This window comes from Pelobates fuscus, chromosome 2 (genome assembly GCF_036172605.1).
Source record: "Pelobates fuscus isolate aPelFus1 chromosome 2, aPelFus1.pri, whole genome shotgun sequence".
In the NCBI taxonomy this organism is placed as follows: domain Eukaryota; kingdom Metazoa; phylum Chordata; class Amphibia; order Anura; family Pelobatidae; genus Pelobates; species Pelobates fuscus.
The window spans coordinates 446,536,137-446,608,225 of NC_086318.1; the positions used below are offsets into that span (position 1 = coordinate 446,536,137).

The following is a 72,089-nucleotide window of genomic DNA, read 5'->3' on the forward strand; positions in this document are numbered from 1 at the left end:
GCCGGCAGGTGTCGCTGTGTTTGGATGCAGTGAGTGTCTCCGGCCGCCAGGTGTCGCTGTGTTTGGATGCAGTGAGTGTCTCCGGCCGGCAGGTGTCGCTGTGTTTGGATGCAGTGAGTGTCTCCGGCCGGCAGTTGTCGCTGTGTTTGGATGCAGTGAGTCTCTCCGGCCGGCAGGTGTCGCTGTGTTTGGATGCAGTGAGTCTCTCCGGCCGGCAGGTGTCGCTGTGTTTGGATGCAGTGAGTCTCTCCGGCCGGCAGGTGTCGCTGTGTTTGGATGCAGTGAGTCTCACCGGCCGCCAGGTGTCGCTCTGTATGGATGCAGTGAGTCTCTCCGGCCGGCAGGTGTCGCTGTGTTTGGATGCAGTGAGTCTCTCCGGCCGGCAGGTGTCGCTGTGTTTGGATGCAGTGAGTGTCTCCGGCCGCCAGGTGTCGCTGTGTTTGGATGCAGTGAGTCTCTCCGGCCGGCAGGTGTCGCTGTGTTTAGATGCAGTGAGTCTCTCTGGCCGGCAGGTGTCGCTGTGTTTGGATGCAGTGAGTCTCTCCGGCCGGCAGGTGTCGCTGTGTTTGGATGCAGTGAGTCTCTCCGGCCGGCAGGTGTCGCTGTGTTTGGATGCAGTGAGTCTCTCCGGCCGGCAGGTGTCGCTGTGTTTGGATGCAGTGAGTCTCTCCGGCCGGCAGGTGTCGCTGTGTTTGGATGCAGTGAGTCTCTCCGGCCGGCAGGTGTCGCTGTGTTTGGATGCAGTGAGTGTCTCCGGCCGGCAGGTGTCGCTGTGTTTGGATGCAGTGAGTGTCTCCGGCCGCCAGGTGTCGCTGTGTTTGGATGCAGTGAGTGTCTCCGGCCGGCAGGTGTCGCTGTGTTTGGATGCAGTGAGTGTCTCCGGCCGGCAGTTGTCGCTGTGTTTGGATGCAGTGAGTCTCTCCGGCCGGCAGGTGTCGCTGTGTTTGGATGCAGTGAGTCTCTCCGGCCGGCAGGTGTCGCTGTGTTTGGATGCAGTGAGTCTCTCCGGCCGGCAGGTGTCGCTGTGTTTGGATGCAGTGAGTCTCTCCGGCCGGCAGGTGTCGCTGTGTTTGGATGCAGTGAGTCTCTCCGGCCGGCAGGTGTCGCTGTGTTTGGATGCAGTGAGTCTCTCCGGCCGGCAGGTGTCGCTGTGTTTGGATGCAGTGAGTCTCTCCGGCCGGCAGGTGTCGCTGTGTTTGGATGCAGTGAGTCTCTCCGGCCGGCAGGTGTCGCTGTGTTTGGATGCAGTGAGTCTCTCCGGCCGCCAGGTGTCGCTGTGTTTGGATGCAGTGAGTGTCTCCGGCCGGCAGGTGTCGCTGTTCTCACTCCGAGCGCTCGGGTCCCGCTGGTTCGGCCGGATTCTCATTGTTGGTTTCTCACTCAGTGAAGCAGTCGGCAGTGAGTGGCCCCTGTGAGTGTGAGTGGCCTCTGGCTGTGAGGGAGACTCGCTCTCCCGTCATTATCCAGAATGAGGAGCCGGTGAGTGAATCCAACTTTATTAACAAAGACAGACACAACCAGAGCCTGGCACCTAATGGGTTAATGGGGATCTATCGGTGACTGGCACCTAATGGGTTAATGGGGATCTATCGGTGACTGGCAGGGAATGGGTTAATGGGGATCTATCGGTGACTGGCAGGGAATGGGTTAATGGGGATCTATCGGTGACTGGCACCTAATGGGTTAATGGGGATCGATCGGTGACTGGCAGGGAATGGGTTAATGGGGATCTATCGGTGACTGGCAGGGAATGGGTTAATGGGGGATCTATCGGTGACTGGCAGGGAATGGGTTAATGGGGATCTATCGGTGACTGGCAGGGAATGGGTTAATGGGGATCTATCGGTGACTGGCACCTAATGGGTTAATGGGGATCTATCGGTGACTGGCAGGGAATGGGTTAATGGGGATCTATCGGTGACTGGCAGGGAATGGGTTAATGGGGATCTATCGGTGACTGGCAGGGAATGGGTTAATGGGGGATCTATCGGTGACTGGCAGGGAATGGGTTAATGGGGATCTATCGGTGACTGGCAGGGAATGGGTTAATGGGGATCTATCGGTGACTGGCACCTAATGGGTTAATGGGGATCTATCGGTGACTGGCAGGGAATGGGTTAATGGGGATCTATCGGTGACTGGCAGGGAATGGGTTAATGGGGGATCTATCGGTGACTGGCAGGGAATGGGTTAATGGGGATCTATCGGTGACTGGCAGGGAATGGGTTAATGGGGATCTATCGGTGACTGGCACCTAATGGGTTAATGGGGATCTATCGGTGACTGGCAGGGAATGGGTTAATGGGGATCTATCGGTGACTGGCAGGGAATGGGTTAATGGGGATCTATCGGTGACTGGCAGGGAATGGGTTAATGGGGATCTATCGGTGACTGGCAGGGAATGGGTTAATGGGGGATCTATCGGTGACTGGCAGGGAATGGGTTAATGGGGATCTATCGGTGACTGGCAGGGAATGGGTTAATGGGGATCTATCGGTGACTGGCACCTAATGGGGGATCTATCGGTGACTGGCAGGGAATGGGTTAATGGGGATCTATCGGTGACTGGCAGGGAATGGGTTAATGGGGATCTATCGGTGACTGGCACGGAATGGGATAATGGGGATCTATCGGTGACTGGCAGGGAATGGGATAATGGGGATCTATCGGTGACTGGCAGGGAATGGGTTAATGGGGATCTATCGGTGACTGGCAGGGAATGGGTTGATGGGGATCTATCGGTGACTGGCAGGGAATGGGTTGATGGGGATCTATCGGTGACTGGCAGGGAATGGGTTGATGGGGATCTATCGGTGACTGGCAGGGAATGGGTTGATGGGGATCTATCGGTGACTGGCAGGGAATGGGTTAATGGGGATCTATCGGTGACTTGCACCTAATGGGGGATCTATCGGTGACTGGCAGGGAATGGGTTAATGGGGATCTATCGGTGACTGGCAGGGAATGGGTTAATGGGGATCTATCGGTGACTGGCAGGGAATGGGTTAATGGGGATCTATCGGTGACTGGCAGGGAATGGGTTAATGGGGATCTATCGGTGACTGGCAGGGAATGGGTTAATGGGGATCTATCGGTGACTGGCACCTAATGGGGGATCTATCGGTGACTGGCAGGGAATGGGTTAATGGGGATCTATCGGTGACTGGCAGGGAATGGGATAATGGGGATCTATCGGTGACTGGCAGGGAATGGGTTAATGGGGATCTATCGGTGACTGGCAGGGAATGGGTTGATGGGGATCTATCGGTGACTGGCAGGGAATGGGTTGATGGGGATCTATCGGTGACTGGCAGGGAATGGGTTGATGGGGATCTATCGGTGACTGGCACCTAATGGGTTAATGGGGATCTATCGGTGACTGGCAGGGAATGGGTTAATGGGGATCTATCGGTGACTGGCACCTAATGGGGGATCTATCGGTGACTGGCAGGGAATGGGTTAATGGGGATCTATCGGTGACTGGCAGGGAATGGGATAATGGGGATCTATCGGTGACTGGCAGGGAATGGTTAATGGGGATCTGTCGTTGACTCGCACGGAATGGGTTAATGAGGATCTATCGGTGACTGGCAGGGAATGGGTTAATGGGGATCTATCGGTGACTGGCAGGGAATGGGTTAATGGGGGATCTATCGGTGACTGGCACCTAATGGGGGATCTATCGGTGACTGGCAGGGAATGGGTTAATGGGGATCTATCGGTGACTGGCAGGGAATGGGTTAATGGGGATCTATCGGTGACTGGCAGGGAATGGGTTAATGGGGATCTATCAGTGACTGGCAGGGAATGGGTTAATGGGGATCTATCGGTGACTGGCAGGGAATGGGATAATGGGGATCTATCGGTGACTGGCAGGGAATGGTTAATGGGGATCTGTCGTTGACTCGCACGGAATGGGTTAATGAGGATCTATCGGTGACTGGCAGGGAATGGGTTAATGGGGATCTATCGGTGACTGGCAGGGAATGGGTTAATGGGGGATCTATCGGTGACTGGCACCTAATGGGGGATCTATCGGTGACTGGCAGGGAATGGGTTAATGGGGATCTATCGGTGACTGGCAGGGAATGGGTTAATGGGGATCTATCGGTGACTGGCAGGGAATGGGTTAATGGGGATCTATCGGTGACTGGCAGGGAATGGGTTAATGGGGGATCTATCGGTGACTGGCACCTAATGGGGGATCTATCGGTGACTGGCAGGGAATGGGTTAACGGGGATCTATCGGTGACTGGCAGGGAATGGGTTAATGGGGATCTATCGGTGACTGGCAGGGAATGGGTTAATGGGGATCTATCGGTGACTGGCAGGGAATGGGTTAATGGGGATCTATCGGTGACTGGCAGGGAATGGGTTAATGGGGATCTATCGGTGACTGGCAGGGAATGGGTTAATGGGGATCTATCGGTGACTGGCAGGGAATGGGTTAATGGGGATCTATCGGTGACTGGCAGGGAATGGGTTAATGGGGATCTATCGGTGACTGGCAGGGAATGGGTTAATGGGGATCTATCGGTGACTGGCAGGGAATGGGTTAATGGGGGATCTATCGGTGACTGGCAGGGAATGGGTTAATGGGGATCTATCGGTGACTGGCACCTAATGGGTTAATGGGGGATCTATCGGTGACTGGCAGGGAATGGGTTAATGGGGATCTATCGGTGACTGGCACCTAATGGGTTAATGGGGGATCTATCGGTGACTGGCAGGGAATGGGTTAATGGGGGATCTATCGGTGACTGGCACCTAATGGGGGATCTATCGGTGACTGGCAGGGAATGGGTTAATGGGGATCTATCGGTGACTGGCAGGGAATGGGTTAATGGGGATCTATCGGTGACTGGCAGGGAATGGGTTAATGGGGATCTATCGGTGACTGGCACCTAATGGGGGATCTATCGGTGACTGGCACCTAATGGGGGATCTATCGGTGACTGGCAGGGAATGGGTTAATGGGGATCTATCGGTGACTGGCAGGGAATGGGTTAATGGGGATCTATCGGTGACTGGCAGGGAATGGGTTAATGGGGATCTATCGGTGACTGGCAGGGAATGGGTTAATGGGGATCTATCGGTGACTGGCAGGGAATGGGTTAATGGGGATCTATCGGTGACTGGCAGGGAATGGGTTAATGGGGATCTATCGGTGACTGGCAGGGAATGGGTTAATGGGGATCTATCGTGACTGGCAGGGAATGGGTTAATGGTGATCTATCGGTGACTGGCAGGGAATGGGTTAATGGGGATCTATCGGTGACTGGCATGGAATGGGTTAATGAGGATCTAACGGTGACTGGCAGGGAATGGGTTAATGAGCTGGATCTATCGGCGACTGGCACGGAATGGGTTAATATGAGATTTTAAAGGGACACTATAGTCACCTGAACAACTTTAGCTTAATGAAGCAGTTTTGGTGTATAGAACATGCCCCTGCTGCCTCACTGCTCAATCCTCTGCCATTTAGGAGTTAAATCTCTTTGTTTATGAACCCTAGTCACACCTCCCTGCATGTGACTTGCACAGCCTTCCATAAACACTTCCTGTAAAGAGAGCCCTATTTAGGCTTTCTTTATTGCAAGTTCTGTTTAATTAAGATTTTCATATCCCCTGCTATGTTAATAGCTTGCTAGACCCTGCAAGAGCCTCCTGTATGTGATTAAAGTTCAATTTACAGATTGAGGTAAATTACATCTGATTGAAAGTGAAACCAGTTTTTTGTTTTTTTCATGCAGGCTCTGTCAATCATAGCCAGGGGAGGTGTGGCTAGGGCTGCATAAACAGAAACAAAGTGATTTAACTCCTAAATGACAGTGAATTGAGCAGTGAAATTGCAGGGGAATGATCTATACACCAAAACTGCTTTATTTAGCTAAAGTAATTTAGGTGACTATAGTGTTCCTTTAATTACTGGCGTGTGTGTGTGTGTGTGTATACAAACTAAATTGGTCTAGATGATTATTCTTGTTCTTGGGTAGAACATTAGCTTAAGGATAGAGTACAACGAGTTGTCATTAATGGTACATTTTCAGGCTGGACAAAAGTGGTAAGTGGTGTCCCTCAGGGTTCTGTTTTGGGACTGCTTCTATTTAACATATTTATAAATGATCTTGAAATGGGCATTGAAAGCCATGTATCAGTGTTTGCAGAGAAAACATAACTTTGTAAAGTAATAAAATGTGAGCAGGATATTGCCTTGCTGCAGAGGAATTTGGATAGATTGGGGGACTGGGCACTAAAATGGCAGATGGAATTTAACGTAGAGAAATGCAAAGTTATGCACTTTGGGATTAAGAATGCTCAAGCAACTTACACCCTAAATGGTAGTGAATTAGGGATAACCACACACGAGAAGGATTTGGGAATTGTTATAGACAACAAATAGGCAGCAATATGCAATGTCAATCTGCAGTGGCTAAGGCCAGTAAGGTTTTGTCATGTATAAATAGGGGCATAAATTCTCGGGAATTAAATTTTGCCTCTTTATAAATCACTGATACGACCACACCTTGAATATGCTGGGCAACTTTGGGCACCTGTTCTAAAGAAGGATATCATGGCACTAGAAACGGCGCAGAGACGAGCTACAAAATTGATAAAAGGAATGGAGCATTTTAGTTACGAAGAAAGGACCACTATAGGCACCCAGACCACTTCAGCTCAATGAAGTGGTCTGGGTGCCAGGTCCCCTCTAGTTTTAACCCTGCAGCTGTACACATAGCAGTTTCTATGTTTACACTGAGGATTAACCAGCCTCTAGTGGCTGTCACAGTGAGAAGACGCTGACGTTCATAGGAAAGTATTCGGCGCTGACGTCAGCAGGAGGAGAGTTTCCCAGCACAGAGGGAGCCCAGCGCTGGAGAAAGGTAAGTGGCTGAAGGGGTTTTAACCCCTTCAGCCCAGCGGGAGGGGCCCACAAGGGTGGTGGGGGACCTAAGCACTGCATAGTGCAAGGAAAACAAGTTTGTTTTGCTGACACTTTAGCGGTCCTTTAAAATCTCTTTAGTTTAGAAAAACGGCGCCTGAGAGGGGTTATGATAACATTATACAAATATATTCGGGGCCAGTACAAACCTTTATCTGGAAATCTATCCATAAACAGGGCTATACATAGGACACGAGGTCACACATTTAGGCTGGAAGAAAGGAGATTTCATCTAAGGCAAAGAAAAGGTTATTTTACACTAAGAGCAATAAGGATATGTAATTCTCTGCCTGAAGAGGTGGTTTTGTCAGAGTCCATACAGATGTTAATAAATTACAGATGTTTACATTTTTTTTGCAAAATTGGAAGCACTTCAGACTGGGTTTTTTGCCTTCTTTTGGATCAAGAGATACAATTTCGTGAGAGAGGCTGAACTTGATGGACGCAAGTCTCTTTTCAGCTATGTAACTGTAAATACAGGTGATAATCGAAAAATTAGAATATCGTGCAAAAGTTAATTTATTTCAGTAATGCAACGTAAAAGGGGAAGCTAATATACGAGATAAACGCATTACATGCAAAGCAAGATAGTTCAAGCCGTGATTTGTCATAAGTGCGATGATTATGGCTTACAGCTCATGAAAACCCCAAATCCACAATCTCAGTAAATTAGAATATTGTGAAAAGGTGCAATATTCCAGGCTCACAGTGTCCCACTCTAATCAGCTAAGTAAGACATAACACCTGCAAAGGGTGTTGGAGGTCCTTCATGGTTTATTTGTATGTAAGTTTTGGGGTTAAATCAGTCCCAGTGTAACTCTTTAACTACCATTCAGTGTCCTTCACTGAGGAGAAAACCTTCATTCTCTGTTCAACATTTTACACCTCAGTCCTGTCTGACACGTCCTCTCTGTGCCTGCTGAATAAAGCCCCTCTCTACCTTTCCCTCCTCCCCTCTCCCTGCACTCAATCCTCCTTCTATTCCCTGACCCTGAACGCTGAAAACAGACTCTGCATTGTCCCGGGACGACATTAATCCTGCTGGGGCCATTCAGCTAGCTGCCTGCACCCTCTTCCAGATTCAGGCTGGAATACAAGCCCCAACATTAGCTGCAGTGCTGTACAATGAATAAACCATTCATAGGACCCTGATCCCAAGAGCTTACAGCCAATAGAGGTGAAGATTCCAAGAGCATGTCTCCTGTATATATTAGTAGAAAATACAGGCTCACAGTGCGGGGGGGGACACGAGATATGAAGAGGGGGTGAGAGTGTGTGTCCTCATACAGTATGTGGATCGTTACCTGAGCCCATTACACTGCGTGGTGAGAGTATGTTTCACTGAACGCGTCCTCGTTTCACCGAGCGCGTTCTCGCGCAGAGCGTCACTGAGGGGTCTTCATCCCATGAGCCTCTGTACCTGGGAGTTCAAGCGCAGGAAAAAGGGACCATCCATTTGTCTCCCAGGCATAGAGTGCCAGCCCGTGGGAAAAGAGCAGGTCTCTTTGTTCCAGCGGGCACCTCAAAGCTCGCCAGTGCCCACACCAATCTCAGGGACCCTCACTTTGCTCGCGGGGTCTCTGTGTGAAACCCGGCTAGGGAAGCATCTCCTTTTGGGACGCAAATGCTCCCCCTGGATGGCAACAGCATTCGTTTGTACGAAATGGCGTCCACCCAGGGGAGCATTCGTTTATTACTTCCCTTGCTGTTTCATACGTATTTTGCAGGTGCGAACGTTCTGATTAATTGGTGTGAACGTTCTAATGGGGCACTGGGGAGGTCCTCATTCGCGATACGTACGAGTCAGGGAACAATCCACAAATGCTCCCCCTGGCTGGCGTTTATCTGTACGAATGGCGGCTAGCTAGAGGAGTGCTTATTAATTGTTTCCCTTGCGGTTTGACAGTATGTTGCAAAGTGTGAAGGTTCTAAACGAACTATCTAAATCGGGTATTGGGGTAGTCCCCGTTCGGGAGGTGAATGAATTCACTTTGTGGGAACACTCTCGAACGAGGAGCGGCAGAGGACACGAAAAGATGGGGAAGCACACATAATATGAGACAGGCAATTCACGGACCGGCAGCTGTCTGTCTGGGTGTTATATCTGACAGATTGCTCTATAAGGTAAAACATTAACGAGAGTGCTGTAATATAATAGTGTGGGTTTGTGCGCAGGGTTGAGTTCTAATGTCGTGATTTGACTGTTAGGGCGTTGGTTTTATATTTGTAGGTATACGGGGTGTGTGCATCATAAAACACACCGGGACATACATAAAGGGAATCAACACAGTAAAGGAGGAGACTATATTTAAAAGAAGAAAAACTACCACAACAAGAGGACATCGTCTTAAATTAGAGGGACAAAGGTTTAAAAATAATATCAGGAAGTATTACTTTACTGAGAGGGTAGTGGATGCATGGAATAGCCTTCCAGCTGAAGTGGTAGAGGTTAACACAGTAAAGGAGTTTAAGCATGCGTGGGATAGGCATAAGGCTATCCTAACTATAAGATAAGGCCAGGGACTAATGAAAGTATTTAGAAAATTGGGCAGACTAGATGGGCCGAATGGTTCTTATCTGCCGTCAAATTCTATGTTTCTACGACGGATCCTCATATAGATATATATCAAAGATAACCCGAGTGAAAGGTAAATCTGCTACTTTTGTGACTCGGTCCCTCTGGTCACTATTCTCCAACCCTCGATTGTCAGCTGAATATTCAGGGAAGATTTATGGAAGCGTATTAACCAGACACACACTCTTTGCTTCCCAAAATCTTCTAATCATTCCAACCAAATATCACATGTACATTGTGCTTAAAGGGAAACTCCAGTGCCAGGAAAACGATCCGTTTTCCTGGCACTGGAGGGTCCCTCTCCCTCCCACCCCCCAATCCCCAGTTGCTGAAGGGGTGAAAACCCCTTCAGTGACTTACCAGAGGCAGCGACAGGTACCACGTCGCTGCTTCCTCCTCCCCTGCCGCTCCTCCTTCTGCTTACGTTGGCCGGTGGGCGAGACTGATCTCGCCCGCCGGCCGAGGAGACCTAATGCGCATGCGCGGCAATGCCGCGCATGCGCATTAGCGCACCCCATAGGAAAGCATTGAAAATGAATTTCAATGTTTCCCTATAGGGAATAGAGCGACGCTGGAGGTCCTCACACAGCGTGAGGACGTCCAGCGACGCTCTAGCACAGAAAACCTGTGCTAGGGACCAGGAAGTTCCCTCTAGTGGCTGTCTAATAGACAGCCACTAGGGGAGGACTTAACCCTGCAAGGTAATTATTGCAGTTTAAAAAAAACTGCAATAATTACACTTGCAGGGTTAAGGGTAGTGGGAGTTGGCACCCAGACCACTCCAATGGGCAGAAGTGGTCTGGGTGCCTGGAGTGTCCCTTTAAGCGCATCCTGTTACATAAAAACTGTTATAGCTTGTGACTTCCTTTCAGTTATGTTTTGTAAGCGGTTCTGCTAATACATTTACAAAATAATTAAATTTATAGAATACTGACAGATTAATGTTTAATATTCCTTCACCGAGTATTGACGTATTCAACGGTCTCTCTTTTATTGGACCTACTTCATATTAGAAAGACATGCTTCCACAGTTGCCCTCTCTTCCTTACACACAAGGTGTGTGTGTCTCTCTCGCGGCATGTCGGCTGAGACACCTTAAAGGTACAATGAACTCATTATTTGACAGGAGCTGTGATGGCGTCATGGACAGTACTATACACTTCATTCATTCTTCCTCCTAATGGAATCCTATGACACTTTAAATGGGTGTCTTAAATGTTATGTTTCTACAAGTGGAATGATCTTTCAGTGATTGCAGCCCCAATCACTCACTCAAATCTAAAATCCTGTGCAGCTTTCTAATGCTTTCACTGAGACTGGCATATCCCGTAATCGGATCCAGAACAGAGTGACCGAAAACGGGCCCTGATTGACCTATAACAGGGGTAGGCAACCTTCGGCTTCCATAACAGTCATAATGCTAGCAAGGCATCAAGGGAATTGTAGTCCACAACATCTGTGGTGCCGAAGGTTGCCAATCCCTGACCCATAACGTCATTAACAAGCTAACATCATCCTCCATATTTCTCAAAGCAGTTACTGTACACCACCCTCCCCTGCTCTGTCGTTTGCTGTGTGTATTGCGTGTGGATGGGTTTGCGCTGCGTATTGCGTGTGGATGGGTTTGCGCTGCGTATTGCGTGTGGATGGGTTTGCTCTGCGTATTGCGTGTGGATGGGTTTGCTCCGCGTATTGCGTGTGGATGGGTTTGCTCCACGTATTGCGTGTGGATGGGTTTGCTCCGCGTATTGCGTGTGGATGGGTTTGCTCTGCGTATTGCGTGTGGATGGGTTTGCTCTGCGTATTGCGTGTGGATGGGTTTGCTCTGCGTATTGCGTGTGGATGGGTTTGCTCTGCGTATTGCGTGTGGATGGGTTTGCACTGCGTATTGCGTGTGGATGGGTTTGCTCTGTGTATTGCGTGTGGATGGGTTTGCTCTGCGTATTGCGTGTGGATGGGTTTGCTCTGCGTATTGCGTGTGGATGGGTTTGCTCTGCGTATTGCGTGTGGATGGGTTTGCTCTGCGTATTGCGTGTGGATGGGTTGCTCTGCGTATTGCGTGTGGATGGGTTTGCGCTGCGTATTGCGTGTGGATGGGTTTGCGCTGCGTATTGCGTGTGGATGGGTTTGCTCCGCGTATTGCGTGTGGATGGGTTTGCTCTGCGTATTGCGTGTGGATGGGTTTGCTCTGCGTCAACATTGTTCTTGGGTTCAGCAAGTAGTTATTATTAAAGGATTAATCCAGCCACCATGACCACCTCACTGATTTGAAGTGTTCATGGTCCCTGGAGTCTGTGAAACGCTGCACATACAGAGTTTGACCCTTCTGCTGCCGGATCATTGGGACGTCATCAGCCAGCACCAGCAAGAGTTTGGGGCTAGCTAGTGTCAATTCTGTGCAAATTTATGGAATATCAGTCATTGGCTGAGGGCAGTCAGCTGATGCTCTCTCCAGCAGCAGGGTTGACATTAAGCCGAATGTCGTGAAACCTGGCTTCCCAGGAGACCTGGCGCTAGCGGATCCAGGTAACAGGTCAAACTGTTTTGCTTCGTTTCTGTAGAACCGTGCCTGGGTACTCCTGGTGTCAGAACGTTAATGATATTTACATTATTTAATTCTGTCTAATCCAGCAATATTGGCAGGTAATCGTCATATTGATCTTCTTGCAGTAATAAAATCAATCCAGTGACAGGGAACGGACTCTCACGTGCATGCGCCTGAATCCTGGGGTGAAGAATGGAAGTGACGACCCAGTTCATTTCCATCTTGTTGGTACCGTCTCTGGTTACACATCAGCCCTGTCCCTCCACTATGTTTCCATAGTCCATTGGCACTGAGCTCGCACCACGTCGCCCCATTGGCGGATCCAGGGGGGGGGCAACGGTGCAATTGCCCCCCCCGAGATTCTCCCCTGCCGGCTAATGCAGGGCTGACATTGCCCAAGTGCCAGCCCTGCATTGTGCCTGCAGACCGGGAGGGAGATCAGTGATCTCCCTCCCCGGTCCGCAGGCACATTACTGACAGCCGACCGGCAGGGGAGGGAGAGAGGACCCGGGAGCTGTTACCAGCAGCTCCTCCGGGTCCTCCTCTCGCGAGATTTGGAGCGTTGCCGCGGTTACCACGGCAACGCTCCAAATCTCGTGAGAGTGAACTCTAACCCTGGAGCGCGGGCTAGAGTTCACTCCTACCACTGGGACCACCAGGGATTCCCCACTGGGACCACCAGGGATCCAGAAATGTCCCCCCTCCTCCTCAATAAAGGTAAGAAGGGAGGGGGGGCATAAATATATTTCATTAAATACATTTTTTTTTATTAAAAAGCCTCCCTTCCCTCCTCCCCTCCCCCATACACACACTGACCCCATACACACACTACACACACTGACCCCATACACACACTGACCCCATACACACACTGACCCCATACACACACTGACCCCATACACACACTGACCCCATACACACACTGACCCCATACACACACTACACACACTGACCCCATACACACACTGACCCCATACACACACTGACCCCATACACACACTGACCCCATACACACACTGACCCCATACACACACTGACCCCATACACACACTGACCCCATACACACACTGACCCCATACACACACTGACCCCATACACACACTGACCCCATACACACACTGACCCCATACACACACTGACCCCATACACACACTGACCCCATACACACACTGCCCCCATACACACACTGCCCCCATACACACACTGCCCCCATACACACACTGCCCCCATACACACACTGACCCCATACACACACTGACCCCATACACACACTGACCCCATACACACACTGACCCCATACACACACTGACCCCATACACACACTGACCCCATACACACACTGCCCCCATACACACACTGACCCCATACACACACTACACACACTGACCCCATACACACACTACACACACTGACCCCATGCACACACTACACACACTGACCCCATACACACACTGACCCCATACACACACTGACCCCATACACACACTACACACACTGACCCCATACACACACTGACCCCATGCACACACTGACCCCATACACACACTACACACACTGACCCCATGCACACACTGACCCCATACACACACTACACACACTGACCCCATGCACACACTGACCCCATACACACACTACACACACTGACCCCATGCACACACTGACCCCATACACACACTACACACACTGACCCCATGCACACACTGACCCCATACACACACTACACACACTGACCCCATGCACACACTGACTCCATACACACACTACACACACTGACCCCATGCACACACTGACCCCATACACACACTACACACACTGACCCCATACACACACTGACCCCATACACACACTGACACCATACACACACTACACACACTGACCCCATACACACACTGACCCCATACACACACTGTCCCCATACACACACTGTCCCCATACACACACTGCCCCACAAACACTGCCCCATACACACTGCCCAACATACACTGACCCCATACACACACTGACCCCATACACACACTACACACACTGACCCCATGCACACACTACACACACTGACCCCATACACACACTGACCCCATACACACACTACACACACTGACCCCATGCACACACTGACCCCATGCACACACTGACCCCATACACACACTACACACACTGACCCCATACACACACTGACCCCATGCACACACTGACCCCATACACACACTACACACACTGACCCCATGCACACACTGACCCCATGCACACACTGACCCCATACACACACTACACACACTGACCCCATACACACACTGACCCCATACACACACTACACACACTGACCCCATACACACACTGACCCCATACACACACTACACACACTGACCCCATACACACACTGACCCCATACACACACTACACACACTGACCCCATACACACACTGACCCCATACACACACTACACACACTGACCCCACACACACTGCCCCCATACACACAAACACTGCCCCCATACACACAAACACTGCCCCCATACACACAAACACTGCCCCCATACACACAAACACTGCCCCCATACACACAAACACTGCCCCCATACACACAAACACTGCCCCCATACACACAAACACTGCCCCCATACACACAAACACTGCCCCCATACACACAAACACTGCCCCCATACACACAAACACTGCCCCCATACACACAAACACTGCCCCCATACACACAAACACTGCCCCCATACACACAAACACTGCCCCCATACACACAAACACTGCCCCCATACACACAAACACTGCCCCCATACACACAAACACTGCCCCCATACACACAAACACTGCCCCCATACACACAAACACTGCCCCCATACACACAAACACTGCCCCCATACACACAAACACTGCCCCCATACACACAAACACTGCCCCCATACACACAAACACTGCCCCCATACACACAAACACTGCCCCCATACACACAAACACTGCCCCCATATACACACTGCCCCCATATACACACTGCCCCCATATACACACTGCCCCCATATACACACTGCCCCCATATACACACTGTCCCCATATACACACTGTCCCCATACACACACTGCCCCCATACACACACTGCCCCACAAACACTGCCTCCATACACACACTGTCCCACAAACACTGTCCCCATACAACACTGTCCCACAAACACTGTCCCCATACAACACTGTCCCACAAACACTGTCCCCATACACACTGCCCCACACACATACTGCCCCGCACACACTGCACACCTATACACACACAGTGCCCTACACACCCTGCTGCCCCCCCATACACACATTGCCCCAAACACACACACACGACCCCCCCATACACACCGTGCCCCCATACACACACTGCCCCACACATACATACAGTGCCCCCCATACACACACTGCCCCACACAGACATACAGTGCCCCCATACACACACTGCCCCCTAACACACACACTGCCACCCTTACGCACTCACACTCACTTCACCGCTCACACACACACTGCACCTTTCACACACACTTCACCCCTAACACACACCACTTCTCCTATGCCCTATATCCCAGCAGACCCCAGGTAAGTTGTCAAACTGTTCTTAAACGGTATGACTACTTACTCCGGGGTGGGATCCTGGCACTACTGGCACCATAACTACTACACTGAGCTGTAGTGGTTATTGTGCTAGGATTATTTTTTTTAAATAATCTACAAGTGCCCCTCCCGAGATCAGGCTCTGGATCCGCCACTGCGTCGCCCTCCCTTTAAGTGACTTGCTGTTCTGTATCTCTGACAGCAGCGTGTGTGTAGTGTACGCAGGGTTACCACCAGTGACATACATTGAGAGCAAACCAAATCTGGAGCTGTCACCATAGAAACAAACAGCATTTCTGTAGATTGCTCCAAGTTCCTCTACGCTAGACGTAGAGCTTTGCCAGCTGGAACCCTACCTTGTGGGGCCCCCCTATTCTCCATTGTTCCAGTGTCACCTGCCCTGTGTGTAAAAGGCACCTGTACTATGTCTCCCCCTCTTTCTGGAATCTAAGGGCGACTGTAACAATAAATAAATCTCTAACTTCACATTCACCGCAGCTCCCCCGTTGTACACTCAATGTAATACATGTTATGTGACTAGATTCACTCCAGAACTCCTGGTTTAGTTGATATTGAGAATCGCAGCCTTGGCTCATAGGACTGGGCTCTGGTTATTTTACTTGGATCTGTCAGTGAGCTTTTAGTGTGTGTCTGGCACACTGACACCATCAATTCTTTCACACTCTGGTATTTAAATGTAAATAGTGCCTTTACAGCTGCTATGTGTTCACTTTATTATTAATATATAGTGCCCCATTAAATTGTGTGTATCTGGAAGCCGCTTGCTCGCTGTGCGTGTATCTGCCTGCTGTGCGTGTATCTGCCTGCTGTGCGTGTATCTGCCTGCTGTGCGTGTATCTGCCTGCTGTGCGTGTATCTGCCTGCTGTGCGTATCTGCTCGCTGTGCGTATCTGCCTGCTGCGCGTGTATCTGGAAGCCGCTCGCTCGCTGTGCGTGTATCTGCTTGCTGTGCGTGTATCTGCCTGCTGTGCGTGTATCTGCTTGCTGTGCGTGTATCTGCTTGCTGTGCGTGTATCTGCTTGCTGTGCGTGTATCTGCTTGCTGTGCGTGTATCTGCTTGCTGTGCGTGTATCTGCTCGCTGTGCGTGTATCTGCTTGCTGTGCGTGTATCTGCTTGCTGTGCGTGTATCTGCTTGCTGTGCGTGTATCTGCTCGCTGTGCGTGTATCTGCTCGCTGTGCGTGTATCTGCTCGCTGTGCGTGTATCTGCTCGCTGTGCGTGTATCTGCTCGCTGTGCGTGTATCTGCTCGCTGTGCGTGTATCTGCTCGCTGTGCGTGTATCTGCTCGCTGTGCGTGTATCTGCTCGCTGTGCGTGTATCTGCTCGCTGTGCGTGTATCTGCTCGCTGTGCGTGTATCTGCTCGCTGTGCGTGTATCTGCTCGCTGTGCGTGTATCTGCTCGCTGTGCGTGTATCTGCTCGCTGTGCGTGTATCTGCTCGCTGTGCGTGTATCTGCTCGCTGTGCGTGTATCTGCTCGCTGTGCGTGTATCTGCTCGCTGTGCGTGTATCTGCTCGCTGTGCGTGTATCTGCTCGCTGTGCGTGTATCTGCTCGCTGTGCGTGTATCTGCTCGCTGTGCGTGTATCTGCTCGCTGTGCGTGTATCTGCTTGCTGTGCGTGTATCTGCTTGCTGTGCGTGTATCTGCTCGCTGTGCGTGTATCTGCTCGCTGTGCGTGTATCTGCTCGCTGTGCGTGTATCTGCTCGCTGTGCGTGTATCTGCTCGCTGTGCGTGTATCTGCTCGCTGTGCGTGTATCTGCTCGCTGTGCGTGTATCTGCTCGCTGTGCGTGTATCTGCTCGCTGTGCGTGTATCTGCTCGCTGTGCGTGTATCTGCTCGCTGTGCGTGTATCTGCTCGCTGTGCGTGTATCTGCTCGCTGTGCGTGTATCTGCTCGCTGTGCGTGTATCTGCTTGCTGTGCGTGTATCTGCTTGCTGTGTGTATCTGCCTGCTGTGCGTGTATCTGCTCGCTGTGCGTATCTGCCTGCTGCACGTGTATCTGGAAGCCGCTCGCTCGCTGTGCGTGTATCTGCTTGCTGTGCGTGTATCTGCTTGCTGTGCGTGTATCTGCTTGCTGTGCGTGTATCTGCTCGCTGTGCGTGTATCTGCTTGCTGTGCGTGTATCTGCTTGCTGTGCGTGTATCTGCTTGCTGTGCGTGTATCTGCTTGCTGTGCGTGTATCTGCTCGCTGTGCGTGTATCTGCTTGCTGTGCGTGTATCTGGAAGCCGCTCGCTCGCTGTGCGTGTATCTGCTCGCTGTGCGTGTATCTGCTCGCTGTGCGTGTATCTGCTCGCTGTGCGTGTATCTGCCTGCTGTGCGTGTATCTGCTTGCTGTGCGTGTATCTGCTTGCTGTGCGTGTATCTGCTTGCTGTGCGTGTATCTGCTTGCTGTGCGTGTATCTGCTTGCTGTGCGTGTATCTGCTTGCTGTGCGTGTATCTGCTTGCTGTGCGTGTATCTGCTTGCTGTGCGTGTATCTGCTTGCTGTGCGTGTATCTGCTTGCTGTGCGTGTATCTGCTTGCTGTGCGTGTATCTGCCTGCTGTGCGTGTATCTGCCTGCTGTGCGTGTATCTGCCTGCTGTGCGTGTATCTGCCTGCTGTGCGTGTATCTGCCTGCTGTGCGTGTATCTGCTTGCTGTGCGTGTATCTGCTTGCTGTGCGTGTATCTGCCTGCTGTGCGTGTATCTGCCTGCTGTGCGTGTATCTGCTTGCTGTGCGTGTATCTGCTTGCTGTGCGTGTATCTGCTTGCTGTGCGTGTATCTGCTTGCTGTGCGTGTATCTGCTTGCTGTGCGTGTATCTGCTTGCTGTGCGTGTATCTGCTTGCTGTGCGTGTATCTGCTTGCTGTGCGTGTATCTGCTTGCTGTGCGTGTATCTGCTTGCTGTGCGTGTATCTGCTTGCTGTGCGTGTATCTGCTTGCTGTGCGTGTATCTGCTTGCTGTGCGTGTATCTGCTTGCTGTGCGTGTATCTGCTCGCTGTGCGTGTATCTGCTCGCTGTGCGTGTATCTGCTCGCTGTGCGTGTATCTGCTCGCTGTGCGTGTATCTGCTTGCTGTGCGTGTATCTGGAAGCCGCTCGCTCGCTGTGCGTGTATCTGCTCGCTGTGCGTGTATCTGCTCGCTGTGCGTGTATCTGCTCGCTGTGCGTGTATCTGCCTGCTGTGCGTGTATCTGCTTGCTGTGCGTGTATCTGCTTGCTGTGCGTGTATCTGCTTGCTGTGCGTGTATCTGCTTGCTGTGCGTGTATCTGCTTGCTGTGCGTGTATCTGGAAGCCGCTCGCTCGCTGTGCGTGTATCTGCTTGCTGTGCGTGTATCTGCTTGCTGTGCGTGTATCTGCTTGCTGTGCGTGTATCTGCTCGCTGTGCGTGTATCTGCTTGCTGTGCGTGTATCTGCTTGCTGTGCGTGTATCTGCTTGCTGTGCGTGTATCTGCTTGCTGTGCGTGTATCTGCTCGCTGTGCGTGTATCTGCTTGCTGTGCGTGTATCTGGAAGCCGCTCGCTCGCTGTGCGTGTATCTGCTCGCTGTGCGTGTATCTGCTCGCTGTGCGTGTATCTGCTCGCTGTGCGTGTATCTGCCTGCTGTGCGTGTATCTGCTTGCTGTGCGTGTATCTGCTTGCTGTGCGTGTATCTGCTTGCTGTGCGTGTATCTGCTTGCTGTGCGTGTATCTGCTTGCTGTGCGTGTATCTGCTTGCTGTGCGTGTATCTGCTTGCTGTGCGTGTATCTGCTTGCTGTGCGTGTATCTGCTTGCTGTGCGTGTATCTGCTTGCTGTGCGTGTATCTGCTTGCTGTGCGTGTATCTGCTTGCTGTGCGTGTATCTGCTTGCTGTGCGTGTATCTGCTTGCTGTGCGTGTATCTGCTTGCTGTGCGTGTATCTGCTTGCTGTGCGTGTATCTGCTTGCTGTGCGTGTATCTGCTTGCTGTGCGTGTATCTGCTTGCTGTGCGTGTATCTGCTTGCTGTGCGTGTATCTGCTTGCTGTGCGTGTATCTGCTCGCTGTGCGTGTATCTGCTCGCTGTGCGTGTATCTGCTCGCTGTGCGTGTATCTGCTCGCTGTGCGTGTATCTGCTCGCTGTGCGTGTATCTGCTCGCTGTGCGTGTATCTGCTCGCTGTGCGTGTATCTGCTCGCTGTGCGTGTATCTGCTCGCTGTGCGTGTATCTGCTTGCTGTGCGTGTATCTGCTTGCTGTGTGTATCTGCCTGCTGTGCGTGTATCTGCTCGCTGTGCGTATCTGCCTGCTGCACGTGTATCTGGAAGCCGCTCGCTCGCTGTGCGTGTATCTGCTTGCTGTGCGTGTATCTGCTTGCTGTGCGTGTATCTGCTCGCTGTGCGTGTATCTGCTTGCTGTGCGTGTATCTGCTTGCTGTGCGTGTATCTGCTTGCTGTGCGTGTATCTGCTCGCTGTGCGTGTATCTGCTTGCTGTGCGTGTATCTGGAAGCCGCTCGCTCGCTGTGCGTGTATCTGCTCGCTGTGCGTGTATCTGCTCGCTGTGCGTGTATCTGCTCGCTGTGCGTGTATCTGCTCGCTGTGCGTGTATCTGCTCGCTGTGCGTGTATCTGCTCGCTGTGCGTGTATCTGCTCGCTGTGCGTGTATCTGCTCGCTGTGCGTGTATCTGCTTGCTGTGCGTGTATCTGCTTGCTGTGCGTCTATCTGCTTGCTGTGCGTCTATCTGCTTGCTGTGCGTGTATCTGCTTGCTGTGCGTGTATCTGCTTGCTGTGCGTGTATCTGCTTGCTGTGCGTGTATCTGCTTGCTGTGCGTGTATCTGCTTGCTGTGCGTGTATCTGCTTGCTGTGCGTGTATCTGCTTGCTGTGCGTGTATCTGCTTGCTGTGCGTGTATCTGCTTGCTGTGCGTGTATCTGCTTGCTGTGCGTGTATCTGCTTGCTGTGCGTGTATCTGCTTGCTGTGCGTGTATCTGCTTGCTGTGCGTGTATCTGCTTGCTGTGCGTGTATCTGCTTGCTGTGCGTGTATCTGCCTGCTGTGCGTGTATCTGCCTGCTGTGCGTGTATCTGCCTGCTGTGCGTGTATCTGCCTGCTGTGCGTGTATCTGCTTGCTGTGCGTGTATCTGCTTGCTGTGCGTGTATCTGCTTGCTGTGCGTGTATCTGCCTGCTGTGCGTGTATCTGCCTGCTGTGCGTGTATCTGCTTGCTGTGCGTGTATCTGCTTGCTGTGCGTGTATCTGCTTGCTGTGCGTGTATCTGCTTGCTGTGCGTGTATCTGCTTGCTGTGCGTGTATCTGCTTGCTGTGCGTGTATCTGCTTGCTGTGCGTGTATCTGCTTGCTGTGCGTGTATCTGCTTGCTGTGCGTGTATCTGCTTGCTGTGCGTGTATCTGCTTGCTGTGCGTGTATCTGCTTGCTGTGCGTGTATCTGCTTGCTGTGCGTGTATCTGCTTGCTGTGCGTGTATCTGCTTGCTGTGCGTGTATCTGCTTGCTGTGCGTGTATCTGCTTGCTGTGCGTGTATCTGCTTGCTGTGCGTGTATCTGCTTGCTGTGCGTGTATCTGCTTGCTGTGCGTGTATCTGCTTGCTGTGCGTGTATCTGCTTGCTGTGCGTGTATCTGCTTGCTGTGCGTGTATCTGCTTGCTGTGCGTGTATCTGCTTGCTGTGCGTGTATCTGCCTGCTGTGCGTGTATCTGCCTGCTGTGCGTGTATCTGCCTGCTGTGCGTGTATCTGCCTGCTGTGCGTGTATCTGCCTGCTGTGCGTGTATCTGCTTGCTGTGCGTGTATCTGCTTGCTGTGCGTGTATCTGCTTGCTGTGCGTGTATCTGCTTGCTGTGCGTGTATCTGCTTGCTGTGCGTGTATCTGCTTGCTGTGCGTGTATCTGCTTGCTGTGCGTGTATCTGCTTGCTGTGCGTGTATCTGCTTGCTGTGCGTGTATCTGCTTGCTGTGCGTGTATCTGCTTGCTGTGCGTGTATCTGCTTGCTGTGCGTGTATCTGCTTGCTGTGCGTGTATCTGCTTGCTGTGCGTGTATCTGCTTGCTGTGCGTGTATCTGCCTGCTGTGCGTGTATCTGCCTGCTGTGCGTGTATCTGCCTGCTGTGCGTGTATCTGCCTGCTGTGCGTGTATCTGCTTGCTGTGCGTGTATCTGCTTGCTGTGCGTGTATCTGCCTGCTGTGCGTGTATCTGCCTGCTGTGCGTGTATCTGCTTGCTGTGCGTGTATCTGCTTGCTGTGCGTGTATCTGCTTGCTGTGCGTGTATCTGCTTGCTGTGCGTGTATCTGCTTGCTGTGCGTGTATCTGCTTGCTGTGCGTGTATCTGCTTGCTGTGCGTGTATCTGCTTGCTGTGCGTGTATCTGCTTGCTGTGCGTGTATCTGCTTGCTGTGCGTGTATCTGCTTGCTGTGCGTGTATCTGCTTGCTGTGCGTGTATCTGCTTGCTGTGCGTGTATCTGCTTGCTGTGCGTGTATCTGCTTGCTGTGCGTGTATCTGCCTGCTGTGCGTGTATCTGCCTGCTGTGCGTGTATCTGCCTGCTGTGCGTGTATCTGCTTGCTGTGCGTGTATCTGCTTGCTGTGCGTGTATCTGCTTGCTGTGCGTGTATCTGCTTGCTGTGCGTGTATCTGCTTGCTGTGCGTGTATCTGCTTGCTGTGCGTGTATCTGCTTGCTGTGCGTGTATCTGCTTGCTGTGCGTGTATCTGCTTGCTGTGCGTGTATCTGCTTGCTGTGCGTGTATCTGCTTGCTGTGCGTGTATCTGCTTGCTGTGCGTGTATCTGCTTGCTGTGCGTGTATCTGCTTGCTGTGCGTGTATCTGCTTGCTGTGCGTGTATCTGCTTGCTGTGCGTGTATCTGCTTGCTGTGCGTGTATCTGCTTGCTGTGCGTGTATCTGCTTGCTGTGCGTGTATCTGCTTGCTGTGCGTGTATCTGCCTGCTGTGCGTGTATCTGCCTGCTGTGCGTGTATCTGCCTGCTGTGCGTGTATCTGCTTGCTGTGCGTGTATCTGCTTGCTGTGCGTGTATCTGCCTGCTGTGCGTGTATCTGCCTGCTGTGCGTGTATCTGCTTGCTGTGCGTGTATCTGCTTGCTGTGCGTGTATCTGCTTGCTGTGCGTGTATCTGCTTGCTGTGCGTGTATCTGCTTGCTGTGCGTGTATCTGCTTGCTGTGCGTGTATCTGCTTGCTGTGCGTGTATCTGCTTGCTGTGCGTGTATCTGCTTGCTGTGCGTGTATCTGCTTGCTGTGCGTGTATCTGCTCGCTGTGCGTGTATCTGCTCGCTGTGCGTGTATCTGCTCGCTGTGCGTGTATCTGCTCGCTGTGCGTGTATCTGCTCGCTGTGCGTGTATCTGCTCGCTGTGCGTGTATCTGCTCGCTGTGCGTGTATCTGCTCGCTGTGCGTGTATCTGCTCGCTGTGCGTGTATCTGCTTGCTGTGCGTGTATCTGCTTGCTGTGTGTATCTGCCTGCTGTGCGTGTATCTGCTCGCTGTGCGTATCTGCCTGCTGCACGTGTATCTGGAAGCCGCTCGCTCGCTGTGCGTGTATCTGCTTGCTGTGCGTGTATCTGCTTGCTGTGCGTGTATCTGCTCGCTGTGCGTGTATCTGCTTGCTGTGCGTGTATCTGCTTGCTGTGCGTGTATCTGCTTGCTGTGCGTGTATCTGCTTGCTGTGCGTGTATCTGCTTGCTGTGCGTGTATCTGCTCGCTGTGCGTGTATCTGCTTGCTGTGCGTGTATCTGGAAGCCGCTCGCTCGCTGTGCGTGTATCTGCTCGCTGTGCGTGTATCTGCTCGCTGTGCGTGTATCTGCTCGCTGTGCGTGTATCTGCTCGCTGTGCGTGTATCTGCTTGCTGTGCGTGTATCTGCTTGCTGTGCGTGTATCTGCTTGCTGTGCGTGTATCTGCTTGCTGTGCGTGTATCTGCTTGCTGTGCGTGTATCTGCTTGCTGTGCGTGTATCTGCTTGCTGTGCGTGTATCTGCTTGCTGTGCGTGTATCTGCTTGCTGTGCGTGTATCTGCTTGCTGTGCGTGTATCTTCTTGCTGTGCGTGTATCTGCTTGCTGTGCGTGTATCTGCTTGCTGTGCGTGTATCTGCTTGCTGTGCGTGTATCTGCTTGCTGTGCGTGTATCTGCTTGCTGTGCGTGTATCTGCTTGCTGTGCGTGTATCTGCTTGCTGTGCGTGTATCTGCTTGCTGTGCGTGTATCTGCTTGCTGTGCGTGTATCTGCTTGCTGTGCGTGTATCTGCCTGCTGTGCGTGTATCTGCCTGCTGTGCGTGTATCTGCCTGCTGTGCGTGTATCTGCCTGCTGTGCGTGTATCTGCTTGCTGTGCGTGTATCTGCTTGCTGTGCGTGTATCTGCCTGCTGTGCGTGTATCTGCCTGCTGTGCGTGTATCTGCCTGCTGTGCGTGTATCTGCTTGCTGTGCGTGTATCTGCTTGCTGTGCGTGTATCTGCTTGCTGTGCGTGTATCTGCTTGCTGTGCGTGTATCTGCTTGCTGTGCGTGTATCTGCTTGCTGTGCGTGTATCTGCTTGCTGTGCGTGTATCTGCTTGCTGTGCGTGTATCTGCTTGCTGTGCGTGTATCTGCTTGCTGTGCGTGTATCTGCTTGCTGTGCGTGTATCTGCTTGCTGTGCGTGTATCTGCTTGCTGTGCGTGTATCTGCTTGCTGTGCGTGTATCTGCTTGCTGTGCGTGTATCTGCTTGCTGTGCGTGTATCTGCTTGCTGTGCGTGTATCTGCTTGCTGTGCGTGTATCTGCTTGCTGTGCGTGTATCTGCTTGCTGTGCGTGTATCTGCTTGCTGTGCGTGTATCTGCTTGCTGTGCGTGTATCTGCTTGCTGTGCGTGTATCTGCTTGCTGTGCGTGTATCTGCTTGCTGTGCGTGTATCTGCTTGCTGTGCGTGTATCTGCCTGCTGTGCGTGTATCTGCCTGCTGTGCGTGTATCTGCCTGCTGTGCGTGTATCTGCTTGCTGTGCGTGTATCTGCTTGCTGTGCGTGTATCTGCTTGCTGTGCGTGTATCTGCTTGCTGTGCGTGTATCTGCTTGCTGTGCGTGTATCTGCTTGCTGTGCGTGTATCTGCTTGCTGTGCGTGTATCTGCTTGCTGTGCGTGTATCTGCTTGCTGTGCGTGTATCTGCTTGCTGTGCGTGTATCTGCTTGCTGTGCGTGTATCTGCTTGCTGTGCGTGTATCTGCTTGCTGTGCGTGTATCTGCTTGCTGTGCGTGTATCTGCCTGCTGTGCGTGTATCTGCCTGCTGTGCGTGTATCTGCCTGCTGTGCGTGTATCTGCCTGCTGTGCGTGTATCTGCCTGCTGTGCGTGTATCTGCCTGCTGTGCGTGTATCTGCCTGCTGTGCGTGTATCTGCTTGCTGTGCGTGTATCTGCTTGCTGTGCGTGTATCTGCTTGCTGTGCGTGTATCTGCTTGCTGTGCGTGTATCTGCTTGCTGTGCGTGTATCTGCTTGCTGTGCGTGTATCTGCTTGCTGTGCTTGGAAGCTGCTTGGATTGTTTAGTGTGTATATCTGTGGTCTCCTATGTGTTTATGGTGGACGGACACTCAGTATGTGGTTAACACTTGATTTCTCTCCCTCAAGCTCACTGCTTCTGCTCCTTGTTGGTATTTTTGGGGTCTGTGCCGAGGAGCCTCCCCCGGCGGCAGAAGCGCAGGATCCATGGGGGGATTTCTGGCTTTTGCGCTTTCTGGTGAATATTGGCGGTTATGCGACCATAGTGGTACCAGGATTTCTGATCATCAGATACTTCAAGAGCAAAAATTATCTGGAAACTGGTAAGGAATGAGATCCCTGTGCAATAAATCTGCCTGTCTCACGTGGTGTATCCATCTATTCTCCAGAACCTTGCACTCTCACTGCCAGCATCTCTCTTATATCTTATTATATACATCAGTCTCACTTTCCTTAATCTCTGAGCCAGCCTCCCTTACCCACTTCTAGATCCTCTGTGCCAGCCTCCCTTACCCACTTCTAGATCCTCTGTGCCAGCCCCCTTACCCACTTCCAGATCCTCTGTGCCCCCCTTACCCACTTCCAGATCCTCTGTGCCAGTCCTTCCTTACCCACTTCCAGATCATCTGTGCCCCCCTTACCCACTTCCAGATCCTCTGTGCCAGTCCCCTCTTACTCACTTCCAGATCTTCTGTGCCAGCCCTTCCATACCCACTTCTAGATCCTCTGTGCCAGCCCCCTTACCCACTTCCAGATCCTCTGTGCCAGCCCCCTTACCCACTTCCAGATCCTCTGTGCCAGCCCCCCTTACCCACTTCCTTACCCTCTGTGCCAGTCCCCTTACCCACTTCCTTACCCTCTGTGCCAGTCCTTCCTTACCCACTTCCAGATCCTGTGCCAGCCCCCCTCTTACCCACTTCCAGATCCTCTCTGCCAGTCCTTCCTTACCCACTTCCAGATCCTCTGTGCCAGCCCTCCTTACCCACTTCCAGATCCTCTGTGCCAGTCCCCTCCTTACCCACTTCCAGATCCTCTGTGCCCCATACCCCACCCCCCCCAAATAAAAAAAATCTAGACACAGATCAATAAATACTTATCTCCTTTCAAAGTCGATGAATTTCAGCTTATCCTTATTTCTCTTCCGTAACCTCTGTGCCATTTATTCCCCCATATGTTTGTGTGCCAGCTGTGTTAATCTAGGCTCCAGAATTTTTGTTTGTCTTTTTTTTTTTCTCTCTCTTCAATTTCTGTGCTATCTGTCTCTGCCTGTGTGTGCTAGGGTCTCCTTATAACCTTTCCAGAACAGTGTCATTCTTCCCGTAATTGTCATTTGTTCATTTAAAGTAATTGCTCCATATTTGCTAGGTCGCGGGCTTTGCTTTCCTGTGGTGAAATCCTGTGTTTTTGGGAATGAAGCTAAGGTCCCAGAGGAACACATTTCCAGCACGCAGACTGATGCCCAAAGCTCCACTACACAACAGGCCTGCAAGCTCATTTTCTGTGCTGCTGGGCTCCAGGTGAGCTTACCGATAATGTATTAATCTTTATTACAGCAGTAAGAATGACTTGTTACAGACCTTCAACGCGTGTCTTTTCTGCTTCCTAGGTTTCTTATCTGACCTGGGGTGTTTTGCAAGAACGAGTTATGACCCGTACTTACAGTACAGAAGTTGGAAAAGTAGGTGAGCGTTTTCGAGACTCTCAGTTTCTGGTTTTCATGAACCGAATCTTGGCACTAACGGTGGCCGGAATCTACTGTGCTGTCACCAAGCAGCCACGCCATGGTGCCCCCATGTATAAATACTCTTTTGCATCTCTCTCCAACATTCTCAGCAGCTGGTGTCAGTATGAGGCTCTCAAATTTATCAGTTTTCCCACTCAGGTTTTGGCGAAAGCTTCCAAGGTGATCCCAGTCATGCTGATGGGAAAGGTAGTCTTTCACAAGAGCTACGAGTACTGGGAGTACCTGACGGCAGTCCTCATTTCTGTGGGTGTCAGCATGTTCTTATTGTCCAACGGGGGAAGTGAGCGGGCAACAAGTGTCACCACATTCTCCGGCGTGGTCATCCTGACCGGATATATAGCCTTTGACAGCTTCACCTCTAACTGGCAAGACTCCCTCTTCGCGTACAAGATGTCCTCTGTACAAATGATGTTTGGGGTGAACCTCTTCTCCTGTCTATTTACAGTGTTCTCTCTGCTGGAACAGGGGGCCTTGCTGGAAGCCATCCATTTCATGGTACGACACCCCGATTTCGCATTCCATGCATCATTGCTTTCCATCTGCTCAGCGTTTGGCCAACTCTTCATTTTTTACACAATCAGCAAGTTTGGAGCTGCAGTTTTCACCATAATCATGACTCTGCGCCAGGCTCTGGCCATTCTACTATCCTGTCTACTCTATGGTCATCCCGTTACTGCGGTGGGCTCAGTGGGGGTGGCTGTTGTATTCCTTGCACTTTTCCTGCGAGTTTACGCCCGAGGCAGAATGAGAAGAAAGGGGAAGAAAGCCATCGACACCCCAGTGGTGCAGAAAGTGTGAACATAGCGAGACTGTGGGGACTTGGCTGGGAGAGAGTGCAGGATTAAACACTCGGACGTCTCTTTATTTTTATTACTTTTCTTTTAGCAATGTGGTGCTTTTTGAATTCCACTGTATTTTCAGGCCATAGATTGTCACAAGGGACTCTTTAGAGCGACAAATTAGAATAGCCTGATATCCAAGGATGTTGTCTATTGAAATTCTATTTGTGATTATTTTTTATTCATGCACAGGATGTACTCTGATATTAAATGGTACTTTTCCTCTTGTGTCCACCTATCTTTTTCATACAGATTAACGTGGGGGTCAGGCAAAAAACGTGCATTATGCGCAAGCAGTCTCTATTTTTAATTTTAGGATGTTCTACGGTTCTGAATTGCTCAGCACCATATTAATTCCCAGGGAACAAATTACAGCACTGATAACCTCACCGGCCTGGAGGTGCATTGTGGGAAAACTATCCATAGCACATGAAATGCCGAAAGAAGGTCGAGCACTGTGTATGAGGGGTTATCTATGCCCACTGTACCAGTCTCTCTGTGCCCCACAGCCAGTAACCGCCTTGTACACAGTCCCTCTGTGCACCATGGCCAGTGACCGCCTTGTACCAGTCTCTCTGTGCACCACGGCCAATAACCGCCTTGTACACAGTCCCTCTGTGCACCACGGCCAATAACCGCCTTGTACCAGTCTCTCTGTGCACCACGGCCAATAACCGCCTTGTACACAGTCCCTCTGTGCACCACGGCCAATAACCGCCTTGTACACAGTCCCTCTGTGCCCCGTGGTCGGTGACCGCCTTGTACCAGTCCCTCTGTGCCCCGCGGCCAGTGACCGCCTTGTAGCAGTCTCTCTGTGCCCCGCGGCCAGTGACCGCCTTGTAGCAGTCCCTCTGTGCCCCGCGGCCAGTGACGCCTTGTACCAGTCTCTCTGTGCCCCGCGGCCGGTGACCGCCTTGTACCAGTCTCTCTGTGCCCCGCGGCCGGTGACCGCCTTGTACCAGTCTCTCTGTGCCCCGCGGCCGGTGACCGCCTTGTACCAGTCTCTCTGTGCTCAGTGGCCAGTGACCGCCTTGTAGCAGTCTCTCTGTGACCCGCGGCCAGTGACCGCCTTGTAGCAGTCTCTCTGTGACCCGCGGCCAGTGACCGCCTTGTAGCAGTCTCTCTGTGTCATTCTGCTTTTTTTTTTTTAAATGTGTTTTTAATAGATTTTGTTTTCAGAGCTGATGATGACCGCATTACAGTTATTGCAGTAAGGGCTGTACCCTTTTATTTGCTTTTCTGGTGTCTGAGTCCTGATGTAAGGGTGGGGGAGACCTACATAGCAGGTATGTAGCAGCTGCCAAGATAATAAGGAAGCAGTTTAATTAATGTAACTAGGTCATTGTACACAGGATGTCATGCAGGATGTATACATTACGCCATAACATTGCCTACGTTCCAGCCTACCTTCACCTTGGTTATTCTTGTTTTTCCTGTAACCTGATTTGTTGACTCTTCTAGATACAATTATATAGTAAATATACTCAGCATTCCTAGTGATATTAAACAGTCCTGGCACCCAATTGTAACCAGATTGAGAGACAAACAGAAGCCATTTCTCCAAACAACCTGTTTGTTTATTGTCCTGGATACCAACATCGTTAATCCAGCCAAAATTGGTGCTCTAACAAGGAGCAAAACATTATCAAGGGGCAACTAGCAAGCCCACGTCGAAATAAAAATCCAAAAAGAAAAACGTCCAGCCCACATGAATGTGTGAAACAGAATTCTACCTTTATGAAGGTCCTCAAACAGGCTAAACAGGATCTTGACCTAACAATAGGTATTTTTTAAATGTTACTCCCCCTCTCTAACCTACCCCTACATAATGCTCCCCCTCTCTAACCTACCTCTAAATAATGCTCCCCCATCTAACCTACCTCTAAATAATGCTCCCCCTATCTAACCTACCTCTAAATAATGCTCCCCCTATCTAACCTACCTCTAAATAATGCTCCCCCTATCTAACCTACCTCTAAATAATGCACCCCCTATCTAACCTACCTCTAAATAATGCTCCCCCATCTAACCTACCTCTAAATAATGCTCCCCCTATCTAACCTACCTCTAAATAATGCTCCCCCTATCTAACCTACCTCTAAATAATGCTCCCCCTATCTAACCTACCTCTAAATAATGCACCCCCTATCTAACCTACCTCTAAATAATGCTCCCCATATCTAACCTACCTCTAAATAATGCTCCCCCTATCTAACCTACCTCTACATAATGCTCCCTCTATCTAACCTACCTCTACATAATGCTCCCTCTATCTAACCTACCTCTAAATAATGCTCCCCCTATCCCAGAATATTCTGTTCATTCAACCCTATAATTAAAGAAACACTATAAGGTCAGGAACACAAACATGTATTACTGACCATATGGTGTTAAAACCACCATCTGGTCTTGCCCTCCCTAAATATAGTAAAATCTTACCTTTATTCCAGTCTGCCGCTGCCTCTGAGCCTGATCTGACCTCATCAGAAGTGGTGGTCTGATCCAATCACAATGCTTCCCCATAGGATTGGCTGAGACTGTCAAGGAGGCAGATCCAGCACAAGTCAAACACAGCCCTGGCCAATCAGCACCTCCTCAGAGATATATTGAATCCATGAATCTCTATCAAGTTCAGTGTCTCCATGCAGAGGGTGGAGACACTGAATGTCAGTCACACCGTGCAGCACTGCCCCAGGAAGTACCTCTAGTAGCCATCTGAGGAGTGGCCAGTGGAGGGATCACTAGGCTGTAATGTAAACACTGCATTTTCTCTGAAAAGACAGTGTTTACAGCAAAAAGCCTGAAGGGAATGATTATACTCTCCAGAACAAATTCAATAAGCTGTAGTTGTTCTGGTGACTATAGTGTCCCTTTAACAATTGTGTTTTTTGAGATATAAAAATAAAATGTAGATATCAACACCTCTTTATCCTGTCACTGGCACCTCCATCTTAGTTTGCTGTCAATCATTGTTGTAAGCTCCGCCCATTGACCCGGGCACTCCGCGTACAGAGAAGGGGAGACTGTGCCCTGGCTGTGCTTTGTGTGAACTGGATTATGATGTAATTTTATATAAATTTAAAAGAAATCCGATTATTTCATGTAAGAAAGATTATTACAAGTTATAGATGACTTTCAGTGTTTTACATTCCAGAGAAGTGACCGTTCTCCTTTAAATCAGCAGCTTTGGGTTAAATTGTTTCTAAGAGCGCATTGTGTCTGAATATATCCGATTCAGGAGCGCAGCCATCTTGGGAAACATCCAGATACCCCTCTCCCTCCGATATCTTTTTATTCTCCGATGCATTATAATAGTTTATTATTGTATATGAATAGATAGGATATCTCTGTAAAGACTGCCAATAGTTTAATAAATAACACAATTCCCCGGCAGACATTGTACAAAGCAGCGTTTCACAGCGCCAAATGCTGTGCGACCGTCGCAGGCTGGGTCGACTTTTCTGGTCGCCTAGCGATGACGTGTGATTGATACTGTACACATGTATACACAGCACTTACATATAACATAAAATGGCGGCTTGCGGAGCACTTGTAATAACCCGACCAAAGGAAAAGTAAGTCAATATCTCGATGTAATGACAGAAATGACAATTTAAATGCAGTTTTCCCTCATCTGAACGACTAGATCTTACATAAGCATTGGGTGCGATTATATTGGGTAAAACGCAGTCCTCTCCTCGTAAAATGGAGGAAAACTATAGAAATTCCCCCCCTGACACATTAGCGTGTACACACAGAGCTAGCAGCAATAGGTTAACTTGGATCTATCAGCCGGTATTACCCAGCAGGCATTGCTTTTCGGGGGGGAGAAACCTGCACTTGGTCCTTATGGTTTGTTACAGATAATATTTAAGGGAAGTTGGTGTGAGTGCGAGTTTCCTGTCCGTTAGGACTGATCTATCTCAGGAAGGGACCTTGCGATGACCCAGAGGAGATAAACTGATAAGGTGAGATAACAAATGTGGGGATGAAATGTTTGATGAACTTGTCGTGATCTGGATCTCGAGCCCCCTTGCAGTTTGTCAGTGTCCATCTCCCTCAATGAATGCTCAGCACAGGGGGCAGTAATACATAAATAATCTCTGGTTGGATGGCACAGTCTCTCTTATTCTCTTTGTACATAGTAGAAACAGTGAATATTAGTAGTCTTTATTTCACCATGTTGGCCCCAATAGACAAGCAGACTGGTTTCAGATTTCTTTGATTGTTTTTGTGCAGCCTGAGCCCCCCTGATTTGCATGTTTGGGGTGGTTAATGATTTCTAGATAACTGGATGAAATATTAAACAGATCCAGTGAAGCCCATCCGGCCACTTTGTGGTTTGTGCGCAGACTCTGCTGTTTACCAGGTCGGCCCCTGGAGATAGTGTAACGGATCACCTTCCATTGACGGATGCTCCTAGTGCGACACCACAACCACCGCAGACTCCACAACCGCCGTAGCTTAAATGGAGCCGCGCCGTCTTCCTTCCACCCTGAATGAACCTCCAGCATCCAGGACCGTGTGGGAAAGACCTCTCCTCCAAGGAGAGCGTAACAGGAACAAGAACAAGTGATTAAAGCTCAGGGGAGTATGCAGCGCATAGCAATCCCCAGTGTGATACAGCAGTTCCCTCCAATAACGAGACAAGGCTACGTATTGAGGGTCAGAAGAGGTCACTCCTTTAATTACACACACTCTGCTTTTATGCAATTCTCCCCTGCAAGGGAGACGCCCACATGCAATTAAACATTACCCAACCATACAATGGTTACCTCCCACAGATTCCCTCCCCTTAGCCTGAGAGGTAACACAATTATAACATACAATTTAAACATACATTTTTATAAATTTCTATAACTCCAAAACTATGCATGCGATATTAATAAAAACCACATATTAATAATCAGCATACTTTACTTACACACATATCAGCTAATTCCATCCAGGGGTTAAAGAGTTAGCTGGAAGTCCTTTATGACCGACCACAAGCACATTTTCCTGCCCAAAACAGTTCCACAGATTCAGGCTGTGCGGTCAGTCTATTTCTGCCCTGAAAAGTTACAAAGTCCCATCCGAAGGCGGCGTTCGCCGAAGTGTCGAAGTGAAACCGGGGTTGTGTTTCCGTGGTGTTCTATTGTCTACCAGAGGTCTGATTTACACCCAGAAATGACAAAGTCCCGTTCGAACGTGGGTTTGAATCTTCGAACGGGACTTAGTCTCCAGCCGCAGTGTCGAAGGGTAGGGGAAGGTACAGCTCACCGCGTTCGACTGGATTAAAATGGCCGCCGCCACGTGTTCGACTGTAACAGGAGTAGTCCCAGAAGATTGGAAGTTAGCGAATGTTGTCCCCATTCACAAGAAAGGGAATAGGGAGGAGTCGGGCAACTATAGGCCAGTAAGCCTTACTTCAGTAGTGGGGAAAGTGATGGAAACCATGTTAAAGGATAGAATTGTTGAACATCTAAAAACACATGACTTTCAAGATCAGAGACAACATGGGTTTACTTCAGGGAGATCATGCCAAACTAATCTTATTGATTTTTTTGATTGGGTGACTAAAATTATAGATCAGGGTGGTGCAGTAGACATTGCTTACCTAGATTTCAGTAAGGCTTTTGACACTGTTGCACATAGAAGGCTTATCAATAAACTACAATCTTTGAGTTTGGATTCCAATATTGTTGAATGGGTAAGGCAGTGGCTGAGTGACAGGCAACAGAGGGTTGTAGTCAATGGAGTATATTCGAAGCTTGGTGTTAAGGTTACCCTCAGTCTTGCTGAGAGCTGGACCGCTTAGCTAGTCTGGATTCCTATTGCTGAAGAGAGGAGAAGCTGCTTTCCTTAGTATTCCATACGAGTCCTGAAAATGTAGAATAATCCCACTAGCTACAGTACAGCTAGGATACCCTTCTGCCCACAAAACAAGTCAAGGCTGCGATTTGAAGGTCAAACTGAGAGCTGGAACACCCAGCCTGCTTTTTATTACAGTTAGACACAGAAAGAACACACCCAGGGGGAGGCATAAAATCACCAATCATATACATGGTACAACCCCCATGTTCCCTCCCCTCAGATAAACAGTTAACATTAAAATTACCACATACAGTATTTTACCCAAGTTTCAGATGTACCCCAAAAATAGGGGGTACAGCTTTAAATCCGGTATCCCCAGATAGTCCTAGTTCAGGGGAACCACATATTCAAAATGCAGCCCATTCGGTTAAAGGGTTTCGGGAGTTATGGCTCTTTGAAGTTTTGACCGACCGCACAGCTTTTCTGGACGAAATTAGTTCCACAAGTTTTGGCCTTGCGGTCGGTCTCCATTCGCACGTTAAAACTCCACGAAACCCTTGCCATCCACAGTTATCCCGGGGTTCGCTATAATGCCCATGTGAAATGTAGTCTTTCTACCGAACGGCTGGTCATTCGGTAGGTCCAGCACGAAGTTACGTTATCCTGGAGGTCTCAGCGGTGTTCACCTGTTTGCGTCTCCGTTTTTAGTTCCAGACGATTGCTGGCAAACACCGCTGTTCGTGCGTAAGATGGCCGCGAACACGTGCAAAGTCCCGAAATGGCGGCCACCTATACTTTACACAAAGGATTCGTGCTGAACCATGCGAACGGCTGGAATCAAGCTGGGAGGTAAAATATCCATTAATCACACACCAAGGTGGTCCGGTGTTCGGTACTTTGTGTCCATTCGTGGGTTTTGGACACAAAACCATGCTTGAAACCAGATCTTTGGTTGTGACAAAAAGGGGAAAAAAAGAGATAAAAGTAATGGGGAAATTGTCAGTTGCAGGGTCTGTAACACTTGGGCTTGTCACCAGTGGGGTACCTCAGGGATCTGTACTTGGACCCATTCTCTTTAATATTTTTATTAGTGATATTGCAGAAGGTCTTGATGGTAAGGTGTGTCTTTTTGCGGATGATACTAAGATATGTAACAGGGTTGATGTTCCAGGAGGGATAAGCCAAATGGCAAATGATTTTGATAAACTAGAAAAATGGTCAGAGTTGTGGCAACTGACATTTAATGTGGATAAGTGAAAGATAATGCATCTTGGACGTAAAAACCCAAGGGCAGAGTACAGAATATTTGATAGAGTCCTAACCTCAACATCTGAGGAAAGGGATTTAGGGGTGATTATTTCTGATGACTTAAAGGTAGGCAGACAATGTAATAGAGCAGCAGGAAATGCTAGCAGAATGCTTGGTTGTATAGGGAGAGGTATTAGCAGTAGAAAGAGGGAAGTGCTCATGCCATTGTACAGAACACTGGTGAGACCTCACTTGGAGTATTGTACTCAGTACTGGAGACCGTATCTTCAGAAGGATATTGATACCTTAGAGAGAGTTCAAAGAAGGGCTACTAAACTGGTTCATGGATTGCAGGATAAAACTTACCAGGAAAGGTTAAAGGATCTTAACATGTATAGCATGGAGGAAAGACGAGACAGGGGGGATATGATAGAAACATTTAAATACATAAAGGGAATCAACACAGTAAAGGAGGAGACTATATTTAAAAGAAGAAAAACTACCACAACAAGAGGACATAGTCTTAAATTAGAGGGACAAAGGTTTAAAAATAATATCAGGAAGTATTACTTTACTGAGAGGGTAGTGGATGCATGGAATAGCCTTCCAGCTGAAGTGGTAGAGGTTAACACAGTGAGGGAGTTTAAGCATGCGTGGGATAGGCATAAGGCTATCCTAACTATAAGATAAGGCCAGGGACTAATGAAAGTATTTAGAAAATTGGGCAGACTAGATGGGCCGAATGGTTCTTATCTGCCGTCACATTCTATGTTTCTAATGGCGGCCACTTCGACGGCTTCGGCACTTCGACTGCTTCCGAAGTGCCAGTTTAAAAGTTGGAACACTGCTCCCAAGTATTTAAAGGGCCAGGAACAGCATACAAACATCCATTGGGCCTAAATACAAGTCTCAAAGGGCAATACCTTCCAGGGCCATAGTCGCAGGGCAGGAGGCTAGCAATAAGTCCTCTCCAATGCCCAGTGGCAAATTTTATATTCTTAGTGCATTAGTAAATGTAAGCCTTTAAATAAAAACATAAACTGACACATACATTTCTCAAGGTGTCAGGGCTTTTGTAATATAAAACAGGATATTAGTTGGAGAGAATGTAAAAATCGTGAAAACATTAGAAGCACAACTGATTCAAGGTTAAAGAGACATCCCTTTGAGACAAATGTCTCATTCAAAACTTTCAGCCTTGAATGAGACATTTGCAAGAAATAGGCAGGTTCATTTTTTCCACATTTACCTGCTTTCCACACTAACTCCAGGAGGGACACTGATCTAACCAATCAGTGTGCTATCCCTAGGAATACTCAGAAGTGCATTGGGCATTTCTGATATATTTACACATGTGCAGTTGGAAGATCTCTTCCCCTTGTCGGGTCCGGACAGGGGGAGAAGAGAGAAAGTCTGATTAGTATGATCATGCAGAGCAGGCTCCTTGAGTCGGGTTTCTCTCTCCTATGCTCCTTATTAATGCCCTGTTTCTATCATGCATGGACTGCTCTAAAACTGAGAGGGGCTGAAGAAGCTAACCCTAGCTCAGAGGCATGCCGGTATAGATGCGGTATGCAGGGGCGAGAGCGCGACCAGACACTTGAGGATTCTAGGAGACGATAAGGTATAGAAGTAATCCACAGCAGTATAGATGCAGTATGCAGCGGAGAGAGCGCGACCAGACACCTGAGGATTCTAGGAGACAATAAGGTATTGAAGTAATCCACAGCAGTATAGATGCAGTATGCAGCGGAGAGAGGGCGACCAGACACGTGAGGATTCTAGGAGACAATAAGGTATTGAAGTAATCCACAGCAGTATAGATGCAGTATGCAGCGGAGAGAGGGCGACCAGACACGTGAGGATTCTAGGAGACAATAAGGTATTGAAGTAATCCACAGCAGTATAGATGCAGTATGCAGCGGAGAGAGGGCGACCAGACACCTGAGGATTCTAGGAAACGATAAGATATTGAAGTAATCCACAGCAGTATAGATGCAGTATGCAGCGGAGAGAGGGCGACCAGACACCTGAGGATTCTAGGAGACAATAAGGTATTGAAGTAATCCACAGCAGTATAGATGCAGTATGCAGCGGAGAGAGGGCGACCAGACACCTGAGGATTCTAGGAAACGATAAGATATTGAAGTAATCCACAGCAGTATAGATGCAGTATGCAGCGGAGAGAGGGCGACCAGACACCTGAGGATTCTAGGAAACGATAAGGTATTGAAGTAATCCACAGCAGTATAGATGCAGTATGCAGCGGAGAGAGGGCGACCAGACACCTGAGGATTCTAGGAAACGATAAGGTATTGAAGTAATCCACAGCAGTATAGATGCAGTATGCAGCGGAGAGAGGGAGACCAGACACCTGAGGATTCTAGGAGACAATAAGGTATTGAAGTAATCCACAGCAGTATAGATGCGGTATGCAGCGGAGAGAGGGCGACCAGACACCTGAGGATTCTAGGAAACGATAAGGTATTGAAGTAATCCACAGCAGTATAGATGCAGTATGCAGCGGAGAGAGGGCGACCAGACACCTGAGGATTCTAGGAGACAATAAGGTACTGAAGTAATCCACAGCAGTATAGATGCAGTATGCAGCGGAGAGAGGGCGACCAGACACCTGAGGATTCTAGGAAACGATAAGGTATTGAAGTAATCCACAGCAGTATAGATGCAGTATGCAGAGGAGAGAGGGAGACCAGACACCTGAGGATTCTAGGAGACAATAAGGTATTGAAGTAATCCACAGCAGTATAGATGCAGTATGCAGCGGAGAGAGGGCGACCAGACACCTGAGGATTCTAGGAGACAATAAGGTATTGAAGTAATCCACAGCAGTATAGAGGCAGTATGCAGCGGAGAGAGGGCGACCAGACACCTGAGGATTCTAGGAGACAATAAGGTATTGAAGTAATCCACAGCAGTATAGATGCGGTATGCAGCGGAGAGAGGGCGACCAGACACCTGAGGATTCTAGGAGACAATAAGGTATTGAAGTAATCCACAGCAGTATAGATGCAGTATGCAGCGGAGAGAGGGCGACCAGACACCTGAGGATTCTAGGAGACAATAAGGTATTGAAGTAATCCACAGCAGTATAGATGCAGTATGCAGCGGAGAGAGGGCGACCAGACACCTGAGGATTCTAGGAGACAATAAGGTATTGAAGTAATCCACAGCAGTATAGATGCAGTATGCAGAGGAGAGAGGGCGACCAGACACCTGAGGATTCTAGGAGACAATAAGGTATTGAAGTAATCCACAGCAGTATAGATGCAGTATGCAGCGGAGAGAGGGCGACCAGACACCTGAGGATTCTAGGAGACAATAAGGTATTGAAGTAATCCACAGCAGTATAGATGCAGTATGCAGCGGAGAGAGGGCGACCAGACACCTGAGGATTCTAGGAAACGATAAGGTATTGAAGTAATCCACAGCAGTATAGATGCAGTATGCAGCGGAGAGAGGGCGACCAGACACCTGAGGATTCTAGGAAACGATAAGGTATTGAAGTAATCCACAGCAGTATAGATGCGATGTAAGTGAGAAGAACGCTGCAGAGCAGATAATCTGAGAATGGACAAAAGCTTAAAGAAACTCAGTAGTTTACCCTTCGGCAAATCCCTACTCCAGTTTTAAAATAGTTTTTGCTCACTTGTGCCATTAAGAGAGAACCCATATCCTTGCAGATCAGACTGATCCCACCTATAAGGGCAGTCAAGAACCAAAATACAGTTCTTTGGGCCTCGTCAGTGAGGTGTAGTAGATACCCCTCTAGGAGTCCACGTCTGGATTACCGTTTAACTTAATTCAAGTTGATGCATGGCAACAAAACCTGAGAATATGAGTCTGAATCTCATGTACAGGAAGGCCATGTTTTCATCATATTAATTGTCAGGACATGGAAATGCTGCCCTGTGGTATGTAGACTTTATATGCTGCAGGATTCCTGATTTGTCTGATTTGCTGCAGGATTCCTGATTTACTACCTGCAGCGTATGATTTCTACATACTGCAGAGTGCTCATTCTACGCGTGACAAATATCCTGGAGACGTGGAGGATATGGTCGTGGCAGATAAGAACCATTCGGCCCAATTTTCTAAATACTTTCATTAGTTCCTGGCCTTATCTTATAGTTAGGATAGCCTTATGCCTATCCCACGCATGCTTAAACTCCTTTACTGTGTTAACCTCTACCACTTCAGCTGGAAGGCTATTCCATGCATCCACTACCCTCTCAGTAAAGTAATACTTAATGATATTATTTTTAAACCTTTGCCCCTCTAATTTAAGACCATGTCCTCTTATTGTGGTAGTTTTTCTTACTATAATGCTTCTCGCCAACACACTCTGAGATTGTATCTGGGTTCATGTTTATTTTTTTTCACAATCCATTCACTCCAATTAACACGTTATATTAACCGTCCTGTGCCGGCATCGTCTCTTTATTACAATTGCAGCTTATCTCCAATGTACAATGGGGGACATGTATCATGATGTTGCTGACACATTTACAGATAATATTCAGATTTTGGTGCTAATATATTAAATCTGGTTTTCATCTGTTGCGTGTTTTACAGCCTGTCAACTGATGAATATACGCCTTTTATTAATTTTTTTTAGCTACTGTAATTTCAAATCAGTCAGGAATCCTGCAGCATATAATCTCAGTATAACTAACTGTAACCTAACCTACACAGTGCATCTAACGTGTGTGGGAGCCTGGAGTGTCCCTTTAATAATATAAACTCACCCAGTATAACTATAACCTAACCTACACAGTGCATCTAACGTGTGTGGGAGCCTGGAGTATCCCTTTAATAATATAAACCCACCTAGTATAACTAACTGTAACCTAACCTACACAGTGCACCTAACGTGTGTGGAAGCCTGGAGTGTCCCTTTAACAATATAAACCCACCCAGTATAACTAACTATAACCTAACCTACACAGTGCATCTAACGTGTGTGGGAGCCTGGAGTATCCCTTTAATAATATAAACCCACCCAGTATAATTATAACCTAACCTACACAGTGCATCTAACGTGTGTGGGAGCCTGGAGTATCCCTTTAATAATATAAACCCACCCAGTATAACTAACTGTAACCTAACCTACACAGTGCACCTAACGTGTGGGGGAGCCTGGAGTATCCCTTTAATAATATAAACCCACCCAGTATAACTAACTGTAACCTAACCTACACAGTGCACCTAACGTGTGGGGGAGCCTGGAGTGTCCCTTTAATAATATAAACCCACCCAGTATAACTAACTGTAACCTAACCTACACAGTGCACCTAACGTGTGTGGGAGCCTGGAGTGTCCCTTTAATAATATAAACCCACCCAGTATAACTAACTCTAACCTAAGCTACACAGTGCATCTAACGTGTGTGGGAGCCTGGAGTGTCTCTTTAATAATATAAACCCACCCAGTATAACTAACTGTAACCCAACCTACACAGTGCACCTAACGTTTGTGGGAGCCTGGAGTGTCCCTTTAATAATATAAACCCACCCAGTATAACTGTAACCTAACCTACACAGTGCACTTAACGTGTGTGGGGGCCTGGAGTGTCCCTTTAATAATATAAACCCACCCAGTATAACTAACTGTAGCCTAACCTACACAGTGTATCTAACGTGTGTGGGAGCCCGGAGTGTCCCTTTAATACTATAAACCCACCCAGTATAACTAACTGTAACCTAACCTACACAGTGCATCTAACGTGTGTGGGAGCCTGGAGTGTCCCTTTAATAATATAAACCCACCTAGTCTAACTAACTGTAACCTAACCTACACAGTGCACCTAACGTGTTTGGGAGCCTGGAGTGTCCCTTTAATAATATAAACCCACCCAGTATAACTATAACCTAACCTACACAGTGCATCTAACGTGTGTGGGAGCCTGGAGTGTCTCTTTAATAATATAAACCCACCCAGTATAACTAACTGTAACCCAACCTACACAGTGCACCTAACGTTTGTGGGAGCCTGGAGTGTCCCTTTAATAATATAAACCCACCCAGTATAACTGTAACCTAACCTACACAGTGCACTTAACGTGTGTGGGGGCCTGGAGTGTCCCTTTAATAATATAAACCCACCCAGTATAACTAACTGTAGCCTAACCTACACAGTGTATCTAACGTGTGTGGGAGCCTGGAGTGTCCCTTTAATACTATAAACCCACCCAGTATAACTAACTGTAACCTAACCTACACAGTGCATCTAACGTGTGTGGGAGCCTGGAGTGTCCCTTTAATAATATAAACCCACCTAGTCTAACTAACTGTAACCTAACCTACACAGTGCACCTAACGTGTTTGGGAGCCTGGAGTGTCTCTTTAATAATATAAACCCACCCAGTATAACTATAACCTAACCTACACAGTGCATCTAACGTGTGTGGGAGCCTGGAGTGTTCCTTTAATAATATAAACCCACCTAGTCTAACTAACTGTAACCTAACCTACACAGTGCACCTAACGTGTTTGGGAGCCTGGAGTGTCCCTTTAATAATATAAACCCACCCAGTATAACTATAACCTAACCTACACAGTGCATCTAACGTGTGTGGGAGCCTGGAGTGTTCCTTTAATAATATAAACCCACCCAGTATAACTAACTGTAACCTCACCTACACAGTGCACCTAACGTGTGTGGGAGCCTGGAGTGTCCCTTTAATAATATAAACCCACCCGGTATAACTAACTGTAACCTAACCTACACAGTGCATCTAACGTGTGTGGGAGCCTGGAGTGTCCCTTTAATAATATAAACCCACCCAGTATAACTAACTGTAACCTAACATACACAGTGAACCTAACGTTTGTGGGAGCCTGGAGTGTACCTTTAATAATATAAACCCACCCAGTATAACTGTAACCTAACCTACACGGTGCATCTAACGTGTGTGGGAGCCTGGAGTGTCCCTTTAATAATATAAACCCACCCAGTATAACTAACTGTAACCTAACCTACACAGTGCACCTAACGTGTGTGGGAGCCTGGAGTGTCCCTTTAATAATATAAACCCACCCAGTATAACTAACTGTAACCTAACCTACGCAGTGCACCTAACGTTTGTGGGAGCCTGGAGTGTACCTTTAATAATATAAACCCACCCAGTATAACTAACTGTAACCTAACCTACACAGTGCATTTAACGTGTGTGGGAGCCTGGAGTGTCCCTTTAATAATATAAACCCACCCAGTATAACTAACTGTAACCTAACCTACACAGTGCATCTAACGTGTGTGGGAGCCTGGAGTGTCCCTTTAATAATATAAACCCACCCAGTATAACTGTAACCTAACCTACACAGTGCATCTAACGTGTGTGGGAGCCTGGAGTGTCCCTTTAATAATATAAACCCACCCAGTATAACTGTAACCTAACCTACACAGTTCACCTAACGTGTTTGGGAGCCTGGAGTGTCCCTTTAATAATATAAACCCACCCAGTATAACTATAACCTAACCTACACAGTACATCTAACGTGTGTGGGAGCCTGGAGTGTTCCTTTAATAATATAATCCCACCCAGTATAACTAACTGTAACCTAACCTACACAGTGCATCTAACGTGTGTGGGAGCCTCGAGTGTCCATTTAATAATATAAACCCACCCAGTATAACTAACTGTAACCTAACCTACACAGTGCACCTAACGTGTGTGGGAGCCTGGAGTGTCCCTTTAATAATATAAACCCACCCAGTATAACTAACTGTAACCTAACCTACAAAGTGCATCTAACGTGTGTGGGAGCCTGGAGTGTCCCTTTAATAATATAAACCCACCCAGTATAACTGTAACCTAACCTACACAGTGCATCTAACGTGTGTGGGAGCCTGGAGTGTCCCTTTAATAATATAAACCCACCCTATATAACTAACTGTAACCTAACCTACACAGTGCATCTAACGTTTGTGGGAGCCTGGAGTGTACCTTTAATAATATAAACCCACCCAGTATAACTGTAACCTAACCTACACGGTGCATCTAACGTGTGTGGGAGCCTGGAGTATCCCTTTAATAATATAAACCCACCCAGTATAACTAACTGTAACCTAACCTACACAGTGCATTTAACGGGTGTGGGAGTCTGGAGTGTCCATTTAATAATATAAACCCACCCAGTATAACTGTAACCTAACCTACACAGTGCACCAAACGTGTGTGGGAGCCTGGAGTGTCCCTTTAATAATATAAACCCACCCAGTATAACTATAACCTAATCTACACAGTGCATCTAACGTGTGTGGGAGCCTGGAGTGTCCCTTTAATACTACAAACCCACCCAGTATAACTAACTGTAACCTAACCTACACAGTGCATCTAACGTGTGTGGGAGCCTGGAGTGTCCCTTTAATAATATAAACCTACCTAGTCTAACTAACTGTAACCTAACCTACACAGTACACCTAACGTGTTTGGGAGCCTGGAGTGTCCCTTTAATCATATAAACCCACCCAGTATAACTAACTGTAACCTAACCTACAAAGTGCACCTAACGTTTGTGGGAGCCTGGAGTGTCCCTTTAATAATATAAACCCATCCAGTATAACTAACTGTAACCTCACCTACACAGTGCACCTAACGTGTGTGGGAGCCTGGAGTGTTCCTTTATTAATATAAACCCACCCAGTATAACTAACTGTAACCTAACCTACACAGTACACCTAACGTGTTTGGGAGCCTGGAGTGTCCCTTTAATCATATAAACCCACCCAGTATAACTATAACCTAACCTACACAGTGCATCTAATGTGTGTGGGAGCCTGGAGTGTTCCTTTAATAATATAAACCCACCCAGTATAACTAACTGTAACCTAACCTACAAAGTGCACCTAACGTTTGTGGGAGCCTGGAGTGTCCCTTTAATAATATAAACCCATCCAGTATAACTAACTGTAACCTCACCTACACAGTGCACCTAACGTGTGTGGGAGCCTGGAGTGTTCCTTTATTAATATAAACCCACCCAGTATAACTAACTGTAACCTAACCTACACAGTGCATCTAACGTGTGTGGGAGCCTGGAGTGTCCCTTTAATAATATAAACCCACCTAGTCTAACTAACTGTAACCTAACCTACACAGTGCACCTAACATGTTTGGGAGCCTGGAGTGTTCCTTTAATAATATAAACCCACACAGTATAACTAACTGTAACCTAACCTAAACAGTGCATCTAACGTGTGTGGGAGCCTGGAGTGTCCCTTTAATAATATAAACCCACCCAGTATAACTGACTGTAACCTAACCTACACAGTGCATCTAATGTGTGTGAGAGCCTGGAGTGTCCCTTTAATAATATAAACCCACCCAGTATAACTAACTGTAACCTAACCTACACAGTGCATCTAACGTGTGTGGGAGCCTGGAGTGTCCCTTTAATAATATAAACCCACCCAGTATAACTAATTGTAACCTAACCAACACAGTGCACCTAACGTGTGTGGGACCCTGGAGTGTCCCTTTATTAATATAAAACCCATCCGGGATAACTAACTGTAACGTAATCTACACAGTGCATCTAACGTGTGTGGGAGCCTGGAGTGTCCCTTTAGTAATATAAACCCACCCAGTGGGTAACCTAACCTACACAATGCACCTAACGTGTGTGGGAGCCTGGAGTGTCCCTTGAATAATATAAACCCACCCAGTATAACTAACTGTAACCTAACCTACACAGTGCACCTAACGTGTGGGGGAGCCTGGAGTGTCCCTTTAATAATATAAACCCACCCAGTATAACTAACTGTAACCTAACCTACACAGTGCACCTAACGTGTGTGGGAGCCTGGAGTGTCCATTTAATAATATAAACCCACCCAGTATAACTGTAACCTAACCTACACAGTGCACTTAACGTGTGTGGGAGCCTGGAGTGTCCCTTTATTAATATAAACCCACCCAGTATAACTAACTCTAACCTAAGCTACACAGTCCATCTAACGTGTGTGGGAGCCTGGAGTGTCTCTTTAATAATATAAACCCACCCAGTATAACTAACTGTAACCCAACCTACACAGTGCACCTAACGTTTGTGGGAGCCTGGAGTGTCCCTTTAATAATATAAACCCACCCAGTATAACTGTAACCTAACCTACACAGTGCACTTAACGTGTGTGGGGGCCTGGAGTGTCCCTTTAATAATATAAACCCACCCAGTATAACTAACTGTAGCCTAACCTACACAGTGTATCTAACGTGTGTGGGAGCCTGGAGTGTCCCTTTAATACTATAAACCCACCCAGTATAACTAACTGTAACCTAACCTACACAGTGCATCTAACGTGTGTGGGAGCCTGGAGTGTCCCTTTAATAATATAAACCCACCTAGTCTAACTAACTGTAACCTAACCTACACAGTGCACCTAACGTGTTTGGGAGCCTGGAGTGTCCCTTTAATAATATAAACCCACCCAGTATAACTATAACCTAACCTACACAGTGCATCTAACGTGTGTGGGAGCCTGGAGTGTTCCTTTAATAATATAAACCCACCTAGTCTAACTAACTGTAACCTAACCTACACAGTGCACCTAACGTGTTTGGGAGCCTGGAGTGTCCCTTTAATAATATAAACCCACCCAGTATAACTATAACCTAACCTACACAGTGCATCTAACGTGTGTGGGAGCCTGGAGTGTTCCTTTAATAATATAAACCCACCCAGTATAACTAACTGTAACCTCACCTACACAGTGCACCTAACGTGTGTGGGAGCCTGGAGTGCCCCTTTAATAATATAAACCCACCCGGTATAACTAACTGTAACCTAACCTACACAGTGCATCTAACGTGTGTGGGAGCCTGGAGTGTCCCTTTAATAATATAAACCCACCCAGTATAACTGTAGCCTAACCTACACAGTTCATCTAACGTGTGTGGGAGCCTGGAGTGTCCCTTTAATAATATAAACCCACCCAGTATAACGAACTGTAACCTAATCTGCACAGTGCACCTAACGTGTGTGAGAGCCTGGAGTGTCCCTTTAATAATATAAACCCACCTAGTATAACTAACTGTAACCTAACCTACACATTGCACCTAACGTTTGTGGGAGCCTGGAGTGTCCCTTTAATAATATAAACCCACCCAGTATAACTAACTGTAACCTAACATACACAGTGAACCTAACGTTTGTGGGAGCCTGGAGTGTACCTTTAATAATATAAACCCACCCAGTATAACTGTAACCTAACCTACACGGTGCATCTAACGTGTGTGGGAGCCTGGCGTGTCCCTTTAATAATATAAACCCACCCAGTATAACTAACTGTAACCTAACCTACACAGTGCACCTAACGTGTGTGGGAGCCTGGAGTGTCCCTTTAATAATATAAACCCACCCAGTATAACTAACTGTAACCTAACCTACGCAGTGCACCTAACGTTTGTGGGAGCCTGGAGTGTACCTTTAATAATATAAACCCACCCAGTATAACTGTAACCTAACCTACACGGTGCATCTAACGTGTGTGGGAGCCTGGAGTGTCCCTTTAATAATATAAACCCACCCAGTATAACTAACTGTAACCTAACCTACACAGTGCATTTAACGTGTGTGGGAGCCTGGAGTGTCCCTTTAATAATATAAACCCACCCAGTATAACTAACTGTAACCTAACCTACACAGTGCATCTAACGTGTGTGGGAGCCTGGAGTGTCCCTTTAATAATATAAACCCACCCAGTATAACTGTAACCTAACCTACACAGTGCATCTAACGTGTGTGGGAGCCTGGAGTGTCCCTTTAATAATATAAACCCACCCAGTATAACTATAACCTAACCTACACAGTGCATCTAACGTGTGTGGGAGCCTGGAGTGTTCCTTTAATAATATAATCCCACCCAGTATAACTAACTGTAACCTAACCTACAAAGTGCATCTAACGTGTGTGGGAGCCTGGAGTGTCCCTTTAATAATATAAACCCACCCAGTATAACTGTAACCTAACCTACACAGTGCATCTAACGTGTGTGGGAGCCTGGAGTGTCCCTTTAATAATATAAACCCACCCAGTATAACTAACTGTAACCTAACCTACACAGTGCACCTAACGTGTGTGGGAGCCTGGAGTGTCCCTTTAATAATATAAACCCACCCAGTATAACTAACTGTAACCTAACCTACGCAGTGCACCTAACGTTTGTGGGAGCCTGGAGTGTACCTTTAATAATATAAACCCACCCAGTATAACTGTAACCTAACCTACACGGTGCATCTAACGTGTGTGGGAGCCTGGAGTGTCCCTTTAATAATATAAACCCACCCAGTATAACTAACTGTAACCTAACCTACACAGTGCATTTAACGTGTGTGGGAGCCTGGAGTGTCCCTTTAATAATATAAACCCACCCAGTATAACTAACTGTAACCTAACCTACACAGTGCATCTAACGTGTGTGGGAGCCTGGAGTGTCCCTTTAATAATATAAACCCACCCAGTATAACTGTAACCTAACCTACACAGTGCATCTAACGTGTGTGGGAGCCTGGAGTGTCCCTTTAATAATATAAACCCACCCAGTATAACTGTAACCTAACCTACACAGTTCACCTAACGTGTTTGGGAGCCTGGAGTGTCCCTTTAATAATATAAACCCACCCAGTATAACTATAACCTAACCTACACAGTGCATCTAACGTGTGTGGGAGCCTGGAGTGTTCCTTTAATAATATAATCCCACCCAGTATAACTAACTGTAACCTAACCTACAAAGTGCATCTAACGTGTGTGGGAGCCTGGAGTGTCCCTTTAATAATATAAACCCACCCAGTATAACTGTAACCTAACCTACACAGTGCATCTAACGTGTGTGGGAGCCTGGAGTGTCCCTTTAATAATATAAACCCACCCAATATAACTAACTGTAACCTAACCTACACAGTGCATCTAACGTGTGTGGGAGCCTGGAGTATCCCTTTAATAATATAAACCCACCCAGTATAACTAACTGTAACCTAACCTACACAGTGCATTTAACGGGTGTGGGAGTCTGGAGTGTCCATTTAATAATATAAACCCACCCAGTATAACTGTAACCTAACCTACACAGTGCACCAAACGTGTGTGGGAGCCTGGAGTGTCCCTTTAATAATATAAACCCACCCAGTATAACTAACTGTAACCTAACCTACACAGTTCACCTAACGTGTTTGGGAGCCTGGAGTGTCCCTTTAATAATATAAACCCACCCAGTATAACTATAACCTAACCTACACAGTGCATCTAACGTGTGTGGAAGCCTGGAGTGTCCCTTTAATACTACAAACCCACCCAGTATAACTAACTGTAACCTAACCTACACAGTGCATCTAACGTGTGTGGGAGCCTGGAGTGTCCCTTTAATAATATAAACCTACCTAGTCTAACTAACTGTAACCTAACCTACACAGTGCACCTAACGTGTTTGGGAGCCTGGAGTGTCCCTTTAATCATATAAACCCACCCAGTATAACTATAACCTAACCTACACAGTGCATCTAATGTGTGTGGGAGCCTGGAGTGTTCCTTTAATAATATAAACCCACCCAGTATAACTAACTGTAACCTAACCTACAAAGTGCACCTAACGTTTGTGGGAGCCTGGAGTGTCCCTTTAATAATATAAACCCACCCAGTATAACTAACTGTAACCTAACATACACAGTGAACCTAACGTTTGTGGGAGCCTGGAGTGTACCTTTAATAATATAAACCCACCCAGTATAACTGTAACCTAACCTACACGGTGCATCTAACGTGTGTGGGAGCCTGGAGTGTCCCTTTAATAATATAAACCCACCCAGTATAACTAACTGTAACCTAACCTACACAGTGCACCTAACGTGTGTGGGAGCCTGGAGTGTCCCTTTAATAATATAAACCCACCCAGTATAACTAACTGTAACCTAACCTACGCAGTGCACCTAACGTTTGTGGGAGCCTGGAGTGTACCTTTAATAATATAAACCCACCCAGTATAACTGTAACCTAACCTACACGGTGCATCTAACGTGTGTGGGAGCCTGGAGTGTCCCTTTAATAATATAAACCCACCCAGTATAACTAACTGTAACCTAACCTACACAGTGCATTTAACGTGTGTGGGAGCCTGGAGTGTCCCTTTAATAATATAAACCCACCCAGTATAACTAACTGTAACCTAACCTACACAGTGCATCTAACGTGTGTGGGAGCCTGGAGTGTCCCTTTAATAATATAAACCCACCCAGTATAACTGTAACCTAACCTACACAGTGCATCTAACGTGTGTGGGAGCCTGGAGTGTCCCTTTAATAATATAAACCCACCCAGTATAACTGTAACCTAACCTACACAGTGCACCTAACGTGTGTGGGAGCCTGGAGTGTCCCTTTAATAATATAAACCCAACCCAGTATAACTAACTGTAACCTAACCTACACAGTTCACCTAACGTGTTTGGGAGCCTGGAGTGTCCCTTTAATAATATAAACCCACCCAGTATAACTATAACCTAACCTACACAGTGCATCTAACGTGTGTGGGAGCCTGGAGTGTTCCTTTAATAATATAAACCCACCCAGTATAACTGACTGTAACCTAACCTACACAGTGCATCTAACGTGTGTGGGAGCCTGGAGTGTCCCTTTAATAATATAAACCCACCCAGTATAACTGTAACCTAACCTACACAGTGCATCTAACGTGTGTGGGAGCCTGGAGTGTCCCTTTAATAATATAAACCCACCCAGTATAACTATAACCTAACCTACACAGTGCATCTAACGTGTGTGGGAGCCTGGAGTGTTCCTTTAATAATATAATCCCACCCAGTATAACTAACTGTAACCTAACCTACAAAGTGCATCTAACGTGTGTGGGAGCCTGGAGTGTCCCTTTAATAATATAAACCCACCCAGTATAACTGTAACCTAACCTACACAGTGCATCTAACGTGTGTGGGAGCCTGGAGTGTCCCTTTAATAATATAAACCCACCCAGTATAACTAACTGTAACCTAACCTACACAGTGCACCTAACGTGTGTGGGAGCCTGGAGTGTCCCTTTAATAATATAAACCCACCCAGTATAACTAACTGTAACCTAACCTACGCAGTGCACCTAACGTTTGTGGGAGCCTGGAGTGTACCTTTAATAATATAAACCCACCCAGTATAACTGTAACCTAACCTACACGGTGCATCTAACGTGTGTGGGAGCCTGGAGTGTCCCTTTAATAATATAAACCCACCCAGTATAACTAACTGTAACCTAACCTACACAGTGCATTTAACGTGTGTGGGAGCCTGGAGTGTCCCTTTAATAATATAAACCCACCCAGTATAACTAACTGTAACCTAACCTACACAGTGCATCTAACGTGTGTGGGAGCCTGGAGTGTCCCTTTAATAATATAAACCCACCCAGTATAACTGTAACCTAACCTACACAGTGCATCTAACGTGTGTGGGAGCCTGGAGTGTCCCTTTAATAATATAAACCCACCCAGTATAACTGTAACCTAACCTACACAGTTCACCTAACGTGTTTGGGAGCCTGGAGTGTCCCTTTAATAATATAAACCCACCCAGTATAACTATAACCTAACCTACACAGTGCATCTAACGTGTGTGGGAGCCTGGAGTGTTCCTTTAATAATATAATCCCACCCAGTATAACTAACTGTAACCTAACCTACAAAGTGCATCTAACGTGTGTGGGAGCCTGGAGTGTCCCTTTAATAATATAAACCCACCCAGTATAACTGTAACCTAACCTACACAGTGCATCTAACGTGTGTGGGAGCCTGGAGTGTCCCTTTAATAATATAAACCCACCCAATATAACTAACTGTAACCTAACCTACACAGTGCATCTAACGTGTGTGGGAGCCTGGAGTATCCCTTTAATAATATAAACCCACCCAGTATAACTAACTGTAACCTAACCTACACAGTGCATTTAACGGGTGTGGGAGTCTGGAGTGTCCATTTAATAATATAAACCCACCCAGTATAACTGTAACCTAACCTACACAGTGCACCAAACGTGTGTGGGAGCCTGGAGTGTCCCTTTAATAATATAAACCCACCCAGTATAACTAACTGTAACCTAACCTACACAGTTCACCTAACGTGTTTGGGAGCCTGGAGTGTCCCTTTAATAATATAAACCCACCCAGTATAACTATAACCTAACCTACACAGTGCATCTAACGTGTGTGGAAGCCTGGAGTGTCCCTTTAATACTACAAACCCACCCAGTATAACTAACTGTAACCTAACCTACACAGTGCATCTAACGTGTGTGGGAGCCTGGAGTGTCCCTTTAATAATATAAACCTACCTAGTCTAACTAACTGTAACCTAACCTACACAGTGCACCTAACGTGTTTGGGAGCCTGGAGTGTCCCTTTAATCATATAAACCCACCCAGTATAACTATAACCTAACCTACACAGTGCATCTAATGTGTGTGGGAGCCTGGAGTGTTCCTTTAATAATATAAACCCACCCAGTATAACTAACTGTAACCTAACCTACAAAGTGCACCTAACGTTTGTGGGAGCCTGGAGTGTCCCTTTAATAATATAAACCCACCCAGTATAACTAACTGTAACCTAACATACACAGTGAACCTAACGTTTGTGGGAGCCTGGAGTGTACCTTTAATAATATAAACCCACCCAGTATAACTGTAACCTAACCTACACGGTGCATCTAACGTGTGTGGGAGCCTGGAGTGTCCCTTTAATAATATAAACCCACCCAGTATAACTAACTGTAACCTAACCTACACAGTGCACCTAACGTGTGTGGGAGCCTGGAGTGTCCCTTTAATAATATAAACCCACCCAGTATAACTAACTGTAACCTAACCTACGCAGTGCACCTAACGTTTGTGGGAGCCTGGAGTGTACCTTTAATAATATAAACCCACCCAGTATAACTGTAACCTAACCTACACGGTGCATCTAACGTGTGTGGGAGCCTGGAGTGTCCCTTTAATAATATAAACCCACCCAGTATAACTAACTGTAACCTAACCTACACAGTGCATTTAACGTGTGTGGGAGCCTGGAGTGTCCCTTTAATAATATAAACCCACCCAGTATAACTAACTGTAACCTAACCTACACAGTGCACCTAACGTGTGTGGGAGCCTGGAGTGTTCCTTTAATAATATAAACCCACCCAGTATAACTGTAACCTAACCTACACAGTGCATCTAACGTTTGTGGGAGCCTGGAGTGTACCTTTAATAATATAAACCCACCCAGTATAACTGTAACCTAACCTACACGGTGCATCTAACGTGTGTGGGAGCCTGGAGTATCCCTTTAATAATATAAACCCACCCAGTATAACTAACTGTAACCTAACCTACACAGTGCATTTAACGGGTGTGGGAGTCCTGGAGTGTCCATTTAATAATATAAACCCACCCAGTATAACTGTAACCTAACCTACACAGTGCACCAAACGTGTGTGGGAGCCTGGAGTGTCCCTTTAATAATATAAACCCACCCAGTATAACTAACTGTAACCTAACCTACACAGTTCACCTAACGTGTTTGGGAGCCTGGAGTGTCCCTTTAATAATATAAACCACCCAGTATAACTATAACCTAACCTACACAGTGCATCTAACGTGTGTGGGAGCCTGGAGTGTCCCTTTAATACTACAAACCCACCCAGTATAACTAACTGTAACCTAACCTACACAGTGCATCTAACGTGTGTGGGAGCCTGGAGTGTCCCTTTAATAATATAAACCTACCTAGTCTAACTAACTGTAACCTAACCTACACAGTGCACCTAACGTGTTTGGGAGCCTGGAGTGTCCCTTTAATCATATAAACCCACCCAGTATAACTATAACCTAACCTACACAGTGCATCTAATGTGTGTGGGAGCCTGGAGTGTTCCTTTAATAATATAAACCCACCCAGTATAACTAACTGTAACCTAACCTACAAAGTGCATCTAACGTGTTTGGGAGCCTGGAGTGTCCCTTTAATAATATAAACCCATCCAGTATAACTAACTGTAACCTCACCTACACAGTGCACCTAACGTGTGTGGGAGCCTGGAGTGTTCCTTTATTAATATAAACCCACCCAGTATAACTAACTGTAACCTAACCTACACAGTGCATCTAACGTGTGTGGGAGCCTGGAGTGTCCCTTTAATAATATAAACCCACCTAGTCTAACTAACTGTAACCTAACCTACACAGTGCACCTAACATGTTTGGGAGCCTGGAGTGTTCCTTTAATAATATAAACCCACACAGTATAACTAACTGTAACCTAACCTAAACAGTGCATCTAACGTGTGTGGGAGCCTGGAGTGTCCCTTTAATAATATAAACCCACCCAGTATAACTGACTGTAACCTAACCTACACAGTGCATCTAATGTGTGTGAGAGCCTGGAGTGTCCCTTTAATAATATAAACCCACCCAGTATAACTAATTGTAACCTAACCAACACAGTGCACCTAACGTGTGTGGGACCCTGGAGTGTCCCTTTATTAATATAAAACCCATCCGGGATAACTAACTGTAACGTAATCTACACAGTGCATCTAACGTGTGTGGGAGCCTGGAGTGTCCCTTTAGTAATATAAACCCACCCAGTGGGTAACCTAACCTACACAATGCACCTAACGTGTGTGGGAGCCTGGAGTGTCCCTTGAATAATATAAACCCACCCAGTATAACTAACTGTAACCTAACCTACAGAGTGCACCTAACGTGTGTGGGAGCCTGGAGTGTCCCTTTAATAATATAAAACCACCCAGTATTACTAACAGTAACCTAACCTACACAGTGCACCTAACGTGTTTGGGAGCCTGGAGTGTCCCTTTAATAATATAAACCCACCCAGTATAACTATAACCTAACCTACACAGTGCATCTAACGTGTGTGGGAGCCTGGAGTGTTCCTTTAATAATATAAACCCACCCAGTATAACTAACTGTAACCTCACCTACACAGTGCACCTAACGTGTGTGGGAGCCTGGAGTGTCCCTTTAATAATATAAACCCACCCGGTATAACTAACTGTAACCTAACCTACACAGTGCATCTAACGTGTGTGGGAGCCTGGAGTGTCCCTTTAATAATATAAACCCACCCAGTATAACTGAAGCCTAACCTACACAGTGCATCTAACGTGTGTGGGAGCCTGGAGTGTCCCTTTAATAATATAAACCCACCCAGTATAACGAACTGTAACCTAATCTGCACAGTGCACCTAACGTGTGTGAGAGCCTGGAGTGTCCCTTTAATAATATAAACCCACCTAGTATAACTAACTGTAACCTAACCTACACAGTGCACCTAACGTTTGTGGGAGCCTGGAGTGTCCCTTTAATAATATAAACCCACCCAGTATAACTAACTGTAACCTAACATACACAGTGAACCTAACGTTTGTGGGAGCCTGGAGTGTACCTTTAATAATATAAACCCACCCAGTATAACTGTAACCTAACCTACACGGTGCATCTAACGTGTGTGGGAGCCTGGAGTGTCCCTTTAATAATATAAACCCACCCAGTATAACTAACTGTAACCTAACCTACACAGTGCACCTAACGTGTGTGGGAGCCTGGAGTGTCCCTTTAATAATATAAACCCACCCAGTATAACTAACTGTAACCTAACCTACGCAGTGCACCTAACGTTTGTGGGAGCCTGGAGTGTACCTTTAATAATATAAACCCACCCAGTATAACTAACTGTAACCTAACCTACACAGTGCATTTAAAGTGTGTGGGAGCCTGGAGTGTCCCTTTAATAATATAAACCCACCCAGTATAACTAACTGTAACCTAACCTACACAGTGCATCTAACGTGTGTGGGAGCCTGGAGTGTCCCTTTAATAATATAAACCCACCCAGTATAACTGTAACCTAACCTACACAGTGCATCTAACGTGTGTGGGAGCCTGGAGTGTCCCTTTAATAATATAAACCCACCCAGTATAACTGTAACCTAACCTACACAGTTCACCTAACGTGTTTGGGAGCCTGGAGTGTCCCTTTAATAATATAAACCCACCCAGTATAACTATAACCTAACCTACACAGTGCATCTAACGTGTGTGGGAGCCTGGAGTGTTCCTTTAATAATATAATCCCACCCAGTATAACTAACTGTAACCTAACCTACAAAGTGCATCTAACGTGTGTGGGAGCCTGGAGTGTCCCTTTAATAATATAAACCCACCCAGTATAACTGTAACCTAACCTACACAGGGCATCTAACGTGTGTGGGAGCCTGGAGTGTCCCTTTAATAATATAAACCCACCCAATATAACTAACTGTAACCTAACCTACACAGTGCATCTAACGTTTGTGGGAGCCTGGAGTGTACCTTTAATAATATAAACCCACCCAGTATAACTGTAACCTAACCTACACGGTGCATCTAACGTGTGTGGGAGCCTGGAGTATCCCTTTAATAATATAAACCCACCCAGTATAACTAACTGTAACCTAACCTACACAGTGCATTTAACGGGTGTGGGAGTCTGGAGTGTCCATTTAATAATATAAACCCACCCAGTATAACTGTAACCTAACCTACACAGTGCACCAAACGTGTGTGGGAGCCTGGAGTGTCCCTTTAATAATATAAACCCACCCAGTATAACTAACTGTAACCTAACTGTAACGGAGCTCCGTGTACCCCGACCGAGTACCCTCCGTTGATGGATGCTCCTAGCGCTCTCAGAGGACTCCAAGCACTGCAGACGACACCACAACCACCGCAGGCTCCACAACCGCCGTAGCTTAACTGGAGCCGCGCCGTCTTCCGTCCACCCTGGAATGAACCTTCAGCATTCAGGAACGTGTGGGGAAGATCTCTCCTCCTGGAGAGCGTATCCGGAACAAGCTCTTAAAAGAGCTAAGTGATTAAGAGCTCAGGGGAATATGCAGCGCATAGCAATCCCCAGTGTGATATAGCAGTTCCCTCCAATAACGAGACGAGGCTACGTATTGAGGGTCAGAAGAGGTCTGAGGACTGGAACACCCAGCCTGCTTTTTATTAGGATCAGGTACATACAGGACACTCCCAGGGGGAGGATGAATTTGACCAATCACATGCATGGTAACACCCCCACGTCTCCTCCCCTCAGATAAACACATAACCCAATTAAAACATACATTATTTTACCCAAGTACTGGATGTACCCCAAAAACAGGGGGTACAGCTTTAAATCTGGTATCCCCAAATAGCCCTTGTTCAGGGGAACAGTCTGTCCAAAAATCAGCCCATTCGGATGGATGGTTCGGGAGATACAGAGCTCCAAAGTTTTGACCGACCGCACAGACCAACTAGCCGAAAATAGTTCCATGAGTTTTGGCCTTGCGGTCTGTAACGGATCACCTGGCACCCCGACCGGGTACCTCCGTTGATGGATGCTCCTAGCGCTCTCAGAGGACTCCAAGCACTGCAGACGACACCACAACCACCGCAGACTCCACAACCGCCGTAGCTTAACTGGAGCCGCGCCGTCTTCCTTCCACCCTGGATCGGCTTCTGTCCTCCAGGACCGTGTGAGGAAGACCTCTCCTCCAGGAGAGCGTATCTGGAACAAGCTCTTAAAAGAGCTAAGTGATTAAGAGCTCAGGGGAATATGCAGAGCATAGCAATCCCCAGTGTGATATAGCAGTTCCCTCCAATAACGAGACACGGCTACGTATTGAGGGTCAGAAGAGGTCTCAGGACTGGAACACCCAGCCTGCTTTTTATTAGGATCAGGTACATACAGGACACTCCCAGGGGGAGGATGAAATTGACCAATCACATGCATGGTAACACCCCCACGTCTCCTCCCCTCAGATAAACACATAACCTAATTAAAACATACATTATTTTACCCAAGTTCTGGATGTACCCCAAAAACAGGGGGTACAGCTTTAAATCTGGTATCCCCAAATAGCCCTTGTTCAGGGGAACAGTCTGTCCAAAAATCAGCCCATTCGGATGGATGGTTCGGGAGATACAGGGCTCCAAAGTTTTGACCGACCGCACAGACCAACTAGCCGAAAATAGTTCCATGAGTTTTGGCCTTGCGGTCGGTCTCCGTTCGCACGGTAAAATAGACGAAATTCTTGCCATCCATTCGCATCTTTGTGGTCGCTAGAATCCCCATACTAAGTTAAGTATAACTACCGAACGGCCGGTCGTTCGGTAGTTTCCGTGCGTATTTCTGGATGTCTGGAGGTCTTAGCGGTATTCGCCTGTTTGTGCTTCCGATTTCAGTTCCATGCGTTCACAGGCAAACACCGCTGTTCGCACGCAAGATGGCCGCGAACACGTGGAAAAGTCCCGAAATGGCGGCCACCTATTCAGAGCACAAAGAATTCGCATGAAATCATGCGAACGGCTGTATTCTCCAGTAATGGCATTCTCATGCACTATATTCGCCTAAATCCCCTGGCTGTTAGGTTATATTAGCAGTCCAAACCTACAGCATAGATAAAGGGAAAAAGACAGTCTAATACAAGTCCATATGCCTGAATACAGGGTTTGCAGTGCAATATAGTCCAGGACCATAGTCGCAGGGGAGGAGGCGGGCAAGCAGGCCTCTCCAGGACAAAGTGGCGAAGGGCACCTCGTCACACATCTCCCCTTTGGGGGGAAGACTAACCAGGCACCTGACCTTCTGTCGGTCAGTGCCTCCGTTAGTCGATCCACCAACCCACAATAAACAGATGTCCGAGGGGCCCCCCCACAACATCAAAGTACAGGAACAGCCTACCCACAACACACAGTTACTGCACCTGGGTATTTGGCTGTGGTAATGAGGCCACATGCCGAGGGTACTTGAAGGGCAGAGGCCAACTGCACTCTGCCCAGATGCCAGCTCTTCTGCTGGGGTAGCCTGCAGGACATCAGGCTCTGGACCAGGGAAAAAGGTAGGGCAGAGGCCGACTGTACTCTGCCCAGATGCCAGCTCTTCCACTGGGGTAGCCTGCAAGACATCAGGCTCTGGATCAGGGACAAAGGTAGGGCAGAGGCCGACTGCGCTCTGTCCAGCTGCCAGCTCTTCCGCTGGGGTAGCCTGCAGGACATCAGGCTCTGGACCAGGGACAAGGGTAGGGCAGAGGCCGACTGCGCTCTGTCCAGCTGCCAGCTCTTCCGCTGGGGTACTGAGACCATAGTCCGGCTCAGTAGTCAAGGGAACATGGACGTCAGGAGGGGTTAGCATCGCCTCCGTTAACCCTGGTGCCACGCTAGGGGTTAGCTGGGGAGGGGAATTTGTACTTACCCCCTCCTCTGGGTGTCCCGGTGAGGGTAGTTGGGGATCTGGAAGGGCTGTCCAGCATCCCTGTAGGTCAGGCACAGAGACCACGGTCCCATCTGCGCCGTCTGGAGGATTGGTGTCTCCCCTTGTTGGGGGAAGCTGCCGCTGGGGAGAGGGGGTGCTGTGCTCCTCTCCTGGAAACACAGGCTGCCGCTGGAGAGGGAGACCGCCTGTCTCCACTCCCTTACCATGGTCCTGTTGCTGTAGAGAGGGACCAACTGTCTCTGCTCTCTGTAGGACACACTGCTGCTGGGGGGGAAGAACGGCACCTTCGGCCCCCTGGGGTACACACTGCCGCTGGAGAGGGAGACCGCCTGTCTCCGCTCCCTTACCATGGTCCTGTTGCTGTAGAGAGGGACCAACTGTCTCTGCTCTCTGTAGGACATACTGCTGCTGGGGGGGAAGGACGGCACCTTCGGCCCCCTGGGGTACACACTGCCGCTGGAGAGGGAGACCGCCTGTCTCCACTCCCTTACCATTGTCCTGTTGCTGTAGAGAGGGACCAACTGTCTCTGCTCTCTGTAGGACACACTGCTGCTGGGGGGGAAGGACGGCACCTTCGGCCCCCTGGGGTACACACTGCCGCTGGAGAGGGAGACTGCCTGTCTCCACTCCCTTACCATGGTCCTGTTGCTGTAGAGAGGGACCAACTGTCTCTGCTCTCTGTAGGACACACGGCTGCTGGGGGGAAAGGACGGCCCCTTCGGCCCCCTGTAACTCACGCTGTTGTTGGGGCGCAGGGACGGAATACTTTGCCCTCACTGCCCGATATTCGGCTTCCATCTGCAGATACTCCGCCAGTTCTCTCCTTATTCTTGGTACCATTTCCTCGGTTAGAAGGGACCCGTAGATATCCAACCGCCGCTTCAGCATAGCGTCAAACTGTACGTGACTATACCAATAGTCCAGTTTTGCTGGGTGTTCCCAGGATGCTGTTCCTCGCCCTAGGGAAGCCATCCTGTTGTAGCCAGGGGCGCTGCCCAATGGCTAGCGTTGCCCTCAATTGTAACTCCAAACGTTACCCGTGTCTCTGAGCTGCTTCTCCTCGCACTAGGACGCCATCCCACCGCTGCCACCACTGTAACGGATCACCTGGCACCCCGACCGGGTACCTCCGTTGATGGATGCTCCTAGCGCTCTCAGAGGACTCCAAGCACTGCAGACGACACCACAACCACCGCAGACTCCACAACCGCCGTAGCTTAACTGGAGCCGCGCCGTCTTCCTTCCACCCTGGATCGGCTTCTGTCCTCCAGGACCGTGTGAGGAAGACCTCTCCTCCAGGAGAGCGTATCTGGAACAAGCTCTTAAAAGAGCTAAGTGATTAAGAGCTCAGGGGAATATGCAGAGCATAGCAATCCCCAGTGTGATATAGCAGTTCCCTCCAATAACGAGACACGGCTACGTATTGAGGGTCAGAAGAGGTCTCAGGACTGGAACACCCAGCCTGCTTTTTATTAGGATCAGGTACATACAGGACACTCCCAGGGGGAGGATGAAATTGACCAATCACATGCATGGTAACACCCCCACGTCTCCTCCCCTCAGATAAACACATAACCTAATTAAAACATACATTATTTTACCCAAGTTCTGGATGTACCCCAAAAACAGGGGGTACAGCTTTAAATCTGGTATCCCCAAATAGCCCTTGTTCAGGGGAACAGTCTGTCCAAAAATCAGCCCATTCGGATGGATGGTTCGGGAGATACAGGGCTCCAAAGTTTTGACCGACCGCACAGACCAACTAGCCGAAAATAGTTCCATGAGTTTTGGCCTTGCGGTCGGTCTCCGTTCGCACGGTAAAATAGACGAAATTCTTGCCATCCATTCGCATCTTTGTGGTCGCTAGAATCCCCATACTAAGTTAAGTATAACTACCGAACGGCCGGTCGTTCGGTAGTTTCCGTGCGTATTTCTGGATGTCTGGAGGTCTTAGCGGTATTCGCCTGTTTGTGCTTCCGATTTCAGTTCCATGCGTTCACAGGCAAACACCGCTGTTCGCACGCAAGATGGCCGCGAACACGTGGAAAAGTCCCGAAATGGCGGCCACCTATTCAGAGCACAAAGAATTCGCATGAAATCATGCGAACGGCTGTATTCTCCAGTAATGGCATTCTCATGCACTATATTCGCCTAAATCCCCTGGCTGTTAGGTTATATTAGCAGTCCAAACCTACAGCATAGATAAAGGGAAAAAGACAGTCTAATACAAGTCCATATGCCTGAATACAGGGTTTGCAGTGCAATATAGTCCAGGACCATAGTCGCAGGGGAGGAGGCGGGCAAGCAGGCCTCTCCAGGACAAAGTGGCGAAGGGCACCTCGTCACACGGTCGGTCTCCGTTCGCACGGTAAAATAGACGAAATTCTTGCCATCCATTCGCATCTTTGTGATCGCTAGAATCCCCATACTAAGTTAAGTATAACTACCGAACGGCCGGTCGTTCCTTAGTTTCCGTACGTAGTTCTGGATGTCTGGAGGTCTTAGCGGTATTCGCCTGTTTGCGCTTCCGATTTCAGTTCCATGCGTTCACAGGCAAACACCGCTGTTCGCACGTAAGATGGCCGCGAACACGTGTAAAAGTCCCGAAATGGCGGCCACCTATTCAGAGCACAAAGAATTTGCATGAAATCATACGAACGGCTGTATTCTCCAGTAATGGGATTCTCATGTAATATATTCGCCTAAATCCCCTGGCTGTTAGGCTATATTAGCAGTCCAAACCTACAGCATAGATAAAGGGTAAAAGACAGTCTAATACAAATCCATATGTCTGAATACAGGGTTTACAGTGCAATATAGTCCAGGACCATAGTCGCAGGGGAGGAGGCAGGCAAGCATGCCTCTCCAGGACAAAGTGGCGAAGGGCACTTCGTCACACATCTCCCCTTTGGGGGGAAGACTAACCAGGCACCTGACCTTCTGTCGGTCAGTGCCTCCGTTAGTCGATCCACCAACCCACAATAAACAGATGTCCGAGTGGCCCCCCCACAACATCAAAGTACAGGAACAGCCCACCCACAACACACAGTTACTGCACCTGGGTATTTGGCTGTGGAAATGAGGCCACATGCCGAGGGTACTTGAAGGGCAGAGGCCAACTGCACTCTGCCCAGATGCCAGCTCTTCTGCTGGGGTAGCCTGCAGGACATCGGGCTCTGGACCAGGGACAAAGGTAGGACAGAGGCCGACTGCGCTCTGTCCAGCTGCCAGCTCTTCCGCTGGGGTACTGAGACCACAGTCCGGCTCAGTAGTCAAGGGAACATGGACGTCAGGAGGGGTTAGCATCGCCTCCGTTAACCCTGGTGCCACGCTAGGAGTTAGCTGGGGAGGGGAATTTGTACTTACCCCCTCCTCTGGGTGTCCCGGTGAGGGTAGTTGGGGATCTGGAAAGGCTGTCCAGCATCCCTGTAGGTCAGGCACAGAGACCACGGTCCCATCTGCGCCGTCTGGAGGATTGGTGTCTCCCCTTGTTGGGGGAAGCTGCCGCTGGGGAGAGGGGGTGCTGTGCTCCTTTCCCGGAAACACAGGCTGCCGCTGGAGAGGGAGACCGCCTGTCTCCACTCCCTTACCATTGTCCTGTTGCTGTAGAGAGGGACCAACGGTCTCTGCTCTCTGTAGGACACACTGCTGCTGGGGGGAAAGGTCGCCACCTTCTGCCCCCTGGGATATATACTGCCGCTGGAGAGGGAGACCGCCTGTCTCCACTCCCTTACCATTGTCCTGTTGCTGTAGAGAGGGACCAACTGTCTCCGCTCTCTGTAGGACACACTGCTGCTGGGGGGGAAGGACGGCACCTTCTGCCCCCTGGGGTATACACTGCCGCTGAAGAGGGAGACCGCCTGTCTCCACTCCCTTACCATTGTCCTGTTGCTGTAGAGAGGGATCAACTGTCTCCGCTCTCTGTAGGACACACTGCTGCTGGGGGGGAAGGACGGCACCTTCGGCCCCCTGGGGTACACACTGCCGCTGTGGATCTGGGCCGACTGCCCAGCATCCCTGTAGGGCCGGTAGAGAGACATCGGTCCCATCTCTACCTGCCATCTGGGGTTCATCGCCGGACCAGTCAGGGAGGTCTGGTTCTGCTTGTCGGGTAGGTTGGGGCTGCACGAAGCTGAGTAGGTGTATGTAGTCCTGCTCCAGCTCCCACTCCCTTGTTGCCAGGTGGGTCATGTCTTTTCTCACCTCGCGTTCGTCAGCCCAGACATACATGCCCATCCGGTAGTCGTAGATGTCCCAAAACCTAGACTCCTCCGTGCTGCCGAAATCAAGATCCTCCTCCATGGCATCCATAAGTAGACCAGGACCATCATAATCATCCCCCTCCGGTAGGTCGTGCTCGGCCGTCCAGGGAGTAAGTCGAATGGTATGCCACCAGAGGGCCTGGTAGGCGTTGTCTAGCCCGATCTCTCGCCATACCAGGGTCTCTAGTCTTGCCACCCACTCATCCAGGGGCTGCTCCCCCAGTAGACATATTCGCATTGCCACACGTTTCTGTAGCCGCTGCTCATCACTGGGGAGCCTCTCACCTCGCCGCCACTGGGCATCTTCCAGGGCATCATACCAGAGTTCCCTTCTGGCTGTATCCCTGTAATCTGCGGCCTCCTTCTCCTCCTCATCATGGAACGCTGTCCGCAAACCAGCTGATTCCATCCTGTTGTCGCCAGGGGCGCTGCCCAATGGCTAGCGTTGCCCTCAATTGTAACTCCAAACGTTACCAGTGTCTCTGAGCTGCTTCTCCTCGCACTAGGACGCCATCCCACCGCTGCCACCAATGTAACGGAGCTCCGTGTACCCCGACCGAGTACCCTCCGTTGATGGATGCTCCTAGCGCTCTCAGAGGACTCCAAGCACTGCAGACGACACCACAACCACCGCAGGCTCCACAACCGCCGTAGCTTAACTGGAGCCGCGCCGTCTTCCGTCCACCCTGGAATGAACCTTCAGCATTCAGGAACGTGTGGGGAAGATCTCTCCTCCTGGAGAGCGTATCCGGAACAAGCTCTTAAAAGAGCTAAGTGATTAAGAGCTCAGGGGAATATGCAGCGCATAGCAATCCCCAGTGTGATATAGCAGTTCCCTCCAATAACGAGACGAGGCTACGTATTGAGGGTCAGAAGAGGTCTGAGGACTGGAACACCCAGCCTGCTTTTTATTAGGATCAGGTACATACAGGACACTCCCAGGGGGAGGATGAATTTGACCAATCACATGCATGGTAACACCCCCACGTCTCCTCCCCTCAGATAAACACATAACCCAATTAAAACATACATTATTTTACCCAAGTACTGGATGTACCCCAAAAACAGGGGGTACAGCTTTAAATCTGGTATCCCCAAATAGCCCTTGTTCAGGGGAACAGTCTGTCCAAAAATCAGCCCATTCGGATGGATGGTTCGGGAGATACAGAGCTCCAAAGTTTTGACCGACCGCACAGACCAACTAGCCGAAAATAGTTCCATGAGTTTTGGCCTTGCGGTCGGTCTCCGTTCGCACGGTAAAATAGACGAAATTCTTGCCATCCATTCGCATCTTTGTGATCGCTAGAATCCCCATACTAAGTTAAGTATAACTACCGAACGGCCGGTCGTTCGGTAGTTTCCGTACGTAGTTCTGGATGTCTGGAGGTCTTAGCGGTATTCGCCTGTTTGCGCTTCCGATTTCAGTTCCATGCGTTCACAGGCAAACACCGCTGTTCGCACGTAAGATGGCCGCGAACACGTGTAAAAGTCCCGAAATGGCGGCCACCTATTCAGAGCACAAAGAATTCGCATGAAATCATACGAACGGCTGTATTCTCCAGTAATGGGATTCTCATGTAATATATTCGCCTAAATCCCCTGGCTGTTAGGCTATATTAGCAGTCCAAACCTACAGCATAGATAAAGGGTAAAAGACAGTCTAATACAAATCCATATGTCTGAATACAGGGTTTACAGTGCAATATAGTCCAGGACCATAGTCGCAGGGGAGGAGGCAGGCAAGCATGCCTCTCCAGGACAAAGTGGCGAAGGGCACTTCGTCACACTAACCTACACAGTTCACCTAACGTGTTTGGGAGCCTGGAGTGTCCCTTTAATAATATAAACCCACCCAGTATAACTATAACCTAACCTACACAGTGCATCTAACGTGTGTGGGAGCCTGGAGTGTCCCTTTAATACTACAAACCCACCCAGTATAACTAACTGTAACCTAACCTACACAGTGCATCTAACGTGTGTGGGAGCCTGGAGTGTCCCTTTAATAATATAAACCCACCCAGTATAACTAATTGTAACCTAACCAACACAGTGCATCTAATGTGTGTGAGAGCCTGGAGTGTCCCTTTAATAATATAAACCCACCCAGTATAACTAATTGTAACCTAACCAACACAGTGCACCTAACGTGTGTGGGACCCTGGAGTGTCCCTTTATTAATATAAAACCCATCCGGGATAACTAACTGTAACGTAATCTACACAGTGCATCTAACGTGTGTGGGAGCCTGGAGTGTCCCTTTAGTAATATAAACCCACCCAGTGGGTAACCTAACCTACACAATGCACCTAACGTGTGTGGGAGCCTGGAGTGTCCCTTGAATAATATAAACCCACCCAGTATAACTAACTGTAACCTAACCTACAGAGTGCACCTAACGTGTGTGGGAGCCTGGAGTGTCCCTTTAATAATATAAAACCACCCAGTATTACTAACAGTAACCTAACCTACACAGTGCACCTAACGTGTTTGGGAGCCTGGAGTGTCCCTTTAATAATATAAACCCACCCAGTATAACTATAACCTAACCTACACAGTGCATCTAACGTGTGTGGGAGCCTGGAGTGTTCCTTTAATAATATAAACCCACCCAGTATAACTAACTGTAACCTCACCTACACAGTGCACCTAACGTGTGTGGGAGCCTGGAGTGTCCCTGTAACGGAGCTCCGTGTACCCCGACCGAGTACCCTCCGTTGATGGATGCTCCTAGCGCTCTCAGAGGACTCCAAGCACTGCAGACGACACCACAACCACCGCAGGCTCCACAACCGCCGTAGCTTAACTGGAGCCGCGCCGTCTTCCTTCCACCCTGGATCGGCTTCTGTCCTCCAGGACCGTGTGGGGAAGACCTCTCCTCCAGGAGAGCGTAACAGGAACAAGCTCTTAAAAGAGCTAAGTGATTAAGAGCTCAGGGGAATATGCAGAGCATAGCAATCCCCAGTGTGATATAGCAGTTCCCTCCAATAACGAGACAAGGCTACGTATTGAGGGTCAGAAGAGGTCTGAGGACTGGAACACCCAGCCTGCTTTTTATTAGGATCAGGTACATACAGGACACTCCCAGGGGGAGGATGAAATTGACCAATCACATGCATGGTAACACCCCCACGTCTCCTCCCCTCAGATAAACACATAACCCAATTAAAACATACATTATTTTACCCAAGTTCTGGATGTACCCCAAAAACAGGGGGTACAGCTTTAAATCTGGTATCCCCAAATAGCCCTTGTTCAGGGGAACAGTCTGTCCAAAAATCAGCCCATTCGGATGGATGGTTCGGGAGATACAGGGCTCCAAAGTTTTGACCGACCGCACAGACCAACTAGCCGAAAATAGTTCCATGAGTTTTGGCCTTGCGGTCGGTCTCCGTTCGCACGGTAAAATAGACGAAATTCTTGCCATCCATTCGCATCTTTGTGGTCGCTAGAATCCCCATGCTAAGTTAAGTATAACTACCGAACGGCCGGTCGTTCGGTAGTTTCCGTGCGTATTTCTGGATGTCTGGAGGTCTTAGCGGTATTCGCCTGTTTGTGCTTCCGATTTCAGTTCCATGCGTTCACAGGCAAACACCGCTGTTCGCACGCAAGATGGCCGCGAACACGTGGAAAAGTCCCGAAATGGCGGCCACCTATTCAGAGCACAGAGAATTCGCATGAAATCATACGAACGGCTTTATTCTCCAGTAATGGCATTCTCATGCAATATATTCGTCTAAATCCCCTGGCTGTTAGGTTATATTAGCAGTCCAAACCTACAGCATAGATAAAGGGAAAAAGACAGTCTAATACAAGTCCATATGCCTGAATACAGGGTTTGTAGTGCAATATAGTCCAGGACCATAGTCACAGGGGAGGAGGCAGGCAAGCAGGCCTCTCCAGGACAAAGTGGCGAAGGGCACTTCGTCACAGTCCCTTTAATAATATAAACCCACCCGGTATAACTAACTGTAACCTAACCTACACAGTGCATCTAACGTGTGTGGGAGCCTGGAGTGTCCCTTTAATAATATAAACCCACCCAGTATAACTGAAGCCTAACCTACACAGTGCATCTAACGTGTGTGGGAGCCTGGAGTGTCCCTTTAATAATATAAACCCACCCAGTATAACGAACTGTAACCTAATCTGCACAGTGCACCTAACGTGTGTGAGAGCCTGGAGTGTCCCTTTAATAATATAAACCCACCTAGTATAACTAACTGTAACCTAACCTACACAGTGCACCTAACGTTTGTGGGAGCCTGGAGTGTCCCTTTAATAATATAAACCCACCCAGTATAACTAACTGTAACCTAACATACACAGTGAACCTAACGTTTGTGGGAGCCTGGAGTGTACCTTTAATAATATAAACCCACCCAGTATAACTGTAACCTAACCTACACGGTGCATCTAACGTGTGTGGGAGCCTGGAGTGTCCCTTTAATAATATAAACCCACCCAGTATAACTAACTGTAACCTAACCTACACAGTGCACCTAACGTGTGTGGGAGCCTGGAGTGTCCCTTTAATAATATAAACCCACCCAGTATAACTAACTGTAACCTAACCTACGCAGTGCACCTAACGTTTGTGGGAGCCTGGAGTGTACCTTTAATAATATAAACCCACCCAGTATAACTAACTGTAACCTAACCTACACAGTGCATTTAACGTGTGTGGGAGCCTGGAGTGTCCCTTTAATAATATAAACCCACCCAGTATAACTAACTGTAACCTAACCTACACAGTGCATCTAACGTGTGTGGGAGCCTGGAGTGTCCCTTTAATAATATAAACCCACCCAGTATAACTGTAACCTAACCTACACAGTGCATCTAACGTGTGTGGGAGCCTGGAGTGTCCCTTTAATAATATAAACCCACCCAGTATAACTGTAACCTAACCTACACAGTTCACCTAACGTGTTTGGGAGCCTGGAGTGTCCCTTTAATAATATAAACCCACCCAGTATAACTATAACCTAACCTACACAGTGCATCTAACGTGTGTGGGAGCCTGGAGTGTTCCTTTAATAATATAATCCCACCCAGTATAACTAACTGTAACCTAACCTACAAAGTGCATCTAACGTGTGTGGGAGCCTGGAGTGTCCCTTTAATAATATAAACCCACCCAGTATAACTGTAACCTAACCTACACAGTGCATCTAACGTGTGTGGGAGCCTGGAGTGTCCCTTTAATAATATAAACCCACCCAATATAACTAACTGTAACCTAACCTACACAGTGCATCTAACAATTGTGGGAGCCTGGAGTGTACCTTTAATAATATAAACCCACCCAGTATAACTGTAACCTAACCTACACGGTGCATCTAACGTGTGTGGGAGCCTGGAGTATCCCTTTAATAATATAAACCCACCCAGTATAACTAACTGTAACCTAACCTACACAGTGCATTTAACGGGTGTGGGAGTCTGGAGTGTCCATTTAATAATATAAACCCACCCAGTATAACTGTAACCTAACCTACACAGTGCACCAAACGTGTGTGGGAGCCTGGAGTGTCCCTTTAATAATATAAACCCACCCAGTATAACTTACTGTAACCTAACCTACACAGTTCACCTAACGTGTTTGGGAGCCTGGAGTGTCCCTTTAATAATATAAACCCACCCAGTATAACTATAACCTAACCTACACAGTGCATCTAACGTGTGTGGGAGCCTGGAGTGTCCCTTTAATACTACAAACCCACCCAGTATAACTAACTGTAACCTAACCTACACAGTGCATCTAACGTGTGTGGGAGCCTGGAGTGTCCCTTTAATAATATAAACCTACCTAGTCTAACTAACTGTAACCTAACCTACACAGTGCACCTAACGTGTTTGGGAGCCTGGAGTGTCCCTTTAATCATATAAACCCACCCAGTATAACTATAACCTAACCTACACAGTGCATCTAATGTGTGTGGGAGCCTGGAGTGTTCCTTTAATAATATAAACCCACCCAGTATAACTAACTGTAACCTAACCTACAAAGTGCACCTAACGTTTGTGGGAGCCTGGAGTGTCCCTTTAATAATATAAACCCACCCAGTATAACTAACTGTAACCTAACATACACAGTGAACCTAACGTTTGTGGGAGCCTGGAGTGTACCTTTAATAATATAAACCCACCCAGTATAACTGTAACCTAACCTACACGGTGCATCTAACGTGTGTGGGAGCCTGGAGTGTCCCTTTAATAATATAAACCCACCCAGTATAACTAACTGTAACCTAACCTACACAGTGCACCTAACGTGTGTGGGAGCCTGGAGTGTCCCTTTAATAATATAAACCCACCCAGTATAACTAACTGTAACCTAACCTACGCAGTGCACCTAACGTTTGTGGGAGCCTGGAGTGTACCTTTAATAATATAAACCCACCCAGTATAACTGTAACCTAACCTACACGGTGCATCTAACGTGTGTGGGAGCCTGGAGTGTCCCTTTAATAATATAAACCCACCCAGTATAACTAACTGTAACCTAACCTACACGGTGCATCTAACGTGTGTGGGAGCCTGGAGTATCCCTTTAATAATATAAACCCACCCAGTATAACTAACTGTAACCTAACCTACACAGTGCATTTAACGGGTGTGGGAGTCTGGAGTGTCCATTTAATAATATAAACCCACCCAGTATAAATGTAACCTAACCTACACAGTGCACCAAACGTGTGTGGGAGCCTGGAGTGTCCCTTTAATAATATAAACCCACCCAGTATAACTGTAACCTAACCTACACAGTGCACCTAACGTGTGTGGGAGCCTGGAGTGTCCCTTTAATAATATAAACCCAACCCAGTATAACTAACTGTAACCTAACCTACACAGTTCACCTAACGTGTTTGGGAGCCTGGAGTGTCCCTTTAATAATATAAACCCACCCAGTATAACTATAACCTAACCTACACAGTGCATCTAACGTGTGTGGGAGCCTGGAGTGTTCCTTTAATAATATAATCCCACCCAGTATAACTAACTGTAACCTAACCTACAAAGTGCATCTAACGTGTGTGGGAGCCTGGAGTGTCCCTTTAATAATATAAACCCACCCAGTATAACTGTAACCTAACCTACACAGTGCATCTAACGTGTGTGGGAGCCTGGAGTGTCCCTTTAATAATATAAACCCACCCAATATAACTAACTGTAACCTAACCTACACAGTGCATCTAACGTTTGTGGGAGCCTGGAGTGTACCTTTAATAATATAAACCCACCCAGTATAACTGTAACCTAACCTACACGGTGCATCTAACGTGTGTGGGAGCCTGGAGTATCCCTTTAATAATATAAACCCACCCAGTATAACTAACTGTAACCTAACCTACACAGTGCATTTAACGGGTGTGGGAGTCTGGAGTGTCCATTTAATAATATAAACCCACCCAGTATAACTGTAACCTAACCTACACAGTGCACCAAACGTGTGTGGGAGCCTGGAGTGTCCCTTTAATAATATAAACCCACCCAGTATAACTAACTGTAACCTAACCTACACAGTTCACCTAACGTGTTTGGGAGCCTGGAGTGTCCCTTTAATAATATAAACCCACCCAGTATAACTAACTGTAACCTAACCTACACAGTGCATCTAACGTGTGTGGGAGCCTGGAGTGTCCCTTTAATACTACAAACCCACCCAGTATAACTAACTGTAACCTAACCTACACAGTGCATCTAACGTGTGTGGGAGCCTGGAGTGTCCCTTTAATAATATAAACCTACCTAGTCTAACTAACTGTAACCTAACCTACACAGTGCACCTAACGTGTTTGGGAGCCTGGAGTGTCCCTTTAATCATATAAACCCACCCAGTATAACTATAACCTAACCTACACAGTGCATCTAATGTGTGTGGGAGCCTGGAGTGTCCCTTTAATAATATAAACCCATCCAGTATAACTAACTGTAACCTCACCTACACAGTGCACCTAACGTGTGTGGGAGCCTGGAGTGTTCCTTTATTAATATAAACCCACCCAGTATAACTAACTGTAACCTAACCTACACAGTGCATCTAACGTGTGTGGGAGCCTGGAGTGTCCCTTTAATAATATAAACCCACCTAGTCTAACTAACTGTAACCTAACCTACACAGTGCACCTAACATGTTTGGGAGCCTGGAGTGTTCCTTTAATAATATAAACCCACACAGTATAACTAACTGTAACCTAACCTAAACAGTGCATCTAACGTGTGTGGGAGCCTGGAGTGTCCCTTTAATAATATAAACCCACCCAGTATAACTAACTGTAACCTAACCTACACAGTGCATCTAACGTGTGTGGGAGCCTGGAGTGTCCCTTTAATAATATAAACCCACCCAGTATAACTAATTGTAACCTAACCAACACAGTGCACCTAACGTGTGTGGGACCCTGGAGTGTCCCTTTATTAATATAAAACCCATCCGGGATAACTAACTGTAACGTAATCTACACAGTGCATCTAACGTGTGTGGGAGCCTGGAGTGTCCCTTTAGTAATATAAACCCACCCAGTGGGTAACCTAACCTACACAATGCACCTAACGTGTGTGGGAGCCTGGAGTGTCCCTTGAATAATATAAACCCACCCAGTATAACTAACTGTAACCTAACCTACACAGTGCACCTAACGTGTGGGGGAGCCTGGAGTGTCCCTTTAATAATATAAACCCACCCAGTATAACTAACTGTAACCTAACCTACACAGTGCACCTAACGTGTGTGGGAGCCTGGAGTGTCCCTTTAATAATATAAACCCACCCAGTATAACTGTAACCTAACCTACACAGTGCACTTAACGTGTGTGGGAGCCTGGAGTGTCCCTTTATTAATATAAACCCACCCAGTATAACTAACTCTAACCTAAGCTACACAGTGCATCTAACGTGTGTGGGAGCCTGGAGTGTCTCTTTAATAATATAAACCCACCCAGTATAGCTAACTGTAACCCAACCTACACAGTGCACCTAACGTTTGTGGGAGCCTGGAGTGTCCCTTTAATAATATAAACCCACCCAGTATAACTGTAACCTAACCTACACAGTGCACTTAACGTGTGTGGGGGCCTGGAGTGTCCCTTTAATAATATAAACCCACCCAGTATAACTAACTGTAGCCTAACCTACACAGTGTATCTAACGTGTGTGGGAGCCTGGAGTGTCCCTTTAATACTATAAACCCACCCAGTATAACTAACTGTAACCTAACCTACACAGTGCATCTAACGTGTGTGGGAGCCTGGAGTGTCCCTTTAATAATATAAACCCACCTAGTCTAACTAACTGTAACCTAACCTACACAGTGCACCTAACGTGTTTGGGAGCCTGGAGTGTCCCTTTAATAATATAAACCCACCCAGTATAACTATAACCTAACCTACACAGTGCATCTAACGTGTGTGGGAGCCTGGAGTGTTCCTTTAATAATATAAACCCACCTAGTCTAACTAACTGTAACCTAACCTACACAGTGCACCTAACGTGTTTGGGAGCCTGGAGTGTCCCTTTAATAATATAAACCCACCCAGTATAACTATAACCTAACCTACACAGTGCATCTAACGTGTGTGGGAGCCTGGAGTGTTCCTTTAATAATATAAACCCACCCGGTATAACTAACTGTAACCTAACCTACACAGTGCATCTAACGTGTGTGGGAGCCTGGAGTGTCCCTTTAATAATATAAACCCACCCAGTATAACTGTAGCCTAACCTACACAGTGCATCTAACGTGTGTGGGAGCCTGGAGTGTCCCTTTAATAATATAAACCCACCCAGTATAAC

General features: G+C 47.9%; 1 protein-coding gene across 1 annotated transcript; it reads left to right on the forward strand.

Moving 5' to 3' along the window:
* Positions 1 to 1,352: 1,352 nt before the first annotated feature.
* SLC35B2 (solute carrier family 35 member B2) lies at positions 1,353 to 27,900 on the forward strand. The gene is made up of 4 exons (XM_063441564.1): positions 1,353 to 1,479; positions 25,219 to 25,412; positions 26,455 to 26,606; positions 26,696 to 27,900. The coding sequence occupies exons 1-4, from the start codon at positions 1,469 to 1,471 to the stop codon at positions 27,629 to 27,631; spliced, it is 1,293 nt and encodes a 430-aa protein (XP_063297634.1). The 5' UTR covers positions 1,353 to 1,468; the 3' UTR covers positions 27,632 to 27,900.
* The last annotated feature ends 44,189 nt before the right edge of the window (positions 27,901 to 72,089 follow it).

Excerpts from the sequence above, each read along its gene's own strand:
- SLC35B2 (XM_063441564.1), top strand. Across the intron at positions 25,413-26,454 it reads CAAAAATTATCTGGAAACTG|GTCGCGGGCTTTGCTTTCCT; the intron begins GTAAGGAATGAG and ends CATATTTGCTAG. Across the intron at positions 26,607-26,695 it reads TCTGTGCTGCTGGGCTCCAG|GTTTCTTATCTGACCTGGGG; the intron begins GTGAGCTTACCG and ends TCTGCTTCCTAG.